This window comes from Musca autumnalis, unplaced genomic scaffold (genome assembly GCF_047663935.1).
Source record: "Musca autumnalis isolate F117 unplaced genomic scaffold, ASM4766393v1 scaffold_1, whole genome shotgun sequence".
Classification (NCBI taxonomy): domain Eukaryota; kingdom Metazoa; phylum Arthropoda; class Insecta; order Diptera; family Muscidae; genus Musca; species Musca autumnalis.
Window position 1 is genome coordinate 64,412,543 of NW_027411644.1, and position 64,067 is coordinate 64,476,609.

Below are 64,067 nucleotides of genomic sequence, written 5' to 3' on the forward strand. Positions count from 1 at the left end.
TTAATATGGATCTATTGATATAGGAGAAACCTCCCTTGCCTTGACTGGGATCTTTGTGGAAAAATATATAAATTTTACATTTCTAAAAAATATTCGAAAATTGGAAAATTCAAATTGATTAGCCCCTCCTGATACATCTTCAAATTGTCTTTGAATATCAGGTTCGGTTTTGGAATACACCTAAAATAAATAAATATAGGAGGGTTGGCGTTTTTTGTTTGGGATGACGACTTCTATTTTGTTTTTCAAAATAGTCAGGCTTAATCCCATAGTTGTTGTTTTAATATTTTATTAAAACAACTTTAATTTATTAGTGGGAAAAAATTGCCTGCCTTACCCCTTGGTAAACATCGCCAATTTTTTCCCACGAGTTTGCTTCAAAATACGTGGAATCTGTTGGTATCGTAATATGGGGCTATACCAAATCAATTATAGTAAGCTAAATTCTGAGTTTTGGAAAAGTTTGAGAATTATTATTTCAGATTTGTAATTTTAGTTGGAGCCGGCAGGGGATTTTGGAACTTGTGGTCTATAATCTCAGGAAGTATGACTTACCCCGGGAAAGCGACCAGAATAGGGACCGTAAAAAGAGCATTCTTCTTAAAAAAAAGAAAATAATGATCAATTAGATCCGATACGGGTCCTCAAGCTGCACTTTTCACAAATTTTGTGTGGGAGATCCTCGAAGGACGGACCGATATAGTCCATATTCCGACCTGACACATGACTGGATTAAATAATACGACGTGTAAAGTTTCGACCAATCAGAAAATCCCCTTGAGAGTTAACTTGCGGATTTGCGGCGCAAGTACAATCTGCTGAAGAAAATTCAAGACGATTCGAGAGGACTCTTAAATTTCCATTTTCCGAATTTTGTGTGGGAGGTACCCTAAGGACCGATATAGTCTTATCCGATCTATATCTGGAAGGAATAATAATATATGGAAAGTTTGGAGCAAATCGATTACTCAGTTCGCCAGTTATCGTTCACACAATTTTTCGAAAACAATTTTGAACTTATTTGAGGGAGGTGTGGACCGACATAGCCTACATTCGAACATAAACAAAGTTTGGGCAAAATATTACGTTGTATAAAATTTGGTTCTATGCTCGAGAGTTATCGTGCGCACCAGCCAGTTAGACTTTAAGAGGGACAGATGAACGGCAGCGCTAAATAGACTCCAAACTGTCTGAAACGAATTTCGTCCAAATATACTTGGGGTCTAAAACCAATATTTACCCTAAATCCTGAGGTATAAAATAGGTCGCGAGGCGACCCCATGTTGCAATGTTTGTATAAAAATCCAATTTGACAACTGAACTGAAAATTTCTCTGTCATAATAGAGACAATTTGTAGCATGGGAGGAAATTGTTTTTCTCTGCACAAAACACATTATATATCAGGCAGTAGGTGCGTTATCTAGCAGACACATTATTGCAATTTGCATCAGGGGGAAGGTCAGTAGTTATTATTCCATATGTAGGCTACTTTGCCGGTATATGCCCTCCAGGAATCAAAATATGAACCAAAAATAAAATTTGTATATTTTTCATACAAAAGTAATCGTGTATGTCAACCGCTAAACAATATCAGATCATCATACAAAACTATAGGCATTTTCTTCAACCTAAACTCTTACCTCGTGCAAAATTTCGTGACTATTGAGCTATAATTGCGACCTCTAGCGCGTTTCTGATTACACTACAAACAAAAAACTGGATATATTAGGCTGTAACTCTGTTATCTGATCACGTACATCAATATAATTGACATCAATTGAAAGGTCAAGAGATCGTCTTCCAGATATAACTCACGGGTGGGGAATGTGTCTTTCAGGAACAAAGATAGAAGCTGATTATTAAAAATTTCCACAATTTTCACACAAAAGTTGTGGTCCACTTAACCCTCTAAATATTATCTGATCGCCATCTCAAATTGCAAACTTCTTCTTTGTCGTATACTCTTACCTTGTTTAAAATTTCGAGGCGATCGGACTATTATTGCGACCTACAGAGCAGCTACAAAATCGGATAAAAATTATGTTTTTGGTCCATTTCACCCGCTAAATATTTCACGATCATCACCAATTAAAATAGCGATCTATTCTGATGTGAAACCGACCTCCATACCAAATTTCGTGACGATCGGTCCATAATTGCGGCCTGGAGTTTGATTACAATTTATAATGGACAGACGGACACACGGACGGACGGACACACATCTCAAAATCGCTTTATCTCGCCGAGATATGAAGATTGGTATACCACATTGGGGGTCTCCGACGAATATTTCGCGGTGTTACATGAATTTTTCCCAAAACAAACTTATAATACCCTTTCCACATAGTGGTGTAGGGTATAATGATAACAAATATATGTACGGCTGAACCGATTTTCTTGAAATTGAAATGTGCAGTAAACACCCGTGGTAAAAATAGGCTATCTATATTTTTTTAATTTCGGAGATGGCGGGGTACCTCCGCCATGCCCTATTTTTATAAAAACCCTATTTTATCACGTCCACTTTTTAAATACGTTACATACCCAAAACTACTGAACCGATTTTCCTGAAAATTTCAGAGATTGTATGGGGAGGACCCGTGGTTACAATAGGCTATACATTGTGTTAAATTTCGGACGGGTTTGGTACCTCCACTATGTCTGATTTAATAAAACCGCTATTTTAGCAAAAATGAAACGAATTAATTCTTCCGAACTACCACCCTCTGAATCACCCCGTTCCGAACCACCCTGCTGCGGACTTGCACTCTCCGAAACACCCCGCCCCGAACTTCCACCTTCCGATCCACCCTGCTTCGACCTTCCAACCCCTTGTGCTCGGTGACAACAAACTATATATTTTGTGGAATTTAGGCGGAGCGTGGTTTGAAAATTAATTCTATAGACAATGGTGATAGTGTCTCCGACCCGAGGGACTTATTTGTGGCTTTTAGACCCGACCATGCCCACTTTTTGGAATGTGTTATATCTTCAAAAGTTCTAAACCGATTTCAATGTAATTTTCAGATGATGTACAGGGATGATCCTTGGTGGAAAAATTCTAAAAATTTTGTTAAATTTCGGAGGTGCGGGTTATACCCTGTGACATATTTTTTAAATGCGCCACTCCTACTTTCTTAAATATGTTACAAATCAATGGAAATACCAGATGTTATGCATAGCGAAGCTTTGGTCTAATTGGAAAGCAAGTATTTAAATTAGAAGGCAACATATCGATAGCTATAGCTTCATCAGGTATATAAGATGTACATTATAAGCAGGGTTTCGGAGTCGAGGTATTTTTGGGTCGACTCCGACTCCGACTCCAGACCAATTTTTTTCACGACTCCGGCTCCGACTCCGACTCCGGGCCGACTCCGAGTGTAAATTCCTATACTGCTAAATATTAATAAAATGTGCACAAATTTTTAACTTTTTCGTATATTTGGGCCCATATAAGCAAATCTATTGGTTTTTCCTAACATATTCTTTAGAAAAGACATCCGTTCGAATATAATACATAACTACAAAACATAAATAAAAAGTAAAATTCATATCTATATTGTTTCTACTGAATCTTACATTGGAAAACAAAGTACAAGCACGAGAATATTCTGGGAGAAACTTTTCTTAGTGAGAAAATAACCCTTGCGCCAGACATTGAAAACATTTTTTAAAATTTAGGGGAGAGAGGAGGTGAAGGCGATAGCTTTCTCCCTTCTTACCCATAAGCTCAAAACATTTTCATGATAATGTTCATAGTCTGGCACAAGACTATGTGAAAATTAAGGGACAATACAAATCATAGGGACTACATGCGGTAAGCAATTCATGGCCAGGCTTTAAGATGGATATAAGCCAACAGTTTAGAATTCTTCGACAGCCTTAAGAGGTGATTCCCAGTTAAAAAGCCCAGTAAAAACCCCTTTTCATAATTTTTTTCTTAAAACCTACGAAACCCTTGTGATAGATTTTTCCCTTTAGCTGAAAGAGCATAGCTTAATCTACTTTCTGAAAATTTGTTGAAAAATATTAAAAAGCTTTGTGCAAAAGGCCGTCTACGAAACCCTGTTTTAATTAAAGCGTTTGAGCCTGTTTTAATTAAAGAGTTTGAACCGATGAGCATATATTTTTGCGGGATCAAAAAGAACTTAATAAACTTGTACATAAGCGAAACTGAATTAAAAAATATAAATTTTTTAAAAAATTGTGAACTGTCAATATCAGCATTTCGATTTTAACTAAAAAATGGATAGTTTTTACTCAATATTTTTTAAAGTCTCTCGCTTAAGTACAAACTTTTTATATGTATAATAATCCCACAAAAACATATGAAGATCGGATCATCCGTTTTCGAGCTACAATGGGCACTGCATTGTTACATACAAATCGATGTTACATACAAATCAGAATGAACTTTCTCCTTCTAACGCTCATATTTCAGCATATTCTACCTGTTCTTTAAAACAAACAAATAAAAAAGTTCCGATTTAGTAAAATTTGTAAGTGGATCGATTTTGATGTCCTTACCAACATTTTCGGATGAACATTTCTGTAGATTTGTTCATGTAGAAAATCTGTCTTTATTTTTCAATTCAAGAACAAAAAGGACATAGAAGGAACTGAGCTGAAATTACAAAATAATCTACTAAAGGATTCTTTATTCCATTTATCTGAAAACATTTCATCTCAAAATTATGAAACAATATCGCCAAACAAAGATATAAAGCTACTTACTCAAGCATTAATGGGGTGTCAATAAAACAGTCTTTACGGCATAACTCAGAAACTTCTGCTATGGGTCCTTTGGAATTCTTAATATATTCAATAGTGGCTTTCATCCCCAACACGAATTTTCTACCCCCACACATTGACTTTCATTTTATGTCACAGTGTAATCAGTAACATTTCCCATAGCGACCACAATGTCCTTCATAGGAGTCCAACAGGTCCTTTAATAAAAGACAAGGATGACATCTAACAAAAGACAAGATCAGACTTTTGTGAGAAAACCAGTAGATCTTCAGGCAGAAGACTTATATAAAAGACGTTAAATGTCCAATTATAATTCGATTGTCAAAGAACATACGTTTTGCTTGCAACAAAAATAAAGGATCAACTGGACCAAAAATATTCTGGACATGCAATTTGTAATCAAAATATAGATGAAAAGACTAGACTTCAAATGACAGTAAATATCCTGTGAATCGTTCTCTGAATTTGTATGGTATACCGTTTGCTTATATGTTTTTAGCTCTCCTTTAAAATAAATAATGATTTTTGAAAAAAAAAAAAAATTGGTGTCCCGAATTTAATATTATATTTTTATATTGTACAAAAAATTGCCCGGAGTCGGAGTCGAGTTATTTTTTTCGACTCAGACTCCGACTCCGACTCCAGCAAAATTGCTCGACTCCGACTCGTAGACTCCGACTCCGACTCCGAAACCCTGATTATAAGATGGTCGTAGGACGACACAGTTGGCTTTTAAGTTGTCACTTAACATGAATGAAGGACACATATTCAATATTAAATATAAGTTATCGCCTGGAACGAATTTACAATGGCACATAATAATTTAAGAAGCAATTCACCTTCAGATTTCAGACAAACACTTCCAGTTATACTATTCCAGCAGATAAAATAAATGCATGCCTCAAGTCATCTTTTTGGCGGTATGTTAAAATTGAATATTGACACAAATAAATCTGAAGATTTTTTATTGATAACCACTTGCAGATCCCGACTAATTAGCGATACAATAAAAATACAATCGCTGACTTAAAGTAACATAAAACTGCTGCAGGGCCAGCAACGCGGACTGGGTCGGCTAGTACATATATATATATATATATATATATATATATATATAATGCAATTGGACAATAAATATACTAGGGTTCCAAGTAATTTGCAATAATACTGGGAATATCTCTATCATAGACACAAATTGTAGCATGGGAGGAAAATATTGTATTCTACCCATAACATATTATATATTAGGCAGTAGGCCCGTTAGTTACCCAGGAGACACATTAATTCAATTTGCATCAAGGGAAAAGTTAGTAGTTCTTTTTCCATATGTAAGCTACTTTGCTGGTATATGCCCTCCAGGAAGTAAAATATGGACCAAATTTTATTTTTTTGTATATTTATGTTTCATAAAAAAGTAATGGTCCATTTAACCCACTAGATAATATGAGATCATCATCCAAAATTGTAGGCATCTCGTGGCTATTGATTTATAATTGCGTGCTTCTAATTACACTACAAACAGATAACTGAATATATTAGGTTGTAACTCTGTTATCTAAGCACATAAATCAACAAAATTGGCATCAATGGTAAGGTCAAGAAATGATCTTCCAAATTTTATTTACGTGGTCGGAATGTATCTTCCAGGAATACATAGATAAGCTGTATATTAAAACATTTCACAATTTTCGCACAAAAAATGTGTTCCATTTAACCCTCTAAATATTATCTGATCGCCATCTCAAGCTTGTTCTTTTTCATATACTCTTACCTTAGTTAAAATTTCGAGGCGAATGGACTACTATTGCGACCTACAGAGCAGCTACAAAATGGGATACAAATTATGGTTTTGGTCCTTTTAACCCGCTAAATATTTGACGATCATCACCAATAACAATATGTGCCTACTCTGGTCTGAACCCGACTTCCAGGCAAAATTTCGTGGCGATCGGTCCATAATTGCGGCCTGGAGTTTGATTACAATTTATAATGGACAGACGGACACACATCTCAAAATCGCTTTATCTCGTCTAGATTAGTCTAAGACCGATATTTCGCGGTGTTTTATGAATCTTTCTCAAAACAAATTTATTATAATACCCCTTCCACATAGTGGTGTAGGGTATAAAAAGACGAATATTTCGAGGTAATTTTTACCAAAAGTATCACCAAAACTTCAATTTAAAAACCTGAAGATCCTTCTTTCAAGATTTGAAAACTTTTCTATCATGAAAATTTTAAGACCAACCTCGAATAACACATATACTTCACTTAAAGAAAATGTTTGGCCATGTATGAGAGAAGTGTCCGAAGGATTTGTTCAATTTTAGACTCCTTAAGACTTGATTTAAGTTTGGGATGGATTGGCATGGCTACATTGACTCCAAATTGTACGATATTTGATCTTAAGATATGTGTGAGGGGCCTTAACCCATTATTTCAATGAGACTTTTCTGAAAGAAATCTGAAGGAGTGAGTAAAACAAAAATATGAAAGCATCCACATTTATTCTCATGACCTGTCGTAACTCAAGGCGTATAACATTTACATACACCTCGTAAATCATACGACACCGATGAGTTGCTGGGTATTTCTATCTCGTTCTATGGACACCGGTAATTTCATTGACCAAACGGCGTATACTTAATATCACACGTTGGTTTTTATGATGTTACTCATTCGTCTTTGAATGAGAACAGTGATCCGGATCGTTCAATTGAACGAAATTGCCCAACTTTATGTATTTCATCATTAAATAAAACGCTTGCCGTTTAATATGGTCGCCATTTGTAATGTAAATGCAAGCGTTTTATTTGAGAGATTCCGTGATGAAGAATTATTTTGTAGATTTTAGTACAATTATAAATAAAACACTGTAACTTAATTTTTTTAAATTATTTTTTATATATTGAATATTTTTCAAACATGGATTTCTTACATACATACATATGTTCCCACAACATCCCTGAAGGGACAAGGGAGACTTCTCTCATATCAATGAGTGCACGCCGATTCATATTGGCTCAATGATATGGGACCTACTTTTTATCGCCGAGTCCGAACGGCGTGTCTTACGACGCCACTTTTTTTTAGAGAAGTTTTTCATGGCTGAAATACTCAGAAAATGTCGCCAACATTACTGAGGGGGAATATTGCCACCGTTGTAAATTTGATGTTGCTTGGCCTGGGATTCGAACCGCAGTCCTTCTGAGTGCAAGGCGGACGTGCTAACCATTGCACCACGGTGGATTTCTTAAAGTTGATTTTTAATGAATATTTTTCAAACGTGGATTTTTTAATGAATATTTTTCAAACGTGGATTTTTTAATGAATATTTTTCAAACGTGGATTTTTTAATGAATATTTTTTAAACGTGGATTTTTTAATGAATATTTTTTTATGAATATTTTTCAAACGTGGATTTTTTAATGAATATTTTTCAAACGTGGATTTTTTAATGAATATTTTTCAAACGTGGATTTTTTAACGAATATTTTTCAAACGTGGATTTTTTAATGAATATTTTTCAAACGTGGATTTTTTAATGAATATTTTTCAAACGTGGATTTTTTAATGAATATTTTTCAAACGTGGATTTTTTAATGAATATTTTTCAAACGTGGATTTTTTAATGAATATTTTTCAAACGTGGATTTTTTAATGAATATTTTTCAAACGTGGATTTTTTAATGAATATTTTTCAAACGTGGATTTTTTAATGAATATTTTTCAAACGTGGATTTTTTAATGAATATTTTTCAAACGTGGATTTTTTAATGAATATTTTTCAAACGTGGATTTTTTAATGAATATTTTTCAAACGTGGATTTTTTAATGAATATTTTTCAAACGTGGATTTTTTAATGAATATTTTTCAAACGTGGATTTTTTAATGAATATTTTTCAAACGTGGATTTTTTAATGAATATTTTTCAAACGTGTTTTTTTTTTAAAGAATATTTTTCAAACGTGGATTTTTTAATGAATATTTTTCAAACGTGGATTTTTTAATGAATATTTTTCAAACGTGGATTTTTTAATGAATATTTTTTATGAATATTTTTCAAACGTGGATTTTTTAATGAATATTTTTCAAACGTGGATTTTTTAATGAATATTTTTTTATGAATATTTTTCAAACATGGATTTTTTAATGAATATTTTTCAAACGTGGATTTTTTAATGAATATTTTTCAAACGTGGATTTTTTAATGAATATTTTTCAAACGTGGATTTTTTAATGAATATTTTTTTATGAATATTTTTCAAACGTGGATTTTTTAATGAATATTTTTCAAACGTGTTTTTTTTAAAGAATAATCGCGAAATTGTTTAAGAATATGACATACTGATCAATGTTCTAGTTTTATTTTATCTCCCGCCTTGAGACAGCTCTTCAATCTTCAATTCAATCAGAAAAAGAAAAGAAACCTTTATTGATAAATATTTGCGTAGTACTCGATTTATTACGCAGTGAACAATGCATATAAATCATGCATTTTTACAACAACATAAGCAAACTCATCCCCGAACGCTTACATTAATTAATAAAATGCAAATCGGTACAACAACAATCGATCTATAATAGCAAGAGCATTGAAAATATGAATCACCCCAATTTTTTATTACACGAAGAGCGTTAATGCATTCGGCGGTAAAGCTAAAAGCTCGCTCTCCTTTATAAATTCATCGCTTATTTTTTGCTTTAGAAACAGTGTCCATTGTGTGTCTGAATCTGAACAGTGACTTCTATTTTTTGCACACTATTCATCGTTCACCGGCATATCGACTTTCCACCCTGTGTGTAGTTCCGAATTTTTGTCCAGCGACAATGAAGATATGAAGTATTTGAATTTTTCCCTATTGGTATTCCCAGGGTTTCCATGAGGCGGTTGTAAGGATCATGAACGTTTTTTCCTTACCCTATTCACATATTCGCAAATTGTTAGATAAAATAAAGTTGAAAATGGCTCAACTCTGTTTTGTTTATTTTGCTGCATCCCCCAATGCAAGTGCAAAGCATTGGAATCACTGTCTAGTAAAAAGTTCCATCTACTCGACAACTCTATCACAAGTAAGTAATTCCATGTACTGTATAAACAGTTCGGCATGGTCCAAGTAAACGACGTTTTTACGTTTTAATTCAAATGTGTAATTAAATCAATGCCTGACTTATTCCATGGAAAGAAGAAAAGAGAGCAAGCTTGTGGCTTTATCCGCAAAAGCGGCATCGCTCTGTGTGTAATCAACAACATTGTTTCAATATTTTCACATGATAAACGTGGGGTGTTGTTGTGATGTTGTTGTATTTGTTATTAGCAGTTTATTTTAAAATTGAATGCATTTGTTAAATTGCGGTTTGAGGGGCTTGGTTGTTAACATTATGAATGAGTTTTTATGTTCACGTGAACACGAGACTGAAAAACTAGTTTCTGTCAAAGCATTTTGCATTGTTGTTGTTGATAAGTTAATTGTTTGAATTAACAAGTGTCGTTTGCTATTGAATAGCTGTCCGCTCTTCCGTTGATGTTGACGCGGTGTCTGGTGTCTGAGTGTCGAGGATTGCAAACGCGAATTTTTAAATAATATTAAGGTGGTTTTTTTAAGAATAATAACGCGGATTTTTTAATTAATAATTAAAGAAAATATTCCCTCAAAAATCCACGTTTATTGGTCGGTGGATCGTTGAAAAATATTCTTTAACAAAAATCCACGTTTATTGGTCGGTGGCTCGTTGAAAAATATTCTTTAACAAAAATCCACGTTTATTGGTCGGTGGCTCGTTGAAAAATATTCTTTAAAAAATCCACGTTTATTGGTTAGTGGGTCGTTGAAAAATATTCTTTAAAAAATCCACGTTTATTGGGCAGTGGGTCGTTGAAAAATATTCTTTAAAAATTCCACGTTTATTGGGTAGTGGGTCGTTGAAAAATATTCTTTAAAAAATCCACGTTTATTGGTTAGTGGGTCGTTAAAAAATAGTCTTTAAAAAATCCAAGTTTATTTGTTAGTGGGTCGTTGAAAAATATTCTTTAACAAAACTCCACGTTTATTGGTTAGTGGGTCGTTGAAAAATATTCTTTATAAAATCCAAGTTTATTGGTTAGTTGGTCGTTGACAACTGTCCTTAAAAAATCCACGCTTATTGAAAAAATATTCCTTAAAAACCCAAGTTTATTTGTCGGTGCGTCGTTGAAAATTTTTCTTTAAAAAATCCAAGTTTATTTGTCTGTGAATGGTTGAAAAATATTCTTCAAAAAATCCACGTTTATTGGTCAGTGGGTCGTTGAAAAATATTCTTTAAAAATCCACGTTTATTGATCAGTGGGTTGTTGCAAGATATTCTTTAAAAAATCCACGTTTATTGATCAGTGGGTCGTTGAAAAGTATTCTTTAAAAAATCCACGTTTATTGGTCATGGTGTTCTCAAAAAATATTATTTTAAAATCTGTGAACAACAGGTAAATCTCGGTTGTAATTGGGACTGGGAAACGTCTAAAAGAGTCTGTCTCTCGTCTTTGTAGGAATGGAATTCATTACATTTTTTCCATCACTGCATACCCCCTTAATCCGTTCATGATCGTTTCGTTTAAAAATTAATGTGCGGTGAATAATAAAAACACCAAACGTTATAAATGTTCACACACACACTCGGCATTATTTTGTCAACGGAAACGTAAGCTACTATTTGATAGCAATTTAATTAGACATGTACCTGACAACAACAAGAACGAAATACAAAATACTTTAGGAACAACTGACCAACCCCCGCCCCCCATTTAAACAAAAGTAAAATCCTCAACGCCACACCCCCACTATCCATCTCAGCTAACAAAGAGAGAAAAATCTATCAAAGAAAAACCAACTCAGTGGTTATGATTGAACAGAGATTGTTCTAGCTTTTGACTGTAAATTAATAAAGCTCCATCTCCTTAGTATGGCAAAATATACGTAATTAAAATTGTATTTATTTAATTTAACAAGCAAAAAAAAAAACGCCGCTAAGTTTATTCCGAAACTTGTATACCCTCCATAGGGAAAACATTATTTCAATATGCAATGGAAGCGCATACATAAGTCTCCGAACCGGCCAAACATTACAATTTCAGGTTTTCCAAGATTTTTTGAAATATATTTTCAAATTAATCAATTGTATTTTTACCTTATTCAGTATTCTAATCGGATTTCGATATACTTGAATATGGGTGCTGTTTCATCAAACGTGTGCAGCTGGAAACTTTAAATTAAGTATGACATTTTACGTTGGAACTGCGTCTCTTTATTACAAACAAAAATGTTATGAAAACAAACGAGTGGATATACATTTACAATTTAGCATATTGGGTAGGGTGCAATAGAAAGCTCAATGAGCTAAATCAATACATTAAACAAAAGAAAAGCATTTACTTGTGGCATATATCAATATAAGAGAAAAACAAAAACAAAAATTCTGACAGTAAATCGCGAAAGCTTAACGTAACAGGTTATCCGGATAGTGTAAATTTTAACTTGGAAATGAGTGAAAAGAAATTGTGGGAAACATTTAATAGCAATGCAAATATTTTGAACGGTCAATTAACTCAAAAGACAAAACCGCAAGGATGTTCGACTAAAACTAAGGAAGGGGATGATCTGCGAAGTTCAGGTCAAACCCCCAAAATGCATATCTACAATCCACAGAAATATTCTCACGAAATATTTGAAGAATATTTGCAGAAATATTTAAATGGCACTAAGACGATTTTATTTGTTGGCATGAATCCCAGGACCGAAGGAGAGTTGCATACTGGTGTAAGGCAAATCCAAGACATTTTATTTTATTTCCGATGACTTTGATATTGTTATTAACTCTGCAGGTTCCCTTTGGAGATATAGTCACTGTTCGAGATGGTATGCAATTACATGGTGCCCTTAAGTATACTCTTAAGGATAATCCAAGGCTTTATGATAACATTGAATATGGTTGGAAACACTTTTGGAGTTTGATAAAAAAAAGATTAGAAGATACCGACGACTTTTTAAAGACATTTTTCGAGCAATGCTTTGTATACAACTTTTGTCCGTTGGCATTTATTAACGAAAAATGGGAGCGGGAATCTCTTGAAACATGTCTATCAATTGCAGAATATATACCCTACATAAATTCGGTTGAAAAGGCATGTTTGAAAACTTTGGAAAAACAATTTGAATTATTAAAACCAACTACTATCATAGCTATGGGAAAATACATCTACGAAATGCTCCAAATCGAATCGATATACTGTTGTGGAAAAGATTTACTGTACATGCCAGATCCCCTAACCGCTGAATCGAAAGAAGATTGGGAAGTTGAATGCATTGAATTCTTCACTAAAAACAACATTTTACAAAAGCAACCAGAAACTCCAGACGATTCAGCCAGTCCCTTTAATCCTACGGATGAATTCCAACGTCGTATTGTGAGGAAAAACCTAAATGAAGGCAAACAAGTGTTGTTTATTTTCATGGATCTCAGAACCAATGGAGAGATACAAACTGGGGTAAGATAAGCGATATATAGAATGTTATTATAGCCATCATAGACTTCTGACCACTTTTTGATGTGAGCTCCATTGAAATAATTATTATTAAGACCAAATCCGTTTCTGAAATTTTTAGATCGATCGAGCACTGTCCCTCCGTCTGTGTAACTATTATTATACCCTCAGCATTTATTCTAACGAGGGTATATACACTTTCATACGGGCAAAATGTGTCTCATCGAAATAATGGTTTTAGACCTAAAGTATGTTTGGACCAAATGTGTTTCAGACAATTTGGAGTCGATTAAGCAATGTCCGTCTGTCTGTCTGGCTGGCTGGTGCGCACGATAACGCTCGAACGGATCAACCGATTCGATCCATAATTTGGATCTCGTAATATTTTTTCCAAACTTAGTTTAAGTTCGAAGAAGGGCTATATCGGTCCACTCCTTCCGTTACCTGCCCCACAAAATTTCGAAAATGTTCGGAAAATTTGTGCGCACGATAACTCTTGAAGGACGTAACCGATTTGATCCATCGTGAAATTTCTACTAATCTTAGATGGGGTTCCAAAATGGACTCAACCGGTCCACTCCTTCGGGTACCTCCCACACAAAATTTTGGATAAGTTCAAATTAGGACCTGCTCTCGAATCGCTTTGATTTTTGTTGGTACAACTTGTATTCATTGCCCCCCATACGATGGTACAAGTTTCATCAGGGGCAAGTCCATACTTCCCCAACAACACCGTGTGTAGTGGATGGAGCGCACGATATCTCTCGAACGGATTTGCCGATACGGTCCAAATTTTGGCCTTCGTAATATTTTGTCCAAGCATAGTTTAAATTCGACGATAAGCCATATCGGTCCACTCCTTCAGGTACCTCCCCCACAAAAGTTCAAAAATGTTCGGATAAATTGTGCGCACGATAATTCTTGACAGGAGTGACCGATGTAATCCCCCCTTTGCACATCCCAATATATCTACCAGATATATATCAGGTTCGAATATGGACTATATTTGTCTACTCCTTCTGATACCTCTCACACACAATTTCGGATAAGTACACTTTAAAACCTGCTCTCGAATCATTTTGATTTTTTTATGTTTACCTGTTTTTGTTGAAGCGATTTGCATTCGCTACCTCTATTACGACGGTAAAAGTGTTTTCAGGGTCAAGTCCATATTTCTTAGGAAAACAGCACGAAAGATGTAAAAAATCCCTATGACACCATATGTGGCTGTCGGAGAGCACGAACTGTTCAACCGATTTAGTACAACATTTAGTAATCGTCATATTATACCCAAACTTAATTTCGTGGGACAATACCGGTCCACAACCTCCGGTATTTTTCCCCACTATTTAAAACATCCCAGCAAAATGTTTGTAGCCAAAGAAGTAGTTAAATCATGAGTGCAAGTGATTCCGGACTACATCTTTTTACGTGAAAGAAGTCATAATTTTTACAAGGGCATGGTGCAGTGAGGATATTGTCTAATTTGCTTCTTAAGAACACATTTTGCATTAGTTCTTTGTAGTGAATAAATCACAACAACATATGATTCAACTACTTCTTTGGCTACAAACAAAGATGTAGTTCGAAATCACTGTTATTATTTTTTGTATAAAAATTACTTTTTATGGATGCAAACATATTGCTGTTATTATAATTAACAAGAAACAAATTATGTTCTTTGTCTTTTTAAGTTTTTTTTTTTTGCAAAATTTTGAAATTTTTAAAATGTGAAAATTTTATGAAATGGATTCAAATCGGACATTGTCAAAATGTGAAGAACGGACTGCATTTTTCATGGCTCTGCGTGGACTGCTTCAAAAAAAGCTATTCAATCACTACTTCACAAGGAACAACTTCAAATAAATTTTGCTGGGATGTCACTAAAATGCTAGGACGATATCACTTGAATGGGGCAACCAATTTGGTCCAAACTTTGGATCTCGTAATATATAGTTCAATTTTAGTTTAACTTCTAAAATGGCCCATATCGGTCCTCCCTAAGGGTACCTCCCCCACAAAGGTTCAACATTTGTGCCTTAGTACAGTTAATTCCTAATCCACATTTTTGTCGGCAAGTTCAAATGTCCAAAAAGGGCCACAAAATTCTGAAGAGACCTTATATACATTCGATCGTCTGACTGATCGACATTGGCTGAGGGTATATATCTGTCGGCAAAGCCGACTGACACTTTTTACTTGTTTTTTTTAATAAAAAAACTAGCTGAACCCGGTGCGCTTCGCAACCCCGAAAGAACATTAATCGCATCAATTTTTAATGTCACCAGTTATTCGGGTTTTTAATGAAAAATAATTCGTTTCAGAATATTGAAGGAAGTGAAAATCTTCTGTGTCTACTCTAAAGTATGTAAGAAAGTAGCTTCCATTTTCTGTACCCTATAGAGAAGAGCGTCTCAGTAGGTATGATACTATGTTTGAGTACTTTAACTATGAGTATTTTCTATGAGTATAAGTATTTTCATAATTTATTTTCATCTATTACACTGTGATAGTAACGTTTTCCAACTGCATATTTCAACATATTATGTAAATTGTTCTTTGGATAACACTTTCTTTTATTGATTATTTCGATTTGGCCCTATGGCATTTCTGTTCCATCTATACCCTCATGGGTACTATAACGAAGACTTTCCTCATAAATAATGAAACCTAAATATAATATCACGGTGCTCTTGCAACAATTTTAAATGGAAGGTGCTTACACCTGGGAAGTTTTTGCGGATTCTGAAGCTACAATGTTTATAGATGAGAAATATCAAAAAACAAAAAAAAAAAATCGCAGGAGCGTTTTTTAAATAAATCGCAATTGATGTTGACATTTTTAGGGGTTTTTAGTTTTTTTTTACGATTTTGCTAACGAAATGTGACTAAAGAATATATTGTAGCTATGAAAATTCTATACAAGATTGGCCTGCATAATATTTTCGTAGGTTTTACCGTTATTGGTATATAGAAGTTCAAATTGAGAAAATGCATTGACTGTATAGTCTCCTTATAAAACAAGTAAAAAAGTATCAGTCGGCTTTGCCGACAGAGATATACCCTCAGCTTGTGCAAATTGGGTCGTATGAACCATGTTGATTAGGATTAAAGTTCAAAAATTTTGCGGAAAAGGTACTTAAAGGAATGGACCGACATAGACCATGGGGGTGGCATAGAGAGTTTTTATGGACTTGCCCCTGAAACAACTTTTACCATCATAATTGAGGCAGCGAATGTAAGTTGATCAACAAAAATCAAAGTGATTCTACAGTAGGTCTTAAAGTGAACTTATCCAAAATTTTGTGTGGGAGGTGCGGGATGGAATGGACAAATATAGACCATATTCGAACCTGATCTATATCTGGTAGATATTATGAGAATGTGTAAAGTATGGACCAAATCGATCACTCCCATCAAGAGTTATCGTGCGCACAATTTTTCCGAATATTTTTGAACTTTTGTGGGGTAGGTACCTGAAGGAGTGGACCGATATGGCTTATCTTCGAACTTAAACTAAGTTTGGAGACAATATTACAAAGGCCAAATTATGGCCGGAATCGGCATATCCGTTTGAGAATTATCTTGCACTTCCACCCATAAACATGGTGGCATAGGGTTTGTTTTTCAACTTTCAGGCTATTTTTTCAGGAAGTATGGACTTGCCCCTGAGGAAACTTGTACCTTCGTATAGGGGACAGTGAATACAAGATGCTACAACAAAAATCAAGGCGATTCGAGAGCAGGTCCTAAACTGAACTTTTCCGAAATTTTGTGTGGGAGGTACTCGAAGGAGTTTACCGATTGAGTCCATATTGGAACCTCATCTAAGTCTGGTAGAAATTGCATAATGTGCAACGTATGGACCAAATCGTTTACTTCCTTCAAGAGTTATCGTACGCAAAAAATTTCCGAACATTTTCGAACTTTTGTGGGGGAGGTACCGGAAGGACTTGACCGATATAATAAATCTTTGAACTTGAATTAAGTTTGGACAAAATATTACGAAAGTCAAATTTTGGACCGAATCGGCACATCCGTTCGAGAATTATCTTGCACTCCAACCGCTACACACGGTGTCATAGGGTTTTTTGTAACTTTCAGGGTATTTTCTCAGGAAGTATGGACTTGCCCCTAATGAAACTTACAGCGTCGTATAGAGGACAGCGAATACAACTTGCGTAAACAAAAATCAAAGCGATTCGAGACCAGGTCCTAAACTGAACTTTTCCGAAATTTTGTGTGGGAGGCACCCGAAGGAGTGGACCGATTGAGTCCATATTGGAACCTCATCTATGTTTGGTAGAAATTATACGATGTGCAAAGTATGGACCAAATCGGTTATTCCCTACAAGAGTTATCGTGCCCACAAATTTTCCGAACATTTTGGAACTTTTGTGGGGGAAGTACCTGAAGGAGTGGACCTATATGGACCATCTTCGAACTTAAATCGAATCTGGAGAAAATATTTCGATACCCAAAATTTGAACCGAATCGATTGATCCGCTCGAGAGTTATCGTGCGCACCAGCCAGCCAGACAGACAGACAGACGGACGGACATTGCTAGATCTACTCAAAATTGTCTGAAACGGTTATCGTCCAAACATACTTGGGGTCTAAAACCATTATTTCGATGAGGCACATTTTTGGTCGTATCAAAGTGTAAATACCCTCTTTAGCCTAAAGGCTGAGGGTATAAAAAGGGTTTCAATTTGCACAGGCTGAGGGTATATCGCTGTCGGCAAATCCGACTGATACTTTTTTACTTGTTTTTATCCGATTTTGTAGCTGCTCTGTTTCCAATTTGAGATGGCGATCAGATAATATTTAGAGGGTTAAATTGACCACAACTTTTGTGCGAAAATTGTGAAATTTTTTAATAAACAGATTATATCTTTGTTCCTGAAAGACACATTCCCCACTAGTGAGTAATATTTGGAAGACGATCTCTTGACCATTCAATTGATGTTAATTATGTTGATGTACGTGATCAGATAACAGAGTTACAGCCTAATATATCCAGTTTTTGTTTGTAGTGTAATCATAAACCCGCTAGAGGTCGCAATTATAGCTCACTAGTCACGAAATTTTGCACGAGGTAAGAGTTTAGGTTGAAGAAAATGCCTATAATTTTGCATGATGATCTGATATTATTTGGCGGTTGACATAGACCATTACCTTTGGATGAAAAATATAAAATTTTTTTTGTTTTCCACATTTTCATTTCTGGAGGGCATATACTGGCAAGGTAGCCTACATATGGAAAAATAACTACTGATCTTTCCCCTGATGCAAACTGCAATAATTTGTCTGCTAGATAACGCACCTACTGCCTGTTATATAATGTGTTTTGTGTAGAGAACCACAATTTCCTCCCGTGCTACAAATTGTCTCTATCATGACAGAGAAATTTTCAGTTCAGAATTTTCTGATTGGTCGAAACTTTACACATCGTATTATTTCATCCAGTCATGTGTCCGGTAGGAATATGGACTATATCGGTCCGACCTTCGAGTACCTCCCACACAAAATTTGGGAAAAGTGCAGTTATTTTTTTTTTTTTTGAGAAGGTTCTTTTTACGGTCCCTATTCTGGTCCCTTTCCCTGGGTTAGTCATACCTCCTGAGATAATAGTCCAGAAGTTCCAAAAACCCCTGCCAGCTCTAACTAAAATTACAAATCTGAAAAAATAATTCTCAAAAATTTCCAAAACTCAGAATTTATCTTACTAAAATTGATTTGGTATAGTCCCATATTACGATACCTACAGATTCCACGTATTTTGAAGCAAATTCGTGTTACAAAATAAATATATATTTATACGGCTGAGGGTATATCACCGTTAGCGCAGCTGACTTATACTATCTTCTTTGCTGTGTAATTGAATATGAATAATTTTGGGATTTATAAATTTGTTTGCATGCAAAATGTTTGAATTCCTATTCATTGTTAGTTACTTCTACCGGTATAAAATATATTTTAGATATCACAATATATGCCCACAATGAACTATTTTCTAGGCATATGTGAGGTACAAGTGCACAATTTTGGACGATAGATCTTCAATAAACTCGAAATTTTCCCAATTAACAAATATACCAAATTGCGTGGTATATATATGTATTTATTTTAGGTGTATTCCAAAAAGGAACCTGATATTCAAAGACAATTTGAAGGTGTAGCAGGTGGGGCTAATCAATATGAATTTTCCAATTTTCGAACATTTTTTAGAAATGATAAATTATACATATATTTTTCCACAATCATCCCAGTAAAGAAAAGGGGGCTTCTCTAATATAAATGGATTCATATGATGTTATTGATATGTGACCTAGCTTTTATCGCCGAGTCCGAACGGCGTGTCCTAAGTTGCCACTTGTAGATACGTTTTTCATGTCTAAAATACTCAGGAAATATCACCAACATTACTACGGGATATTTTGCCACCGTAAACAATTTGATGTGAATCGAACCCGGACATTCAGCGTGCCAGGCGGTTGCACATGGCTAATTCCTACAGCTTGTGGTGTAGGGTATCACATGGTCGGCCCCGTCCGACTATAGCCTTTGCTTACTTGTTTTTTTATACCCTCCACCGTTTGTAACACATCGAAGTAATCATTTGCGACCCTATAAAGTACATATATTCTTGATCAGGATAAAATTCTAAGACGATCTAGCCATGTCCGTCTCTCCGTCCGTCTGTTGTAATCACTCTAGCGTCCGCAATAATTGAGATAGAGTGCTGAAATTTTGCACCCGAGGGTAGTTTTTCCATAGGCAGGTCAAGTTCGAAGATGGGCTATATCGGTCCACTCTTTGGTATAGCGCCCATATAACGGTACCTCCGGATTTGAGGTATGTTGACGTTCTTCGCCACTTTTGCAGACCGAATTAGCTATAATGTGGCACTTAGGGTTCCTAGTGATCAACAAACTTATATTCCAAAGGATATGGGCATAGGTCCATGGTTTGGTATAGTCCCCATATAACGGTACCTCCCGATTTTCGGTATTTTGAGAATTTTAGCCACATTTTTTAACCGAACTATCTGCAATTGGACATTTGATGTTCTCAGTGGTCATGAAATATCTCCACGAAACATCGTCAACATAGGTCCATGTTGTGGTATAGCCCCCATATATCGGTACCTCCCGATTTTCGGTATTTTGAGAATTGTAGCCACAATTTTTAACCGAACTATCTGCAATTTGACATTTGACGTTCTCAGTGGTCATGAAACATCTCCACCAAACATCGTCAACATAGGTCCATGTTTCGGTATGGCCCCCGTATAACCGTACCTCCCGATTTTCGGTGTTTTGAGAATTTTAGCTAAAATTTTTAACCGAACTAACTGTAATTTGCCATTTGAGGTTCTCAGTGGTCATGAAACATCTCCACCAAACATCGTCAAGATAGGTCCATATTTTGGTATAGCCCCCATATAACGGTACCTCCCGATTTTCGGTATTTTGAAAATTCTAGCTACAGTTTTTACCGAGATAGCTGTAATTTGACATTTGAAGTTCTCAGTGGTCATAAAACATCTCCAACGAAACATCGTCAACATAGGTCCATGTTTTGGTATAGCCCCCATATAACTATGTCTCCCGATTTTCGGTATTTTGAGAATTTTAGCTGCAATTTTTAACCGAACTAGCTGTAATGATCGGTATTTTGAGAATTTTAGCTACAATTTTGTCTATTCAAAAATAATCGTCAATATAGGTCCATCCTTTGGTATATCTCCCCATATAACTGTACCTCCCGATTTTCGGGAATTTTCAGTGGTCACGAAATTTCTTCACTAAAATTCGTCAACATTGATCCATTTTGGAGGGTCTACATTGTTTTGATGAAACTACCCTCAATTTGGCCCGGTACCTCCGGATTTGAGGTATTTTGACGTTCTTCGCCACATTTGCAGACCGAATTAGCTATAATGTGGCACTTAGGGTTCCTAGTGATCAACAAACTTATATCCCAAAGGATATGGGCATAGGTCCATGTTGTGGTATAGCCCCCATATATCGGTACCTCCCGATTTTCGGTATTTTGAGAATTTTAGCTGCAATTGTTAACCGAACTAGCTGTAATTTGCCATTTAAGGTTCTCAGTGGTCATGAAATATCTCCACCAAACATCGTCAACATAGGTCCATGTTTTGGAATAGCCCACATATAACGGTACCTCCCGATTTCACTGTGCAACACTGGAAATGCAAACAACTTCTAATGGGCATTTTCTGAAAGTACATATTGAGACTACAAAAACCTTAATTGGGTTTTGTGTTCTTAGATCGGGTTTAGATTTTATGGCCTCATCTAAACCGACCTAAAATGAGCCTTTTTTCAGTGATCGGACCTTTATCTCCGAAACTAATAAGAATTTTGCTTTGCAGTCTTCAGCAATATTGTAGCCCTAAAGTAGTAGAACTTATGTGTCAAACAGATGAACTAGGAAAAGCTGCATCTAGCGCATCAAACTCGTTAAAATATAGAAAAGTTTACATAATTTCTGAAATTCTGGTCAGTAACAACTAAACTGTTGGAAGTTGAAACAAGTAACCACTCCAAAAATTTTCCAAATAATGTGACCATCAATTCTTCAGAACATTCTGAACCTCTAAAATTGTTATTTCACGTTGTTTAAGGGGTATTTCATAACATACCTTTTACAAAACTTATTTCACACAATGTTCACACAGGCTGTTTATTCTTATGTTGGGGATTTCAATGAATTATTGAAATATTTACCAAATTGTTGTTGAAAAATTTGCTATAAACAAGGCGATAAAGGCATTTTACAACAACATAATGTTCTGAAGAGTTGTGTATTACATTCCAGAGAATATTTTCCCAAAAGGTAACATTAAGAAGAATATAACATTTTGGGAGATAAACTGCGAAATATATACAAATTATAGAATTTTTAGATATATTATAAAATTTGATTCAATAAATGCAGTTTTTCGAGTTCACCATTCCTCCAAATATCTTCTTCTTGCTCTTATCTACAAGTTTGCTGCAGATGTCAAAACAAGATTCGTATTGGTTTCAGAGATACAGCCCCGATTTGTTTTAAAAATTCGATCATTAACCATTTTTAGATGAGGCCATAAAAACCGAACCCGATCTAAGAAAACAAAACCCAAATATGGTTTTTGCCTATTGGTCCTCTACTTTCATAAAATTCTGGACAGAAGTTGTTTGCACGCGATTGGCTGAAAAATGTTGCACAGTGTTTTCGGTATTTTGAGCATTTTAGTTACAATTTTTAACCGAACTAGCTGTAATTTGCCATTTAAGGTTCTCAGTGGTCATGAAATATCTCCACCAAACATCGTCAACATAGGTCCATGTTGTGGTATAGCCCCCATATATCGGTACCTCCCGATTTTCGGTATTTTGAGAATTTTAGCTACAATTTTTAACCGAACTAGCTGTAATTTGCCATTTAAGGTTCTCAGTGGTCATGAAATATCTCCACCAAACATCGTCAACATAGGTCCATGTTTTGGAATAGCCCACATATAACGGTACCTCCCGATTTCCAGTATTTTGAGAATTTTAGCAACAATTTTTAATCGAACTAGCTATAATTTGAAATTGGAATTTTCAGTGATCCCGAAACTTCTTCACTAAAATGCGTCAACATAGGTCCATCTTTTTGTATAGCACCTATATAACGGTACCTCCCGATTTTTGGCATTTTTAAGGGTCTACATTGTTTGATGGGACTACCCGCAATTTAATTTGACTTTTGAGGTTCTCTGCATTTACAAAACTTTTCCACCAAAAATTATAAAGATAGGTTGACACTTTGATATAGTCCCGTATGTGGTACCTTTCACCTGTCTGAACACATTTTTTAGATAAGATTTGATAATTAAGACAATTGGTGTATCTATCCATGGTCGAAAATTTTTCCACCTAAAATTGTGAAAGAACGGACACTAATTATTCCATTTTAATTAAAACTATTTTATGGTGGAGGGTATAAAAAGTTCGACCCGGCCGAACTTAACGACTTTTTACTTGTTTTTGAAAAAAAAAATGTTTCAATATACACAGGCTGAGGGTACATCTCTGCTGCCAAGCCGACTAATACTTTACTTGTTTTCTGTTGTTTTTTGCATTTTGTTATAGTACTGTCCTTTATCTATCATTCCACGCTTCTAAAATTTCCATTTGGTCCATGTTTTTCTACGCAATTAGCCTAAAACGCAAGCAATTCAGAAAAATCGACCTTTTTGTGATTTTCGACTTTTTATGAAAAATTTATAGTAAGAGTATTTTCTTCATCAAATTGCAAGGGATTGTCTGTGCATTCTTACACAGATATTACCCATCCAAGGTTTTAGCATTTTTAAAAGAAGGCCCGATTACAGGAAAACTATACGTTTAAGAATTTTTTTTTTTAAATGTTTAGAAAGTCTCTAAGTGGGTTAAATGTATGAAAGGTTCCTACATGTAATACCATTGACATTGGGTAAACAAGTAGAGTTAAAACTGTAAAATTTGAGCTAAGGTCCTGAATTTTAAAAATTGTAGTACACAATTGTTTTTATGTTAATACGGATAAGGTTTCTAAATAATGTACTGAAATCAACAAATCAAACGTATCTTTTCAACTGTTATATAGGGCAACATCTTTTGAATAAAGGTTTTCTACATTTTGGTATCACAAATTCCACAAATGTGGATCAAATTTTCAATAAAACATGGACTGAAATTTAAAATTTATATTATCCCTTTTCCGAATACGAAGAAGCGGGCATTTTGCTAGTAAAATATAAAACATAAAATATATGTACATATGTTCAACGGTGGCAAACTCCTTAGCTTAACGGTGACTTAATTTGTTGAGCCATTCAGAATCGTAGCAATATCATAACTTGCTATTAATCAAGCTGCCCTCCATTTCCAAGAAGAATGCTGAGGGTATTTATTTAGCTATCGGTAAAACAGACTGATTTTTTTCATTTCACATTATTATAACTTGTAGGTCCACATTGGAGATATAGATACAGTAAAAAATCGCTTGCTTGAATCGAATGATGAAGGAGCAGGAAATTACCAACATATTTGTAGAACGATTGAGACATTTTTAAATGATCCAGACCTTTTCAAAAAATGCCTTGTGCACAACTTTTGTCCAATTCCATTTATTGATGATAAGAAACAGCGTGTGTCTCTTGAGACTTTGGCAAAAAATAAAGAACACAACTCCTACATCGAACAAGTCAAAAACGCTTGTTTGGATAGTTTAGAAAGAAGGTTAGAAAAGTTGCAACCAGCTATGATTATTGCTATGGGAGATTACATTTACGGTAATCTTCCTCGTGATTCAAAAAACGTTAAAAGAGCACTTCTACTGCAAATGTCCTACCCACAATATTGTGATGATTTTTATAAACTGGAATGCGAACTAAAGGCCAGCTTGAGTAAATTAGAAAAACCAGAAGGGTATGTAAGTGATTCTGCAAATACTCATGATCGGGTAAGATGCTATATCTACAATCCGCTGGAATATGCATACCAGATTTACTACGACTATTTGCGAATGTTTCTTGATGGACCCAAGAAGGTACTCTTTGTTGGCATGAATCCTGGACCCTTGGGAGCGCTACAAACAGGAGTAAGTTAACTATAAACGTTTCACAATTCATATTCACTTTCATTTAAACATTTCAGATACCCTTTGGTGATATAGAAACAGTAAAAGACCGTATGAAATTAGAAGGTGAAATTACAAAACCTCCAAAATTACATCCCAAAATAATAATTAAGGGTTTGAATTATTCATGGAAAGAAGACGATAAGTCAAGTAGTTTTCGTTTCTGGCAATTAATAAAGGAACTTTTCAATGATTGTGAAGATTTCGTGGATAAGTTTTTTAAACAATGTTTTGTACATAACTTCTGTCCCTTAGCATACATCGCCGGCCAGGGATGGATCGGTAAAGAAGAAGATGGAAATAATGTATCCATTGAAAAATTGAAAGAACACGAAAAGAAAAATAACGGAAACTATGCAAAAAAAGTGGGAAAGGCCTGTTTACATACAATGGAAGAACAACTAAACCTGTTACAACCTGACAGAATTATATGTATCGGGAATTATGTTCACAAAATGCTTTCCAAATTAGACGATTATAAAGAAAAACTGATAAAAATTCCACATCCCAGTCCTAAGAATGAAGATTTTGCAGATTCATCCGACTGGGTTGAACGATGTAAAGAAATATTATTGAAGGACGAGATATTTTCAAATATTATGAAAGATCATTATGACACCCCAGTCAATGAAAATCAAGCGAACGTCGAAGAAATTAGTGAAGAAAGTTGGGAAGAAAGTTGGGAAGAAAGTTCGGAAGAAAGTTTGGAAGAAAGGTATGTTTATTCAATCGGAAGTTGGCAGCACATAACTTAATTTGTTGTTGATTTTTTAGGTTGCAAGTTTCATGATTTTATAAAGCTGCGGATGTCCCTTCTATTTTATAAATGTTTTAAGGAGCAAACTCCACTTCAGTTTTTTTTAAAATGATTAGTTTTACGAGGTAGCTGTGAAACCCTCAAATTCGAATTACAATTACAATCATCATCATCTTTAGAATGATAGTTTCTTGTCCGTGTTGCTTGGGTTTATAACGTTTTGCCACAACCCTTAAAAACTTTTAATCTTTCATCAATCACATTTCGGAAGAAATTTTTGGAGTGTTTCATTTTAAATTACCCATAGTTTTTGCCTAATTATATGGTTATGTATTGCCCATTTATTGCTCATACTTGCATTACAACGATAACTTTATTCTTCAATAAATCAATGTTTGTTAAATCATGAATCATGTATGTATGTATGTATTATGTATTTTTTATTTTATTATTAATAATGTATAACTTACTAGCAAAGTGCCCGCTACTTCGTATGCGGAAAGGACATAAAAAAACTGTTGTAGAAAAGCAATTATAGTAATTATAATTTAGTTGACCATGTTAATAACAATCATAGCAGCCTATGTATTTTAATGTTATATATACTAACTAGCAAAATGCCCGCTACTTCGTATGCGGAAAAGGAATAATATACAAATAAACAATATTTAATATGGAGAACATTGAAAATTTTGATGTACTAATACATATTTCAATTGATATTTAATTTCCTTCAAGTATTGCTCGTACACGTTTTGTTCGAATTTCAAAAAAAGACCTCTAAACTTCAACAGCGGCTTACATTTTAAATTCCAGTGTATGTTTTATTAGAACGGTATTTTGAAAATTTTATCCACATTCCAACCCAATTTTGGAATTTGTGATATAAAAATGTAGAATACCATTATTCAGAAGATGTTACCCTATATAACAGTTAATTTATGAGATAGTTTATTTTAGGCCTTTTTTCTCAGACCGAATTCGTGTTAACCTAGAAACAATAGTACATTATTCAGTACAATTTTTAAAATCCAGGGGGGTTACTCTGTATTGCGATGCGTTTTGTATTTTGTTAGCGCAAGATATTTGCGTTAACGCACGATTTTGACATGTGCTTTTGCATTACAGATTGAGGCGGTGCCATAAAGGAAAAAGGTACAAAATAATTCAGAAAGGAGATACAAAAACGTGTAAGAGACGCATTTAGTTACCTATCGCATCGCATTATTCTAACGCATCGCAATAGAGAGTACCCCCCCCAGGACCTTAGCTCAAATGTTACAGTTTTAGCTCTACTTGTTCACCCAATGTCAATGGTAGTACATGTATAAACCTTTCATACATTTAAAGGCGGATTTAAATAAACATTCTGATCCAATCTCAACAGTGATCCTCATAACAAATTTCATTTATCGATTCACCCAATACCAGTGCTTCAATATTTAGTATTATTTAATACTTCTAGTACACTTATTGTACGACCACCTCTGCCAATGAACCAGACAAATCAACAATATATCAGAATTTCACTTCTATTCCTTAACCCATTACCAAATTTATTGCAATTTTGTATTTTTCACGCACTAATGATATAATTCCATCTTCATTGCTACACCCAACGTCCAATTTAATAACATTTAGTACATTACGTATTTCTCAAAAAATCATCCAGCCCTCAGTCTAACTTTAGAATTTGTATGCATTTCAAAAAATCCGTATATAAACACCAACACAATCCCTCATACAACAATTCGAAATTTCACCTACATGCAACACCAAACTGGTACCAAATTTAGTACTTATAGTATGTATAAGTTTCAAAAATTACTTCCTTTTATCCAAAACTATATCCCAACCGCGATTTAGTACGAATTTCCAAAACTTCCTCTCTATATCCACTCTAAACGTCAACTGCTATACTAATACCGAATTTTACAATTTCAGCTCTACGCCTTTACACAATAACAATTTGGACCAAATTCTGTGCCACTTATTGTACGTATATCCACATCCATATCTCAACCCTACACACCAACAGCGGCTATAATACCAAATTTCCGAATTCTACCTCTATTCATAATACCATTAATACTTTTCGTATGAAAGTACGAATTTCAATAACTATCTCCAACAGTAATTGCGAATTTCAGGATTCCACCTCTATCCGTCCACCACAAATCTAATTTGTACCAAATTTAGTAGCATTTAGTCCTTCTCGTACCCATAAGTACGAATTTCCAAAACTTCCTCAATCCCACACTCCAACAGTAACCTTAACTCGAAATTTCAGGATTCCAGCTCTATTCGTTCACCCAAATATAAATTGTACCAAATTTAGTACCATTTTGTACTTTTCGTACCCATAAGTACGAATTTCCAAAACTACCTCAATGCTACACTCCATAAGTAATCTTAATTATAAATTTCAGGATTTCAGCTCTATTCGTCCACATAAATTTAAATTGTACCAAATTTAGTACCATTTAGTACTTTCCGTACCCATAAGTACGAATTTCCAAGACTTAGTCAATTCTTCAGTCCAACAGTTATCTTAATTCCACATTTCGGGATCCCAGCTCTATTCGTTCCCCCAAATCCAAATTGCTTACCATTAGTACTTTTCGTACCGCCTAAGTACGAATATCCAAAACTTGCTCAATCCTACACCCCAATAGTAATCTTAAATCAAAATTTCAGGATTCCAGCTCTATCCGTTCAACTAAATTTAAAATGTACCAAATTTAGTACCATTAAGTACTTTCCGTACCCGTAAGTACGAATTTCCAAGACTAACTCAATCCTACACTCCAAAAGTAATTAAATTCCAATTTGTACCAAATTTAGTACCGTTTACTACTTTTCGTACCCATAAGTAAGAATTTCCAAAACTACCTCAATACTTCACTCCATCAGTAATCTCAATTCCAAATTTCAGGTTTTCATGTCTATCTAAATCCAAATTGTACCAAATTTGGTACCATTTAGTACTTTTCGCACACATACATAAGTATGAATTTCCAAAACTACCCCCCATATCTCAATCGTACACTTCGACGGTAATCTAAATCCCAAATTTCAGGTTTTCAGCTCTATCCGTTCACCAAAATCTAAATTGTACCAAATTTAGTACCATTTAGTACTTCTCGTACACATAAGTACGAACTTCCAAAATCATTTCCTTATATTAACACCACTTTCCAATCTTGATTCCCATAGCAAATATGAAGATTGTAACTATATCCGCTCAAAATATACAATTGGTACCGAATTTAGTAACTTTTCGTACACTTATAGGTCGAATTTCCAAAAACCCTTTGGTACATCTTTCTAACTCTCCATCAGTTACCCTCATTCCAAATTTCAGAATTCTAGATCTTCCCGTTTGCCTAATACAAAGGGTACCATATTTAGTACCTTTTAGTACTTTTCGTACCCTTCTAGGTCGAATTTCCAAAAACCCAGCCTTATCTCACCCCAACACACCGACAGCAACCCACAGTCAAAATTTCAGCTTTCTAGCTTCAGCGGTTTCGTCTGGGCGATGATATGTCAGTCAGTCACTCAGTCACTCACTCACTCACTAAGCTCTTATCTATATATATAAAAGAGTAGTGAGGTGAGTGACTGACTGACTGACTGATTCATCAGCGCCCAGACGAAACCGCTGAAGCTAGAAAGTTGAAATTTTGGGTGTAGGTTGCTGTTGGTGTGTAGGGGTGAGATAAGGCTGGGTTTTTGGAAATTCGACCTAGAAGTGTACTAAAAGTAATAAAAGGTACTAAATATGGTACCCTTTGTATTAGGCAAACGGTAAGAGCTAGAATTCTGAAATTTGGAATGAGGGTAACTGATGGATAGCTAGAAAGATGTACCAAAGGGTTTTTGGAAATTCGAACTACAAGGGTACGAAAAGCACTAAATGGTACTAAATTTAGTACAATTTTGATTTGGGTGAACGGATTGAGCTGGAATAATGACATTTGGAACGAGGGTTACTGATGAAGAGTAACAATGAAAGGTTTTTGTAAATTCGAATTACAAGGGTTCGAAAAGTACTAAATTTAGTACAATTTGGATTTGGGTGAACGGATTGAGCTGGAATCCTGAAATTTGTAATGAGGGTCACTGATGGAGAGTAGCAAAGAAAGGTTTTTAGAAATTCGAACCACAAGTGCACGAAAAGTACTAAATGGTACTAAATTTAGTACAATTTGGATTTGGGTGAACGGATTGAGCTGGAATCCTGAAATTTGTAATGAGGGTCACTGATGGAGAGTAGCAAAGAAAGGTTTTTAGAAATTCGAACCACAAGTGCACGAAAAGTACTAAATGGTACTAAATTTAGTACAATTCGGATTTGGGTGAACGGATAGAGCTGGAATACAGGCATTTGGAATGAGGGTCACTGATGAAGAGTAACAATGAAAGGTTTTTGGAAATTCGAACTGTAAGGGTACGAAAAGTACTAAATGGTACTAAATTTAGTAAAATTTTGATTTGGGTGAACGGATTGAGCTGGAATACAGACATTTGGAATGAGGGTCACTGATGAAGAGTAGCAATGAAAGGTTTTTGCAAATTCGAACTATGAGGGTACGAATAGTACTAAATGGTACTAAATTTAGTACAATTTGGATTTGGGTGAACGGATGGAGCTGGAATACAGGCATTTGGTTTTTTGTAAATTCGAACTATAAGGGTACGAAAAGTACTAAATGGTACTAAATTTAGTACAATTTTGATTTGGGTGAACGGATTGAGCTGGAATAATGACATTTGGAACGAGGGTCACTGATGAAGAGTAACAATGAAAGGTTTTTGTAAATTCGAATTACAAGGGTTCGAAAAGTACTAAATTTAGTACAATTTGGATTTGGGTGAACGGATTGAGCTGGAATCCTGAAATTTGTAATGAGGGTCACTGATGGAGAGTAGCAAAGAAAGGTTTTTAGAAATTCGAACCACAAGTGCAAGAAAAGTACTAAATGGTACTAAATTTAGTACAATTTGGATTTGGGTGAACGGATTGAGCTGGAATCCTGAAATTTGTAATTAGGGTCACTGATGGAGAGTAGCAAAGAAAGGTTTTTAGAAATTCGAACCACAAGTGCACGAAAAGTACTAAATGGTACTAAATTTAGTACAATTCGGATTTGGGTGAACGGATAGAGCTGGAATACAGGCATTTGGAATGAGGGTCACTGATGAAGAGTAACAATGAAAGGTTTTTGGAAATTCGAACTGTAAGGGTACGAAAAGTACTAAATGGTACTAAATTTAGTAAAATTTTGATTTGGGTGAACGGATTGAGCTGGAATACAGACATTTGGAATGAGGGTCACTGATGAAGAGTAGCAATGAAAGGTTTTTGCAAATTCGAACTATGAGGGTACGAATAGTACTAAATGGTACTAAATTTAGTACAATTTGGATTTGGGTGAACGGATGGAGCTGGAATACAGGCATTTGGTTTTTTGTAAATTCGAACTATAAGGGTACGAAAAGTACTAAATGGTACTAAATTTAGTACAATTTTGATTTGGGTGAACGGATTGAGCTGGAATCTTAAATTTTTAATGAGGGTCACTGATGGAGATTAGCAAAGAAAGGTTTTTGAAATTCGAACCATAAGTGCACGAAAAGTACTAAATGGTACTAAATTTAGTACAATTCGGATTTGGGTGAACGGATAGAGCTGGAATCCTGAAATTTGGAATGAGGATCACTGATGAAGAGTAAAAATGAAAGGTTTTTGAAATTCGAACTATAATATACGAAAAGTAATATATGGTACTAAATTTAGTACAATTTGGGTTTGGGTGAACGAATAGAGCTGGAATCCTGAAATTTGGAATGAAGGTCACTGATGGAGAGTAAAAAAGAAAGGATTTTGGAAATTCGAATTACAGGGGTACGAAAAGTACTAAATGGTACTAAATTTAGTACAATTTTGATTTGGGTGAACGGATTGAGCTGGAATACAAACATTTGGAATGAGGATCACTGATGAAGAGTAACAATGAAAGGTTTTTGTAAATACGAAAAGTACTAAATGGTACTAAATTTAGTACAATTTGGATTTGGGTGAACGGATGGAGCTGGAATCCTGAAATTTGTAATGAGGGTCACTGATGGAGAGTAACAAAGAAAAGTTTTTAGAAATTTGAACTATAAGCACACGAAAAGTACTAAATGGTACTAAATTTAGTACAATTTGGATTTGGGTGAACGAATAGAGCTGGAATCCTGAAATTTGGAAAGAAGGTCAATGATTGAGATTAAAAAAGAAAGGTTTTTGTAAATTCGAATTAAAAGTATACGAAAAATACTAAATGGTACTAAATATAGTACAATTTGGATATGGGTTAACGAATAGGGCCGGAATCCTGAAATTTGGAATGGGGGTCACTGATGAAAAGTAAGAAAGATGTACCAAAGGTCGAAAAGTCCTAAATGGTACTGAGTTTAGTATGATTTGGGTTTGAAGAGCTGGAATCCTGAATTTTGGAATTAAGATTACTGTTGGAATATAGAATTGAGATATGGAGGTAGCTTTGGAAAATCGTACTAATGTGCACGAAGTAGTACTAAATGGTACGAAATTCGCTATAATTTGTATTTGCGTGAACAGATTATTGTTGGAGTGTAGGATTGAGGTAGTTTTGGAAATTCGTACTTATGGAAAAGTGCTTAATGGAACTACATTGGAACTCGTGTACGAAAAGTGCTAAATGGTACAAAATTTGGTACCTTTTGGTATTTGCTATATGGTATAGAATTTTGTACAATTTGTGATTTTGTAAAGGGTAGAACTGGAATTTTGAAATTCGGTATTAGATTAGCAGTTGGTGTTTAGAGTGGAGGTAGGGAGGAGGTTTTGAAAATTCGTATTTATTTATACAAAAACTACTAATTAGTCCTCAAATGGGTTTCAGGGGAACTGGAAAACTGAATTGGGGTTAGGATATATGTTGAATATAAGGAAGTAATTTTTGAAACGTTTACCTATGTGTAGGAAAAGTTGGGTAACATGTTAATACCAAAACCATTTTAAATAGTTAAGGCACTAAATTTGGTGTTGGGTGTAGGAACAAAGCTGGGATTATATAATTTAAAAATACGCTATTTGTACAAAAAATACGAAATGGAAAAATATTTGTTATGAAGATCACTATAAAATTTGAGACAAGGTTCTGAGTTTGAAAAATTGTACTGAATATTGCCCCATTGATTTGATGTTAACGCCAAGGAGTTTCTAAATAATGTACTGAAATTAAGTAGTCAAACGTGAAGCATCTTTTCAAGAAATGTTTTTTGTTCTGACCGCTTTGGTATGTAAATTTGAAAACGTGGTCCAATGCGACAATTTTGTTAACTAGAAGGTATTTACCCCTGATATTAAAAAATCCTAAATTGAAATGCCTCCAAAAAGTTTTCCGTTATATACGGTTGAAATACTCGTGCACATTAAGTACAATTTTTGTAAAAAAGTTTTTCTAACCTTTCATGCCACAAATTCCGAATTTCGGTTGGAAAATGAGCAGAAGATTTTCAAAATACACTAAATCTTCAAAATATCTCTTCTAATAAACGTGGATTGAAGTGGACATTTGGTAAATTAAACTTTTATATCCTCTGAGTATTCAAGGTCCAAATTTAAAGAAAATTGGACAATATAGATTTGTTCTTCTTTTAAAATACACTAAGCCGAGAGGTACCGTTGTATGGGGATATACGAAAACGTGGAGTTTTATGGCCATTTTGAATGCCGAAAATTTAACGGACCCATTCGGGTTCTGGGCGAAACCGCTAAAGCTAGAACCTTAAATTGTGAATGTGCGTTATTGTTGTTGTAAAGGGGTGAGATAAAGTTTAGCGTTTGGAAATTCGTATTGGAATTGAATGCTGTGTTAGTGAAGGGGTAAAACCAGGAGTCAAATCTGAAATTTGCAATATGATACGTAGTTTTGAAAATTCGAAATAAAAATATGGTAGCTTTTTTGTAAGGTCTTAGTACAACAGAATCTCCAGTATTCACTATTCCCCTATTAAATATTGTTTATATATATTTTGTTTCTTTTCCGCATACGAAGTAGCGGGCATTTGCTAGTATAAATATATATACAATGCAATTAGCCATATCTCTGATATTTGATATTTGGGAAAATCGTGAGTTTATTTAAGATCTATCGTTCAAAAATTGTGCACTTGTACCTCACATATGCTTGATATAGCACGCATTTTTGTGCGTTTCAGGCTATTTCGAAAATAATTCATTGTGGGTATATATTGTGATATCACAAATATATTTTATAATAATTTGCATGCAAACAAATTTATAAATCCCAAAATTATTCATATTCAATTACACACCAAGGAAGATAGTATAAGTCAGCTTCGCTAACGGTGATTTACCCTCAGCATATGTCCAAAAAAGAAGCAAACACAATAATTATGCCGTATATAAAAGATATTGATTTTGTGTCACGGGTTCACTTCAAAATACGTGGAATCTTTAGGTATTGCAATGTAAGGCTATACCTAATCAAATTTAGTAAACTAACTTCTGATTTTGATTTGGAAATTTTGGATTATTATCTCAGGAAGTATGGGCTTACTCCGTAAAAATTTTATCGTTATAATAGGGACCGTAAAAAGAAGCTTTATAACGAGTGGTTTTGTCTAAGGCTGAGGTAAGCTCAGTCGTCTCCAGGGTCAACTCAAGGACCCACAAACCTTAAGTGATAACACGAGTTGTATAAGTTTCAATTCTTTATTTAACTCCTGGGTGTTATTAAGTAGAATAGTATGTAAGTGGAATTTCAGATATAGTTGGATACTTCAGATATAGAATATTATGGTTGGGTATCAAATATTTATATGTATATATAAGATGGTACAAATCCGGTGGAAAATCGGACCCTCGGTTCTTCTAATTCGGTGTACGGGTGCGTTCGGGGAATTTACACGGGCCTTGTTGAATATTCTGGTGCTGTAAGCGTACTGACAGTGAGCTGGTAGGATATCACAAGCTGCTGATTATGAACACGGCGATGGCTGCAAGCGAGTAGCTGGCCGCGAACGTAAGTGGGGCGGCAAACTGAATGTGGACGAGCAGCAGCCTACGAGCGTTGAGCGAGTACCTGGCCACAAGCGTTGTCAAATCGGGGCAGCGAGCGGACGGCAAGCGGGTTGTCGACTGCGCACGGCAAGCTGACTGCGAGCTAGCTGCGGACGGTAGGCTGGCAGCAAGCGCTCGGCGGCAGACTGGTCACAAGCGGGCTGGCTGCGGACGGCAAGCTGTCTGCGGACGACAGGCCGGCTGCGAGCGTTGGGCGGTAAGCTGACTGCGAGCGGCGGGCTTGCTGCGGACGGTAGACTGGCAGCAGAAGCTGGGCGGCAGGCTAGTCACAAGCGGGCTGGTTGCGGACGGCGAGCTGACTACGGACGACAGCGGGCGGTGAGCTGGCAGCAAGCGTTCGGCGGCAGACTGGTCACAAGCGAGTAGCTGATTGCAAGCGTTGGGGCGGTGAGAGGGATACTAGATTCGGTCAGGAGCTGGCAACGAGCGGGTAGCTGGCTGTAAATAGCTGGCTACGGTTATGGAGCTGGCTAAGAGCAGGGGGGCTGGCAAAGAGCAGGTAGCAGGCTGTAAATAGCTGGCTACGGTTATGGAGCTGGCAAAGAGCAGGGGAGCTGGCAAAGAGCAGGTAGCTGACTATAAATAGCTGGCCACGGTTATTATGGAGCTGGCTAAGAGCAGGGGAGCTGGCAAAGAGCAGGTAGCTGACTATAAATAGCTGGCCACGGTTATTATGGAGCTGGCTAAGAGCAGGGGAGCTGGCAAAGAGCAGGTAGCTGGCTATAAATAGCTGGCCACGGTTATTATGGAGCTGGCTAAGAGCAGGGGAGCTGGCAAAGAGCAGGTAGCTGGCTATAAATAGCTGGCCACGGTTATTATGGAGCTGGATAAGAGCAGGGGAGCTGGCAAAGAGCAGGGGAGCTGGCAAAGAGCAGGTAGCTGGCTATTAATAGCTGGCCACGGTTATTATGGAGCTGGCAAGAGCAGGGGAGCTGGCAACGAGCAGGTGACTGGCTACAATTAGCTGGCCACAGTAGCTGGCTATGAATAGCTGGCTACGGGATCGGATGACTTAAGATCACTAACAGGCAACTGAGATTGCGGACAAGCCACACATCACTATGCTTGTTTCACGGTAAAGTCTCTCGACCCCTCTATGATGGAAAACTGAACATCTTATATATATGCGGCTACAGAGTGAATGAGAAGTACATGTGCCGCGAGATGTCAATAAACACACCAGAATCAATATTGCCATCATGACTGCAGTACGAATGACGGTGTCAAATTATAATTCGTTGTTAAGCCAAGTGATATGTGGTGTGTGTTTGTGTGTTGTTGCCTTTGACTCAAACGTATGCTAGGGTGGGCAGTGTTGACAAATGAATAAATGCTTATGCTCGTTGTTGTCAGTACGAGTGGGGTAAATTGTGTGTGGTTTTGTCTGCAGTACCACGAGTTAAACGAATATTAGGATGGGTAGTGCTGATGGAATAAAACCGGTATTGGTTTTATTTTGTTAATGAGAGGTTGCGGTTAGGTTTAAGTGGGAATGTTAAAAAAATAAAAGCGGGCGTATAGGTAGATAGATCGTTTGTAACGGTCACGTTACAGCTTCTTCAAAAAGATCCGAGACGGGTCTTCAAACTGCACTTTTCCAAGTTTTGTGTGGGAGTTACTCGAAAATGTGGACCGATATAGTCTTATCCGGCCTATATGTTGAAGGAATAATAATATTTGGAAAGTTTGGACCAAATATATTGTTCACTTCGGCAGTTATCGTTTACACAATTTTTCAGACAAATTTTGAACTTTTGTGGTGGAGGTCTCGAAGGAGTGAACCGATATAGCCCATATTCGAAATTAAACTAACTTTGGGCAAAATATTACGAAATGTAAAATATGGTTCGAATCGGTAGATCCGTTCGGGAGTTATCGTGCGCACCAGCCAGCTAGAAAGTTAGAGAGACAGATGAACGGACAGGGCTAAATCGACTCCAAGTTGTCTAAAACGAATTTCGTCCAAACATACTTGCGGTCTAAAACCAATATTTTGATGAGACTCATCTTTGGTCGTATTTTGTTTATATCACCTTTACGCTAAATCCTGAGGTATAAAATAGGTGGCGAGGCGACCCCATGTTGCAATATTTGTATAAAAAAATCCAATTTGACAACTGAACTTAAAATTTCTCAGTCATGATAGAGACAATTTGTAGCATGGGAGGAAATTGTGGTCCTCTAGCAGACACATTATTGCAATTTGCATCAGGAGAAAGGTCAGTGGTTATTATTCCATATGTAGGATACTTTGCCGATGTATGCCATCCAGGAATTAAAATATGGATCAAAAATAAAATTTGTATATTTTTCATACAAAAGTATTGGTCTATGTCACACGCTAAATAATATCAGATCATAATGCAAAATTATAGGCATTTTCTTCAACCTAAACTCTTACCTCGTGCAAAATTTCGTGACTAGTGAGCTATAATTGCGACCTCTAGCGGGTTTATGATTACACTACAAACAAAAAACTGGATATATTAGGTTGTAGCTCTGTTATCTGATCACGTACATCAACGTAATCGACATCAGTGCGAAGATCAAGAGATCGTCTTCCAAATATAACTCACGAGGGAAGAATGTGTCTTTCAGGAAAAAAGATATAAGCTGTATATTAAAAATTTTCACAATTTTCACACAAAAGTCTTGGTCCATTTAACCCTCTAAACATCATCTGATCGCTATCTCAAATTGCAAGCTTCTTTTTTGTCTTAACTTATTTAAAATTTCGCGTTGATCGGACTATTATTGCGACCTACAGAGCCGTTACAAAATTGGATAAATATTATGTTTTTGGTCCATTTCACCCGCTAAATATTTCACGATCATCACCAATAAGAATAATAGGTGTCTATTCTGGTCTGAACCCAACCTCCATGCAAAATTTCATCACGATCGGTCCATAATTGCGGCCTGGATTTTGATTACAATTTATAATGGACAGACGGAGGGACGGACACACATCTCAGAATCGCTTTGTCTCGCCGAGATATGAAGATTGGTATACCACAGTGCGAGTCTCCGACGAATATTTCGCGGTGTTACATGAATTTTTCCCAAAACAAACTTATTATACCCTTTCACATAGTGGTGTAGGGTATAATAAATCGTTTTTACTGGAGTCGGGCAATACAGACTACGACCCATGGACTCCAAATCCTACACAGAAAAAACACTGTATTATAGGAATAATGTTCATAAAGTCTTGCCAAAGTTCAAATTTCTGCATTTCAAGAACGCCTTTCATAAAGCAAAAAAAAATATGGTTTCTACTGAGAGATTGAAAAAACAATTTTGCCTAGTTGTTTTGTTTTTATTGTCTACTACCAACTACCACACACACACCACAAACCAAACCAGAGAAAAATTTTGCTGTTTATACCCTCAGCATTTATGCTAACGAGGGTATATATGGTAACATGGGGCGGCTTCGCCACTGGGGCGCCTTCGCCAGCGCCGATTTTCTTGATAGTTATAACTGCTACGGAAATGCCGTTAAAGTGAAAAATGTGAGTTTAACGAAGATCTTTCATCTCCCAAAAATTGGAATTTCTATCAAATATATGATTGCTGATTCACGCGGTTTCATATTTTTGGGGTATTGCGAAAAATATTCATGGTAAGTATATTTTGTGATATCTTGTATACCTTTTGTGATATCAAAATTATATTTTATACCGTTAATAGACAACTACTGAAGAATATAAATCCAAATAATTTGCATGATAAAAGTAATTATGAGTGTCAATATATTCATATTATGAACTATGTAGGGTGTGGGGCGGCTACGCCATGATAGGGGTATTGTGGGTTAATGTGAGAAATATGTCAGGTTTAACTTAAATTGTTTATGTTATTGATATACCACGCTATAATGTGAAGTTGAAATTAAATATTGTGCTAAACCTATCTAATTTGGCAAAAATTTCATTTTTATGCCTAAATTCAAGGTACCTACTTCAATTAACGGCTAGAATATGTTTCTTTCTGTAAATGTTAGAATCATTTTTAATTATTAAATAGAAAACATGTTCCTTTTATGCATAATGTTGATATTTGAGGAGGAAGTATGGTAAATGCCAGTTTTAGAGTCCCTTGATATATGTCCTATGTCGATGGCGAAGCTACCCCATGGGTGGGGAGGCTTCGCCACTTTTTAGACATTTTGTAAATTCTCAAAAATAATATTTTAAAAACAAAATTATAATCATTTATATATCAAAACTTATAGTCAAGATATGCTAATATTTTTACCAAAAATAATATTTGGAAAAACTTTAACGTTGTCGATATGAGAACATTTTGAACAAAAACGTGGCGAAGGCGCCCCATGTTACCATACACTTTCATATGTGGAAAATGTGCCTCATCGAAATAATGGTTTTAGACCCCAAGTATGTTTGGACGAAATGTGTTTCAGACAATTTGGAGTCGATTTAGCAATGTCCGTCCGTCTGTCTGTCTGGTTGGTGCGCACGATAACTCTCGAACGGATGAACCGATTTGGTCCAAAATTTGGCTTTCGCAATATTTTGTCCAAACTTAGTTTAAGTTCGAATATGGGTTATATCGGTCCACTCCTTCCCGTAACTCCCCCACAAAAGTTCGAAAATGTTCGGAAAATTTGTGCGCACGATAACTCATGAAGGTAGTAACCGATTTGGTCCAAAGTTTTCACATCGTGAAATTTCTACACAACTTAGATGAGGTTCCAATATGGACTCAATCGGTACATGCCAAAGCATTGGTGAAAATGACATGTCAAAGCATTGGTGGAAATGACATGCTTTGGATCCAAAACTGAATAGCATCTTTTAGGGTTCACGGTCATATAAAATTCATCGATGAAGATGCTAAAAAGATGACATACCAGATCACTTTCACCTATGATTGAATAGCATCTTTGGCATCGAACAATTTGCTGGGAATACAATATTCTAAAATATTCGGGTTTAGAAACTATTATTCTTAAATTTTTAAACCAAGTCTTTAAAACAATTTGTTCCATACGCCACAATTTTCGTAACTTGGCAAAAATGGACAATTTTTTGTTCCAAACGCCATCACTTTTGGTGCGGAACAATTCGTTTTTTTTTTCTCTTTTTGTTCCATACGCCAAACGACATGGATATGGAACTAAAAAGTTCAAAGTTGTTTTGTTCCATAAACCAGGCTTTATGGATATGGAACAAAAAGACAAGATATTTTGGGTCACAGAGCGGAAATGGAACATACAGGCATCTGAATATCTCAGAAACTATAAGAGATAGAGAAAAACCGACCAAAAAATCTGAAAGAGCATGGTTCAAAACCCTGTAAGGTACCTTTACCTCAAAATGTCAAAAATGGCGTATGGAACGCTTAAGCATGACACCGACGATATGGTGCCATAGGAATTTTTTACACCTTTCGGAGGACTCTTTTATCAAGAAGGAATTGCCCCTGAAAAACTTTACCGTCGTTATTGAGCCAGCGAATGCAAGTTAGTTCAACAAAGTGAACTTATCCGAAATTTTGTGTGGTAGGTTCCTGAAGGAGTGGACAAATATAGTCCATATTTAAACCTGATCTATATCTAATAGATATATTAGGATGTGTAAAGTATTGATCAAATCGGTCGCTCACTTTAAGAGTTATCGTGCACACAATTTTTCCGAACATTTTTGAATTTTTGTGGGGGAGGTAACTGAAGGACTGGACCGATATGGCTTATCTTCGAACTTAAACTAAGTTTGGACAAAATATTACGAACATTACGATCCGTTCGAGAGTTATCTTGCGCATCAACCACTACAGACGGTGTCGTATGGTTTTTGTGCAACTTTCAGGCTATTTTCTCAGGAAGTATGGACTTGCTCTGAAACTCTGAAACTTGTACCGTCGTATGGGGGGCAGTGACTACAAATTGTTACAACAAACATCGAAGCTATTTGAGAACAGGTCCTAAAGTGAACTTATCCGAAAATTTGTGCGGGAGGTACCCAAAGGAGTGGTCCGATTGAGCCCATATTGAAACCTCATCTAAGAAGTAGAAGTTTCACCATGTGCAAAGTATGAACCAAATCGGTTACTCCCTTCAAGAGTTATCGTGCGCACTAATTTTTCGAACTTTTGTGGGGGAGGTACCGGAAGGAGTGGACCGATATAACCCATCTTCGAACTTAAACTAAGTTTGGAAAAAATTTTACGAAAGCCAAATTTTGGATCGAATCAGTTGCTCCGTTCGAGAGTTATCGTGCGCACCGGCCAGACAGACAGACGGACGGACATGGCTAAATCAACTCCAAATTGTCTGAAACACATTTCATTCAAACATACTTGAGGTCTAAAACCATTATTTCCATGAGGCACATTTTGCCCGTATGAAAGTGTATATACCCTCTGTTTAGGTGAGGCAAGGGAAATCCATAGGTTTCTTCGATAGCTCAGTTACCGTATGATGATGAGCAGTGGAGGGAGAAAAGAATAAGAGAAATAAAAACAATATAAATATAATTGAAGTTTATTTGTGACTCTTTTCAAACAACAAAGTAGATTACCTTTTGTTATCGGTGGCGACAGAGGCCTTTTTGTAATAACGCGTAGACGTTATTCTTCAACAAATGACTAATGACAAGACAGATGATCTCATGTCATATACTAATACAACTACAATTATTCCAATGAGAGCAAAGTGTAACAAAGTGAGCAAACCGACAACAACCGATGCCCAGCGGCGATCCGCACACTACGGTATCCGCAGAGGGAATTGTAGAGGAGATGCCAGTGCGCCAATCAGCATCCGTGATTGATCGAGCAGGGGAAGTTGAGGGACAACGTATGTAACTTATACACCCTCTTTAGCATAAATGCTGAGGGTATAAAAATATGTAAAAATCCATGTTTATTGACCTTTAAAGCCTTGAAAAATATTTTATTTAAAAAGATTCTACAAATTTAATAATTTCTACTAGTTTTTTATACTCAAATTTAAGAGAACGTTAATTAAACACAAGACTTAGTGCTAGACACTTATTGGCTTTAATACACTTGTGATAACACAAACCAGTTATGACTAATTTCTGTTATTTAGCTTATAAGAAATCATTTAGACGTCGACGACAAGTCGCACGTGTAATGGGTATAGAGCTTTCTTAATTATATGTTATCAAACAGAGAAACATTTACCCTCTCTCTACTCATATACATGTATATATGTATGAATATCTTTTATTAGATTATTTCCCATCGCTGCATACCCCTGTTTAGCAGACATGCTCGTTTCGTTTCTGAACGTGTTTTTCACAAGCAAATCGTCTGTGGAATTTCCATAAAATTAAAAATGCGGGGAATACCCTTTCTAATAATGAACATTTATAATGAATACGGAAAGCATGTATATTATTATGCTATTTTTGCAGCAAATATATGTACTCCTCCTCCTTTTATTTTTTTTTTTTTTCAAAAGAATAGCAGACTATTAAAAGAGGGTTTTTTAAAATAATTTTTTAAGATTTTTTTGAGGACTCACAGTTAAATATTAGCAGACTTAGCACTGGTAGAATGAGAATGATTCTCAATAAACTATGATAAGGGTCCTGAAAAATAAACACCAAATGCCACCACATAAACGAAAACTTAAGCTAATATTTGATAGCAATGATACCTTTTAGTCCAATTAGACAAACAACTGGACAACAACAACGAAAGACAAAATGCTTTAGAAAAACCAACCTTAGTCTCCCCACCTCAATTTATTCACAATAATTGGCATGCTTCTCATACAAACACGTTACAACAATGTAACAAACTAAGCTCAGTTTAGAAACAAAGAAAAACCCGTTGAATGAAACAACTGACTCATCGTCAGCGGTTAAGATTACATGCAAATCGGTATATTAAACAAGCTTCCTCTCTTTAAAATATACATACATACAGTGACTGTCACTGAAAATTATGCAAACTGAAATAAAAAATGTAAACGTTGATAACTTTGAAACGAGTCGAGATTTTTTAACAATTCAAAACACAATTTTGTAGGCTGAAAAGTTGTCTTTAATGTGACATACAAAAATATTCCATTTATGGTACCGTTATACTAAATTTTTATGGGAAAACAAAAAAATGGGCATTTTAAAAATGATGCACCGCAATAATCGATTAATAATTTCCAAATAATTGGCTTTTTAAGCCATTTTAGTAATCAGAATGGCTGAATAATTGGTTCCCTATAGTTTTCATTAGTTTTGTGACTGATTCCGACAGAAAGAATGATGTTCCTGGCGTAATTGTGGCATGATCGTATATAGTGTCCCAGCAAAATAAATTGGAAGCAGTGCAATGTAGACTACTTCTATCACGGCATGTTTTAATGCAGTTCAAACGGAGTCATGAAAAAGCCACTCCATTCCTCACATTTTAACCGCTTTTGGATGCAATCCAAAGAATCACATCCATTTGCAGTTAAAATGCAGTGCCAAGGGTCAGTTAAAATGCAGTGCCACAGGTTAGTTAAAATGGAGTGCATCTTTCAGTAGTCACGTTCTTGTAAAAATCATGAGTGAAAGTGCATAATTGGATGCACTTCCAGATTACTTGTACATATAATTTAACTGCTTCTTTGGAGGCAAACATTTTGCTGGGGTCCCTTTCTAGGAAATTTGGGTAGAAATTCCTAGGTTTTGAAGTTATTTTCCAACAAATGACTATGCAAAATAATTAACTGTTATGTATAGAGTACGTACAAACAATTTAATGATATATGGAAAGTTATGTATTATTATTATTTTTATTATTTTAAAATGAAATGGAAGCGCACACATAAGATCACGAAATAACCAATTAGTACCACATTGCACACTGTATGGGTAGGTTCGTTTACCAGGCCAGACAAAACACTTTCCTTTTTTATACCCTCCACCATAGTATGGAGGGTATATTAAGTTTGTTTTTCCGTTTGTAACGCATTGAAATACTCATTTGCGACCCTATAAAGTATATATATTCTTGATCAGGGTAAAATTCTGAGTCGATCTGAGCACGTCCGTCCGTCCGTCCGTCTGTGGTAATCACTCTAGCATCCACAAAAATGGAGATAGGACGCTGAAATTTTGGGAAAATGCGTCTTTTGTTTGCAGGCAGGTCAAGTTCGATGATGGGCTATATCGGTCCACGTTTTGGTATAGTCCCCATATAACGGTACCCCCCGATTTACGGTATTTTGACGTTTTTAGCTACATTTTCAGACCGATTTAGCTATAATTTGACATTTAGGGTTCCTTAGTGTCAATAAACATATATAACAAAACTTTTGCACATAGGTCCACGTTTTGGTATAGCCCCCTGTCTAAAATAAGCTTTTAGACTTATATATATTTTTTATGAATTTCGTATAAATTACTAATCATTAAGAATCTTGAATTTAACGGCTTAAAATTGAAATTTGTAACACAGTTTGAGAACCATTGTACAATCAACAAAAATAATTAGTATCCACACTCATGAATTTTATAAGTAATGAATACTTATTAGATAAATTTGTACGTTTCTTGGCATGATGTGCTTAAAATAAACTCCATTTTTACTTAACAACCCCAGCGGTAAGCACAAACCTCCAAGCCCTATAATAAAACACCCTACTGTGCACAAACATCTTTATTTCTTTTACTTCCAAACGTCACCATTATTCGAGGAACTCCGGGGAAGACAAAGACATAGAGGTGTCAGGAACTCTTTTAAATCCGCAACTATTTACAGTCCACAAATCTCTCTGACATTCTATGTACTTACGGCTTTGGTCAGCGTCCAATTCCACTGTCTGTCCCTTGAGCCTTAAACATGGTCCTTCAAGCCGGATGAACCAGCGACCTATGGTTCATCCGGCTCGAAAGTGAATCAATGAAATCAGAACCTAAAAACAGCAACCCCTCAGCTCCCTCAGACAAAATAGAAGTTCAATACAGTTCAAATTCTAACGCTGATGCGCAAACAAACAAAACTTCTTCGCATATTCAAGCAAACGTTGGGCTAAATAATGAAACTATTTTGCTCAGAACTGCTTTAGTTCATATAGAACACAATGGTGAACTCTTTACCATTAGAGCATTAATAGACCCTGGTTCCCAAAGAACTTTCCTCTCAGAAAAAATAAGAAATTTATTGCAACTTCCATATAGAACATCATTATTTGAGGTCGGAGGAATAGGAGGTACAACACAAAAAGCCGACAAAGAGTGTCAAATTGTGCTGTACTCACAAAAATACAATACTCGATGCTTTGTTAATGCAATAGTATTACCCAAAGTAACTAACAAGTTACCTGCCATCTCTTTTCGTAGGCCAAATTCTCCCCAACTACAAGAACTTGATTTAGCAGACCCTCACTTTAATCAATCTTCAAACATTGATCTCATTCTTGGTAATGACTCTGAAAGACACATTAACCTCGAAGGTGTCATAAAAAACATTTGTGGCGTTGCTTCTGCATATAACACGATTTTCGGCTGGGTTCTCAGTGGCCCAGCAGAAACCACACACACGTTCACAACAAATGTCATTACTTCGGACGAAATATTACTCAGCGATATTCTGAAGAAGTTTTGGGAAATTGAAGAGGTACCATGCAAACCAAATATCTCAGAATCCCAAAAATATTGTGAAGAGCTATACGCTGCCACCACTACTCGCGACTCAGACGGCCGGTACATAGTACGGCTCCCTTTCAAACATGAGTTTCCTCAAGATATTTTTCTTGGATCATCTAGATTTCTGGCTCTTGGACAATATGCTAGACTGGAAAAATCCATGTCAAAAAATCCAGAACTTCAAAAAGAGTACAACTCTGTCCTAAAGGAATATCTTACCCTTGATCATATGGAAGAATCAAGCTCCCAAGAGATTTGCTCTCAAGGTAAATATCATTCATTTTACCTCCCACATCACGCGGTAGTCCGCCCCGAGCATAAATCAACAAAAGTCAGAGTTGTATTTAATGCCTCACGAAAAACTAATTCCGGATTCTCACTCAATGACGTTCTGTACACGGGTCCTACGCTTCAAAACGATTTAATATCTACTATTCTCAATTGGAGAATATATAAATACGTTTATAATGGAGATATTCAAAAAATGTACCGACAAATCAAGGTACATCCCAAAGACAGACCATTTCAACGAATTTTGTTTCAACAAAATCCAAGTAGCCCCATTAAAGACTACCAATTGAGCACAGTAACGTTTGGAGTAAATTGTGCCCCATTCCTAGCCATACGTACCTTATTACAACTCGCTTCAGACTCTGAGAAAGAGTTCCCACAAGTTTCCAAAATATTACGGAATGAAACTTATGTCGATGATGTGTTATCTGGTGGATTCACCATTGAAGAAACCATCGACTCACAAACAAAACTCATTGCAGTACTCAAATCTGCAGGGTTTCCCTTAAAAAAATTAACTGCTAACGATTCTCAACTTCTATCTCATATACCCAAAGATGATTTGTACGATCATAATTTCTTGCGCTTCTCAGAAACAAGTTCTACAAAGACATTGGGGATAAAAAGGAACGCATTAAGTGACAAGTTTTCTTACTCTTTCATTCCTACCCAAAATGAACTTAAAGTAACCAAACGTATAGTATTGTCCAAAGTGGCTCAGTTATTCGATCCAGCAGGTTGGATAACTCCCATTATTATAAGAGCAAAAATTCTCATGCAGCAACTGTGGTTAGAAAATTTATCTTGGGATGAAAAAATTAGCTCTGAATCACTGTACATATGGCAAAATCTGTTAAGTGATCTTTCGCATATTGAACAAATTTCTATTCCGCGATGGATTCAACATATGCCCTCAGATAAGGTAGAGCTGCACGGATTTTGTGACGCCTCAAAGGCAGCATACTGTGCATGCGTCTATGTACGATCTCAAACGTCATCTGTTTTCTCTAACTTGCTCACTGCAAAAAGTAAAGTAGCTCCGATCAAAACTATATCGTTACCAAAATTAGAACTCAACGGTGCTTTACTTCTAGCAAAACTTATTAAATATGTTGTAAATATTCTCCAAGTTAATATTTCGAACGTGATATTATGGACAGATGCATCAATTGTACTCGGATGGCTATCCAAACCACCGATGACATGGGAAACATATGTGGCAAATCGCACATCCCAAATTTTCGATTTAGCACCTGATGCAAAATGGAGATTTGTTCCTACTAATGATAACCCCGCTGATCTGGGAACTCGCGGCTGTAAGCCACAGGATCTCAAAAATAACTCATTATGGTGGAATGGCCCAATTTGGTTGACCAAACCGGAATCAAATTGGCCAAAGAAAAATTCAATATCGACTCCCGAATCAAACCTTATTACTCAAACGTTTCAATCCGAAACAAAAGAAAATGAAATTTAATTTCGATTCTCTTCTTATACACGAGCTTTAAGAGTTATCTCGTATGTTTTTCGATTCTATAATCAGTGTCGTAATCAATCTCAAACTTCTCATTCTTCCAATAGCATAGAACTTACCTTTAAAGAGTTACAATTCACTATATCACGATTGATTATGCTCTCACAAAAGCAATTTTATGAAGAAGAATATAACTGTTTAGTAAACTCAACACCGATTCCAAAAAATAGCAACTTATCATTTCTCAACCCATTTTTAGACAGCAGTCAAATTATACGAATAAATGGACGACTCTCTGACTCTCTTCTTCCATATCGAGAACGCCATCCGATAATTCTTCCTGGCAACTCAAGAATATGTAATCTTTATTTAAGTCACTTACACTTATTTGCAGCTCACGCCGAATGCAATTTAATGTGTAGATTGATACAAACCGAATTTTATATTCCGCGTCTTAAACCAAGAGTGAAAAGTATAATACAGAAATGTAAAACATGTATTATTTACAAACATAAGCCCACTTCGCAGATAATGGCTCCATAACCAATTGACAGATGTACTCTTTCTCCACCTTTTCATGTCACTGGTGTGGACTTCGCGGGCCCTTTCGAACTGAAAAGTTCATCCCTTCGAAAGGCCCCATATATGAATGGCTACGTTAGCGTATTTGTGTGTTTTGCAACAAAAGCAATACACTTAGAACCCTGTTCCGATTTGTCCTCAGCTGCATTTCAAGCTGCCTTCGCTCGCTTCGTTGGGAGGCGGGGACTCCCCCATAGGTTATTTTCTGATAACGGTAGCAATTTTGTTGGGGCCAGTAGAATTCTGCTACGAGAATTTACACAATTTTTAAAAATAACTTCCCATGACGTTTCTCAAAAATACAATATACATGGATTTGAATGGAGTTTTATTCCTCCACATGCACCTCATATGGGCGCACAGAGGGGAAACATAGGCCTAAAGTTGCTCAAAACTCAAAATATGAAAATCGTTTTTTTATGACAAAATTTTGATGAACAACAACCAGACTCTTTTCTGCATTTGCTATAACCATCCTCAACTTTGTAAGATTAACCAATCCAATGCAGCAGTCGATTGAACTCAGCCATACTGAAAACAAAAAGTAAATTTTCGAAAACTAAAAAATTAGGTGAACATTAAAATGACATTATTTTCGCGAAAATTTATATTTTTCAAGATTTATTGTTTTTGTACAGTCTCCGAACAAGATTAGCATTTAAAATTTTCAGATTGATTTTACATCTTTGCTCTTTAATAATGGTGATACATATCCTCTTTATGAAATTTTTTGTATGATAATTTTTAAGATTACTACAATTTCAATAGTGAAAAAGTCTATTTCCCCGTCGTTTCCCGACCATAGTTTCTTCTAATGTTTTATGCGCTTGAGTCTCAAATATCAGATTCAATCATAAAAAATTGCGCATATTTGCGCCATTCCAAAAAATCTTATTTTTCTCAACTAAAATATGAAATATTTTTATATGGAATTGCAAGGTTTACTCACACTAAATTTTGCTCCGCCTTATAACCGGGGTTCTTATTTATCAGAGTAAACCAACAGCTATCAAATATGTTTGCATTATTCAAAAACATTCACGGCTTTTCTCATGTGAATTGAGAAAAATTTAATTGAAGTAAGTTTCAAAAAATAAAATTTGGAATGAAATATATGTATATGGGACTATATATACATCTGTACCGATTTGTTTGAAAATTGGCTCAATGTTTTTTTAGGCTAGTTCAGGTTGCATGTGTCAAATTTCAGTGATTTTAGTGCATTTTTATCTCATATCAGATGCGATTATATATGGAAGCTGCATCCAAATCTGGACCGATTTTCATTATCTTCTATAGGATTAATCCTTATACAGAAGATATGCTTTATGCAAAATTTTATATCAATCGGACTATAAATGAGCTTTCTAGGGCTTTTGATCAACTTTTAACACTAATTTCCCCTTTGTGGGGCGGTCTGTGGGAAGCCGCTGTAAAAAGCTTCAAGATACATTTTAAAAAAATTGCCGGTTCTCATAAGTTCGATTTTGAACAATGTTCCACTTTGCTAGCTCGTATTGAAGGCGTTTTAAACTCCCGTCCTATATCTGATCCCTCTGATCTGAAAACTCTTACCCCAGGTCATTTCTTAAAAGGAGGTCCAATGCTGTCTCTTCCAGAGCCATTATCACCAAACATTCCTCTTATAAACCGATGGCTAAAGTTGAAAGCTTTACATCATCAGTTCGCACTACGTTGGAAAGAAGACTATCTAAAAGCTTTGCACAAAAGATATAAATGGAAATATTCCACTCCCAATTTAAATGTAGATGATTTCGTAGTGGTTATTGATGATTTACTTCCTCCATGTGAATGGCGCATGGGGCGAATTGACAAAACATATCCAGGCACAGATGGAAATATTCGAGTAGTAGACGTGAGAACGTCCACTGGTATTATAAATAGACCGATCGCAAAATTATGTTTTCTTCCGTATGCCAACTCAAATGAAAATGACTAATATTAGTAATGTACACAAAGTCATTACATTCACTTACTAACAATTTTATCAACACTTTAATAAAAAAGTTCATTTCTAGGTCTCCCATGAATACGCGTCGACAGAGAAATATGTATAAATGCAAATTATGCAATCGGTTTCATGCAGTAAAGGCTTGTCCAAAATTTCTGGACATGACTCCACGACAGCGAAACATATTTATACTAAAAGAGATGTATTGCGTTAACTGCCTCGCTAGGAGTCATCGTTTCCGAGATTGTCGGTCGTCAAATATGTGTCGTCGTTGCCAAAGACCTCACCATACACTCCTGCATTCGGTCTACCCGGAGATAAGGTCAAGAAAACCCCAGGAAAATCATAACAACAGAACAACACCCCGAACAAGCAACAACTCCACACAATCCAGTCGAAACAACAACCAAGGCTCCGACGCAACGCCAGGACCTAATCAACAAATCCTGTCTGAGGCAATACGGGCTTTAGCGTCTGTACTCTGTTTGTCTTCCGGCCCGGCGGCATGTCTAAAGTAAGCTTTTAGACTTATATATATTTTTTATGAATTTCGTATAAATTACTAATCATTAAGAATCTTGAATTTAACGGCTTAAAATTGAAATTTGTAACACAGTTTGAGAACCATTGTACAATTAACAAAAATAATTAGTAGACATCGGATTTTGCATATTTGCATATTTTTTGATAATAAAGATACGAAGGTTCTGATTGGACCAAAATTCGTTTCAAAGAAATCTAAATTCAATGGCAGGGTCATATTTTGTATTTATTTTGCATATTTGCATATTTTGCATATGCACAAAATATGCAAAAAATATGCAAAATATGCAAAAAATATGCAAAAAATATGCAGAATATGCAAAAAATATGCAAAATATGCAATCAGTTTTTGGCCCAAAATCGTCATAAAAATCGTAAAATTGACAATTAAAGTTGGAAAAAATCATCAAAACAACTTCAAAGTGTCCTAAATTAGGATTGTTGGCCGTTTAACGTAGCCTTTTTAGCAGATTTTTGTGCTATTGAGCCCGCTTACCACAGTGTGGATATAAAAATATGGTTATATGTATATTGTAATACCATTTTTTATTATTAACCTATTAAAAAATATAAAAATTTGTTAAATTGTCAAATATTTTATGTAAAATTCAATATTTTCTTTGTCTTAATTTGTTGCATTAGTCTGGTTTTAACTCAAAGGGAAAACATCGATGTCGGATTTTATATGCCGCACTCCCCAAAAGTGTTTAATTTGGTTAGATTTTAAGATTGTTAAAGTTTGATCACAATTGGAATATGTTAACACATGCCACTGGGTCCTCGTAGTTATGAAAATCTCGACTTTTTTAAATTAAATGCCATAGTTTTCTTGATATTTCTTGCGGAACAACAAAATACCTAAGTAGTACTGAATTCAAGATAATAAAGCCAATGTCCCGAAAACGCCTTAGGTTGAAAACGGAGTCTATTGTGAAAAAACCCTTTTTACAGTGTTTAATTTAACTTGCTTTTGTGTCTGTTTAGTTCAAATCTAGTAACTTATTTTCCACACAGTTGTAGTTGACCAATCGAACTAAAACTTTGCACACTTTTCAGACTTGGATGACAATACATGAATATGAAACCAAAACCAATACGGGTCCATTTTTTCTTAGAGCCCCCATATAGCGGTACCACCCGATTTAAAGTATTTTAAGGATTCTGTTTAAATTTTTAGGCCGAATTGGCTATAACTTGGCATTTGGGATTCCCAATGGTACAGAAACTTCCTCACTAAAAATTTTGGACTCAGGTCAAGGTTTTGGTATAGCCCCTATATAACAGTACAACACGATTTCAGGTATTTTAAAGTTTTTATCTACATTTTCTGCCTAAATTGGCTATAATTTTGTTATGAGGTTCCCAGTGGTCAAAAAAATTAAATGCTGAAAAGTTAAAAATAAAAAATAGTTAAAAATATAAGTTACAGTGTTTTATTTACAAATGCACTTAAAACTAGAAAATAATTTTTAATGATTAAAACTCTCAAATAAAACGATTGCATTTGAATTAAAAAGTGCGGCAATATTAAACGGCCACCAGCCTTTTATTTGAGAGAATCCATCATTAAAAATTATGTTCTAGTTTTTTTTTTTCTAGTGCTTTTATAAACAAAACATGGTAACTTAATTTTTTAAATTATTTTTTATTTCTTCCCATATTATCAATTTTTGGGAATGAAAACAAATTTCTTTTACATTTTGTTCATATTTTAATTTATTTAAGGGGCTGACATAATGTGATTTTGGTGACATCTGGGTAAAGATGACTACTTGGTGATGAACTCGACTCCTTGCTCTTATATGTCGTTCACAACTTTCAAGTTGTTTAACATACTTTACCCTACCTGGTAATTGATGTTCTGCGGTCAAGTTACAGGATCTTTTTCAAGAAATTCGGAGTTAATACTTAATCTCTTGAACAACAAGTAAGTATACCCTGTAATTACGCCTTGTAGACTTTTTCTGGAAATTGCGGCAGTTGTTCTTTTGTTATACCCCGGTTACACTTAACCGGATTAACCCAGTGGGTTTGGATTTCAAATGTTTTTTCCATCTTCTTCTGCTTGCTTTGTTAAGATTTTTGTCGCATTTGGCTCTTTACGGTGGTTTGAACTATTAGATCAGGCCTACAAGTTCAGGACTAAGATACCACAGATGATATATCATTTTGTTATTTCCTTTATCTGATATTTTTTTCGTATTTCAATAAATCTTCAATGCGGTTTAGGTCTTTTTTTGGACCTAAAAATATTTCTGAATTTCGTTTTCACTATTTGTTGTATTAAACTCAATCTATTGTCTCTAATCCTTTTCAACCTATTGATTATGTTTACCCAATCCATCCAATATTATATCTACATAACCATTATCTTGTTCATTATACGTTTTGTAAAAACAATAACCCACACTCTCATTTATAACACTCAGTTGTTGTCGTTTGATACAAAATAAATAAACAAAATAAGAAAGAATACTTCTTATAAATCTGTACGCAGGTACAGAAGCTCTCGACTTAACATCTGCTCAAGCTGGTAAGACCCCATTATTCTAGGCATTCGTGCACTGCTAAGTCTTGTTTCTCCCCTGAGCTACTGTCAGCTTCAGGAACAACCAGGAGTTGTTCTTTACCCCCATTCCAGATGATACCAGAACAGCAACCAGTTTTTTCTGCACTGTTTTGGGAATGCCTGGTAATAGTTTTTCATACCAGTGCACGCAAATAGCCTTGTTTTTGGGTATCTTCCTTGAAGTTGTTGCTAGTATTTTTCACTGTTTATTCTCCGGAATAAACGGATAAAGCTTCTAAAGATCATATATTTGTTGGGGTCCTCTCCGAGAGCTTCTACTGTAGATAAAATGATACGACTAACGTTCCTATAGGACACTTTTCAGGGATCCCGCAGCAATGACAATTTCATGGTTAGGAGTTTTTGTTGAAGCTGCGCTTGATTTTTTTCGGGACAGATGGGTCTTCAGATTCTACGAAGCGTTTAACATCAAAAGAAGACCTAGACCTCATTGAAAATCTATTGAAATACGAAAACATAGACAGAAAAAGGAAATAAAAAAATGATAAATCACCTGTGGTATCTTACTACTGAACTTGTTGGCTTGGCATTGTTTGATCCGACAGTGCAAAACACCGTAAAGAGTCAAATGGCGACAAAAATCTTAACAAAGCGAAGACGGAAACTTCTCCGGAAATATTCGACCCAAACTTACAAAAGATTAACTGTTCGAAATTCATAAAAAAGTCACATTAACTCCGATTCGAGCTCACCACAGATTACAACCAATTAATTACAAAGGACGAACAACTAAAACAATGCGTTCTCCATGTAGTCGGCTATACCCAGATAGGCTTCATTTTCGCCCTAAGGCGTACGTAGTCACCTTAATCGGGACACTGGCTTTCTATCTCGAATTCAGTAATACTTACGCATTTTGTTTTTGAATATAAAATAAACAGAATGGCCTTTAATTTAATGCATAATACGGGCAAATAGCTTTAACCGTTCCACAGATATGGGTCGCCGAGAGAGACGAGATTTTCATAACTTCGAGGCTCTAGTAGCACGTGTTAACTTATTCCAATGATGCTCAATTGGCAATCTTAAATCTATCTAAAATCTAATCTAAGTAAACAGTTTAGGCGACACCCCGTCAAAAAAAATCCGACATCGATTTATTCCCTTTGAGTTAAAACCAGCCTAAAGCTACAAATTAAGACAAAGAAAATATTGAATTTACATAAAATGATTGATATTTTATAAAATTTTATGTTTTTGCATAGTTTAATAATAAAAATAGTATTACAATACCATATACCCTACACCACACCGTCGTAAGAGGTATCAATAACACAATAATCTGCTAAAAAATCGATGTTAAATGGCCAACAGTCTTAATTTAGGACACTTTAAAGTTTTTTTGATGATTTTTTCCAACTTTATTGTAAATTTTACGACTTTCTTGACTATTTTCGCCCAAAAACTGTTTGCATATTTTGCATATTTTTTGCATATTCTGCATATTTTTTGCATATTTTGCATATTTTTGCATATTTTGCATATTTTTTGCATATTTTGCATATTTTTGCATATTTTGCATATTTTTTGGCATATTTTTTGCATATATTTTGCATATTTTTTGCATATTTTTGATATGACCCCAAATATCGAAAAATTGACCCTCAAAACGCCTAGATCCAAAATTTGAGTCCAATCGGATGAGAAATAAAAAACATGCAAAAATCCGATGTCTAATAACACTGTGATACAAAAGTGGACAAAAATTTTTTGCAGGATTTCTGATGCACTAATTCGGTTTTGTGGGAGTCCATACAAGACGAAAATACCTTTGGTTTCTTTGGGTCACTTCGCGTTTTGATTTTATAACGGTAAATGTAGTGAAAAATGGGGTTTCTTGGATTTTCAACTTTAAACGGACATTACTTCTTTTTTCCACAACCGATTTGCACACACTGTTTTTCATTATAAAGGGGAGAGTAATGCCTTTCGAACAAGCCATACATTTTTAAAATTGGTTAACAAATGGCTAAGTAATAGTGGTTTAAGTGTGACAAAAACGCATTAAAAAACAGTAAAATGTTTTTCCTTGTGCTCTAGGCTGCGTAAACGACACCTAACAGTACAATTATTTACTGTTAACAAGTATGAAATTTAGTTGGCTTTCCAAAATGGGAAAACCCAACGAAATCGGTTGAAAAATGAATGCGTTATGGCATTTTTTGTGTTTCAACTTTTTGGTTTTTTTCATATTTTCCTTTATAAAAGATGGGTATCCTAGCATGTATGATTCTAATTGTGATTATCCTGCTTAACAATTACGTACAAGGTATCAATGTTTTATAAAGGAAAATATGAAAAAAACCAAAAAAGTTGAAACACAAAAAATGCCATAACGCATTCATTTATCAACGGATTTTGTTGGTTTTTCCCATTTTGGAAAGCCAACTAAATTTCCTACTTGCTAACTGTAAATAATTGTACTATTAGGTGTCATTTACGCAGCCTAGAGCACAAGGAAAAACATTTTGCTGTTTTTTAATGCGTTTTTGTCACACTTAAACCACTATTAATTAGCCATTTGTTAACCAATTTTAAAAATCTATGGCTTGTTCGAAACGCATTACTCTCCCCTTTATAATGAAAAACAGTGTTTGCAAATCGGTTGTGGAAAAAAGATGTAATGTCCGTTTAAAATTGAAAATCCAAGAAAGCCCATTTTTCACTACATTTACCTTTATAAAATGAAAAACCGAAGTGACCCAAAGAAACCAAAGGTATTTTCGTCTTCTGTGGACTCCCACAAAACCGAATTTATGCATTAGAACCCCTGCAAATTTTCACTGTAGCACAGTGTAATTAGTATCCACACTCATGAATTTTATAAGTAATGAATACTTATTAGATAAATTTGTACGTTTCTTGGCATGATGTGCTTAAAATAAACTCCATTTTTACTTAACAACCCCAGCGGTAAGCACAAACCTCCAAGCCCTATAATAAAACACCCTACTGTGCACAAACATCTTTATTTCTTTTACTTCCAAACGTCACCATTATTCGAGGAACTCCGGGGAAGACAAAGACATAGAGGTGTCAGGAACTCTTTTAAATCCGCAACTATTTACAGTCCACAAATCTCTCTGACATTCTATGTACTCACGGATTTGGTCAGTGTCCAATTCCACTGTCTGTCCCTTGAGCCTTAAACACCCCCATATAACGGTACCCCCCGATTTGCGGTATTTTGACGCTTTTAGGTACATTTTCAGACCGATTTAGCTATAATTTGACATTTAGGGTTCTTAAGTATCAATAAACTTATATAACAAAAGTTGTGGACATAGGTCCACGTTTTGGTATAGCCCCCATATAACGGTACCCCCTGATTTACGGTATTTTGACGGTTTTAGCTACATTTTCAGACCGATTTAGCTATAATTTGACATTTAGGGTTCTTAAGTATCAATAAACTTATATAACAAAAGTTGTGGACATAGGTCCACGTTTTGGTATAGCCCCCATATAACGGTACCCCCGATTTGCGGTATTTTGACGTTTTTAACTACATTTTCAGACCGATTTAGCTATAATTTGACATTTAGGGTTGTTAAATGTCAATCAACTTATATAACAAAAGTTGTGGACATAGGTCCACGTTTTGGTATAGCCCCCATATAACGGTACCCCCGATTTGCGGTATTTTGACGTTTTTAACTACATTTTCAGACCGATTTAGCTATAATTTGACATTTAGGGTTCTTAAGTATCAATAAACTTATATAACAAAGGTTGTGGACATAGGTCCATGTTTTGGAATAGCCCCCATATAACGTTACCCCCCGATTACGGTATTTTGACGTTTTTAGCTACATTTTCAGACCGATGTAGCTACAATTTGACATTTAAAGCTCTTAAATGTCAATAAACTTATATGACAAAACTTGTGGACATAGGTCCACGTTTTGGTATAGCCCCCATATAACGGTACCCCCCGATTTACGGTAGTTTGACGTTTTTAGCTACATTTTCAGACCGATTTAGCTAGGGTTCTTAAGTGTAAATAAACTTATATAACAAAAGTTGTGGACCTAGGTCCACGGTATAGCCCCCATATAACGGTACCCCCGATTTACGGCATTTTGACGTTTTTATCTACATTTTCAGACCGATTTAGCTATAAATTGACATTTAGGGTTCTAAAATGTCAATAAACTTATATAACTAGTGGACATAGGTCCATGTTTTGGAATAGCCCCCATATAACGTTGCCGCCCGATTTCAAGTATTTTGAGAATTTTACCAACAAGTTTTAACCGAATTATCTGTAGTTTGAACATTTGACATTTGAAATTCTTAGTGGTCACCACACCTCTCCACCAAAAATTGTCGAGAAAGCCCCCATATAACGGTACCTCCCGATTTTCAGTAATTTGATGATTTTAGCTACAATATTAAACCGAACTAGCAGTAATTATAAAGTATATATATTCTTGATCAGGAGGATTCTAGCTAAATTTTTTAACCGAATTAGGAGTTATTTGACATTAAAGGCTCCCATCAAAAACTGTCAACATAGGCCCATGTTTTATTATAACCCCTATATAACAGTACCTCCCAATTTCTAGCCCACCAAAAATTGTCAACATACATAGTTAGATATAGGCACCATTAAAAAGGGCCTCCCGAATGAAGCATTTTATGTACATTATCTGACATTTTAACGTACCCACTTAAAGTTGGGGACAGGAATGAAAACTAATTATAACATTTTAGTTCAGAACATTTTATGGTGGAGGGTATGAAAAGTTCGGCCCGGCCGAACTTAATGCTTTTTTACTTGTTAAATATTTATATTTTTAGGAGGGTTGGTGTTTTTTATTTGGGATGACGACTTCTATTTTGTTTTTCAAAATAGTCAGGCTTAATCCCATATTCGTTGTTTTAATATTTTATTAAAACAACTTTAATTTATTAGTGGGAAAAAATTTATTTATATTTTTTATTTTATTTTTATACCCTACACCACAATGTGGAAAGGGTATTATAAGTTTGTTTTTCGAAAAATGCATGTAAAAATGCGAAATATTCGTCGAAGACCCCTCACGTGGTATACCAAAATTCATATCTCAACGAGATAAAGCGATTTTGAGATGTGTGTCCGTCCGACCTCTGTCCGTCCATTAAAAATTATACGCACGCTACAGGCCGCAATTATGGACCAATCTTCAGAATAGACCACTCTATTTTTCGGCGATGATCGTGAAATATTTAGGGGGTGAAATGAACCAAGACAATGACAATTTATAAACTGGTTTTCATAATATGTTTTAGTAGTAAATTTGCGATCGTCTCTTGCAGTCTTCCTACATAGTAATTTTAAAGCTTTATTGTGTTTAACATTTCGGGAAGACAGGTGAATTAAAAAATATTGAATATGCGATTTTATTTATTGTAACTCGGATTTTACACTCAAAACATGTGACATCAGATTTTTTTCAACTTGTGTACTTTGTTAAAGCTATTACTAGGGAGTGTCGCGGTATGGCGCGTGGTTTTTTTATACCCTCAGCATTTATGCTAACGAGGGTATATACACTTTCATACGGGCAAAATGTGCCTCATCGAAATAATGGTTTTAGACCCCAAGTATGTTTGGACCAAATGTGTTTCAGACAATTTGGAGTCGATTGAGCAATGTCCGTCCGTCTGTCTGTCTGTCTGTCTGCCTGTCTCGCTGGCTGGAGCGCACGATAACTCTCGAACGGATGAACCGATTCGGTTCAAATTTTGGCTTTCGTAATATTTTGCCCAAACTTAGTTTAAGTTCGAAGATGGGCTATATCGGTCCACCCCTTTCGGTACCTCCCCCACAAAAGTTCGAAAATGTTCGGAAAATTTGTGCGCACGATAACTCTTGAAGGGAGTAACCGATTGGGTCCATACTTTGAACATCGTAAAGTGTGCACCAGACTTAGACAATGTTTCAATGTGGACTCAATCGGCCCACTCCTTCGGGTACCTCCCACACAAAATTTGGGAAAAGTTCAGTTTAGCGCCATCTCTCAAATCGCTCTGATTTTTGTTTTAGCAACTTGTATTCACCGCCCTCCATACGACGGTACAAGTTTCATTAGGGGCATGTCCATACTTCCTGAGAATATAGCTTGAAAGATGCAAAAACCCCGTATGACACCGTGTGAGGCGGTTGGGGCGCAAGATAACTCTAGAACGGATCTGCCGATTCGGTCCAAAATTTGGCGTTAGCAACATTTTGTCCAAACAATGTAAACTATTGAAGATAAGCCATATCGGTCCACTCCTTCAGGTACCTCCTCCACAAAAGTTCAAAAATGTTTGGAAATTTTGTTCATACGGTAACTCTTGAAGGGAGTGGCCGAATTGGTCCATACTTAACACATCCTAATATATCTACTAGATATAGATCAAGTTCAAATGTAAACTATATTTGTCCACTCCATCCGGTACCTCCCACACAAAATTTCGGATAAGTTCACTTTAAGACCTGCTATCGAATCACTTCGATTTTTGTTGAAGCAACTTGCATTCGCTGCCTCAATTACGATCGTAAACGTTTTTTCAGGGGCAAGTCCATACTTCTTGAGCATACATCCCGAAGGGTGTAAAAGCCCCCTATGGCACCATATGTAGTGGCTGGAAATCCACTCCCATAATAGTCAATGTAGATCCATTCCTTTTGGTATCTCCTCCGCAAAAGTTTTGATCTCTAATCCTAATGAACATTTTTGTCGGTTCAAATTCCCAATATTTTTAAAAACCCCCTAAATACATAAGTTTTTTGGGAAAAATTATTTCAATATATACAGGCTGAGGGTATATCTCTGTCGGCAAAGCCGACTGACACTTTTTTACTTGTTTATTTTATTTTTAGTACACATAGTTCTTAACAAGTTTGTAAAATTTTAGCTGCAACAAACTGCAACAAAATATTTTATAACTGTTTTTATTATTATTATTTTTTATCAAAAAATTCTAAAATTCGGATGGTACCTTTCTTAAGAGACCATACCAAAACGTGCGCCAGTGTCGAAAATTCTCCGTCGGTATATTTTGTACCCCCAACGAAGACAAAATGCCAACATTCAGCTATTTCGGATGGATAATGTGGTTGATAACTTCAAAATTACCGAAATCGGTGATATCGTTCTATGGGGACTATATGAAAACGTGGACCTATATCGAAATTTTTTATAGGAATGTATATATAACCCCAACGGAGTCTAGATACCAACTCCTAGCTATTTCGGTTGGATAATGTGGTAGAAATCTATATAATACCGAAAATCGATAGGTACCGTTCTAAATGAAATAAAATTGTCAATCTAGAGCTTATCATATCGAATTTATGGACAAACATACAATAAACATGGACTTTTATTTTTGACGCGCTAAATCGGTACTTTTTTCACTGTGCAGCCTAGTATATGCAGGGATCCCTCAGTTTTAATTGTTGTTAGTTTAACCTTAATCACGCTAGAGATCGCAGTTATAGTTCAATACTGACAAATGTTTGTACGAGGTAATAGTTTTGATCAATGATGGTACCAATAATTGCTGATACTAATCGGATAGTATTTAGCGTGTAAAATTGATATTAACTTTTGTGGGAAAAAATATCAAAATATAATTTTTAACCAGTAATTAAAATTCTGGGGACATATTCGGTCATATAACGAAAACTAATCATGAAAACCAACTCTTGACTTCTCACTCGATGCAAATTATATCAATGTAACAGTTAGATAAAGGAATTGCTGTCTAATATCTCGGTGCGCCTAAACCAACTTTATATGGAAGGTGCTTACACTTGGAAAATTGTTGAAGATTCTGAATCTACAATGCTCATAGATGAGAAAAATCGAAAAATACCGACAAACGGATACTTAAATAAATCGCGGTCAAAGTTCACATTTTTACACCCTCAGCATTTGTGCTAACGAGCAATATAACTGAAAATTTAACATCGTTGAAGCCAATGTTTACCCATTTATAACTCGCGAATAGTGGTTGTATATTGTACAATTTAAATGCTTTTGGATAAAACGAAATGTTTTTAGACTTGGCAAAAAATATTGGCCTTCAAAGTTGATTTGCGTGGAAGCTGTGGCTTTATTTATGTTAAAAAATGGGTAAAAATGGGTTGAAGCCAACGTGACTTTTTTTGTTTTCTCTCGATTTGTGATTAAACCATATTTTTCCCGATTTGTCTGTCAAAGTGAAAGTAGAAGCCAACTAAATAAGGATCATCCCACCAATGTATAACTTTTCAAAATTTGATCTGCGTCTACCATTAAATGATGCTGAAATTTTGAAGCCATATTTTAAGTGTTTTTTGAAATTTTCTTATAATTTCGTTCCGCAAACAGGTTTTTCAAAAAATCATATATAGAAATGAAGAACTCACGATTCTGATTTATTTGATATATGTGTCGTGAATGTAGCCTACACAGCTTCCGAGAAATCTGTATCCAAATACGAAAATTTTGTGCGAACAAATTTCTAAAAATCAAATATTTCGGGTCTAATTTGTACAATTGGCATTCGATTTACTTGTGCATGATTGCAAATTTTGGATTTTTACGTTGCGGATCTAATAAATCATAACTCGTAAAAATCCATCTACTAAAACGCGAGAAAGGAGAAATTCCAATGTAGGAAAATCACCTAATATTGTTTTTGAAAATATCGCGCATTTTATCACGTATTCTTTCGGCCGCTTGCACTGCTATGAAAAAACAAGTGCAGCATCTTCCTTTTTGAGGAAACAGAGATTTAAAAACTTCACTGATAAGGAAACTACATTCATTTTATCCCAAAAATAGTGTGTGATGCTACATCCACGGTTCTTGACTGATTGCCTTGAAATAGGTATATATCGAGGCAGATTTTCATGGTGACACTAAAACCGGATGCGGAACGAAATTGTATGAACTTTGCGCAAATTAGCGATGTTTTATAGACTTTTTAATGCTAAGATGCAGCTGATGCTACATCTTAGCGTCCAAATTATATTTCGAAAAATATATACAAATTAAAAGATATGGTCTTGCTGTACATGAAAATCACATGCGGACAAAACGATTTTGATAATTAAGCGATTTACACATATTTTAATCATGCATATAAGTTAAAGCGGTTTATTTGAACTCTATTTCCGTTTAAGACGTCTAATGATTTATTTCAACAACCCGATAACTTTCCTCAATGGGAAACCTTCTATGTGAATGCAGATAAAGCAAACTCCGCCCATTTTCTTGGGAGTTTCAAGAGAAATAAAAGATGTACTCCTATAGAATTTTTCCAATATTTTCAACTCTAGAATGCATGTAAAACTATTATTCCAAACCAAAATTTGTTTTTTGTAACACAAATATTTGCTTATTTTGGCTATAATATCCTACCTACGATCCCGATGATTATAAGTTGGGTCTCATATGATTCCCCGTGAAGTCTTTATTTAAAACTGTTACTTTTTTTGTAATTTTTGACGGGTAAATGAACCTATATATTCAAAAAATTGGGATTATATTTAAAATTTTGTCAATCTTTTGTGACGTCACTTCGTGATAACTTTTTAGTGACAATTGTGCTCAATAAAATAATTAGCGTTTTTATAATATTTTTTTCTTAAAAGCAGAAGTAAAACCGCGATAACATTTGTCCGCAACAACCAAAAATTTTCTCGCGAGCGGATTTGTACTGGGGAATTTTTTCTTAACCTATGTACCAAAAATCGTTAATGTAGCGCGAAAAGAAAAAAATCAATTTTTTGGAAATGGAATATGAAATAATTGGCAACATTTCCCATATACACTTTCATACGGGCAAAATGTGCCTCATCGAAATAATGGTTTTAGACCCCATGTATGTTTGGACGAAATGTGTTTCAGACAATTTGGAGTCGATTGAGCAATGTCCGTCCGTCTGTCTGTCTGTCTGGCTGGCTGGAGCGCACGATAACTCTCGAACGGATAAACCGATTCGGTTCAAATTTTGGCTTTCGTAATATTTTGCCCAAACTTAGTTTAAGTTCGAAGATGGGCTATATCGGTCCACTCCTTCCGGTACCTCCCCCACAAAAGTTCGAAAATGTTCGGAAAATTTGTGCGCACGATAACTCTTGAAGGGAGTAACCGATTTGGTCCATACTTTGCCCATCGTGAAATGTGTACCAGACTTAAATAAGGTTTCAATATGGACTCAATCGGTCCACTCCTTCGGGTACCTCCCACACAAAATTTCGGAAAAGTTTAGTTAGAGCCAGCTCTCGAATCGCATTGATTTTTGTTTTAGCAACTTGTATTCACTACCCTCCATACGACGGTACAAATTTCAGCAGGGGCAAGTCCATACTTCCCGAGAGAATAGCCTGAAAGTTGCAAAAAACCCCTATGACACCGTGTGAGGTGGTTGGAGCGCAAGATAACTCTCGAACGGAACTGCCGATTCGGTCCAAAATTTGGCCTTAGTAATATTTTGTCCAAACATAGTTTAAGTTTGAAGATAAGCCATATCGGTCCACTCTTTCAGGTACCTGCCCCACAAAAGTTCAAAAATGTTCGGAAAAATTGTTCGCACGGTAACTTTTGAAGGGAGTGGCCGAATTGGTCTACACTTTACACATCCTAATATATGTACCAGATATAGATCAGGTTCAAATATGGACTATATTTGTCAACTCCATCCGCTACCTCCCACACAAAATTTCGGATAAGTTCACTTTAAGACCTGGGCCCTATTCCTCGAAACAACTTATCGCTTTTCATTTTGCACTTATCAAAAAGTAGTTATTTTGAAAAGTGATAACCTTTTTTTGTTCCACAAAATTACTTTTCAATTTCCCTTGCACTTAGCAAATTTGTCTATCACTGTTTTTTTAGCACATTTGTTGTGCTCTCTTGCTCAATTTTTCCGCCATATTGGTAAGTCTCTCAGTTCTCTTGCAAAGTGTGAATGATATTTGTTCCACAGAACGTTTTATCATCTTTGCATTATTTTTTACTTAGCAATAATAAATAAGACATGTAAAATTGAGACGAGCGAACAAATGAAAAGAAACTGATATTATTAAAAGTAAATAAAATAAAATTAAATAAATTAAACTAAACTGAAATAAAATAAAATAAAATAAAATAAAATAAAATAAAATAA

The 64,067-nt window shown here is 35.5% G+C and overlaps 1 protein-coding gene across 1 annotated transcript; it reads left to right on the top strand.

Annotated features, from left to right (window-relative positions):
• The first annotated feature begins 10,210 nt into the window (after positions 1–10,210).
• On the top strand, positions 10,211–26,402 carry LOC141399934 (uncharacterized). Its single transcript, XM_073979307.1, has 6 exons — positions 10,211–10,349; positions 11,928–12,547; positions 12,613–13,275; positions 24,284–24,916; positions 24,973–25,670; positions 25,730–26,402. The coding sequence occupies exons 2-6, from the start codon at positions 12,272–12,274 to the stop codon at positions 25,743–25,745; spliced, it is 2,286 nt and encodes a 761-aa protein (XP_073835408.1). The 5' UTR covers positions 10,211–10,349; positions 11,928–12,271; the 3' UTR covers positions 25,746–26,402.
• The last annotated feature ends 37,665 nt before the right edge of the window (positions 26,403–64,067 follow it).

Coding starts and splice junctions, on each gene's coding strand:
- LOC141399934 (XM_073979307.1), top strand. CDS start 12,272: ATGAGTGAAAAGAAATTGTGGGAAACATTTAATAGCAATGCAAATATT. Junction 12,548..12,612: donor AAGGAGAGTTGCATACTGGT/GTAAGGCAAATC, acceptor TTAACTCTGCAG/GTTCCCTTTGGAGATATAGT. Junction 24,917..24,972: donor TGGGAGCGCTACAAACAGGA/GTAAGTTAACTA, acceptor TAAACATTTCAG/ATACCCTTTGGTGATATAGA.